The sequence below is a fragment of the Miscanthus floridulus genome, chromosome 12 (assembly GCF_019320115.1).
Source record: "Miscanthus floridulus cultivar M001 chromosome 12, ASM1932011v1, whole genome shotgun sequence".
NCBI classification, from domain to species: Eukaryota; Viridiplantae; Streptophyta; class Magnoliopsida; order Poales; family Poaceae; genus Miscanthus; species Miscanthus floridulus.
Window position 1 is genome coordinate 65,490,614 of NC_089591.1, and position 59,762 is coordinate 65,550,375.

The 59,762-nt window shown below is 45.1% G+C and overlaps 1 protein-coding gene, 1 long non-coding RNA gene and 2 pseudogenes across 2 annotated transcripts; 2 read left to right on the plus strand and 2 right to left on the minus strand.

Annotated features, from left to right (window-relative positions):
* Window positions 1-437: 437 nt before the first annotated feature.
* Window positions 438-32,427, minus strand: LOC136496014 (germin-like protein 4-1; annotated as a pseudogene).
* Window positions 6,963-9,127, plus strand: LOC136498255 (uncharacterized; annotated as a pseudogene).
* A 20,890-nt stretch (window positions 32,428-53,317) lies between the features above and the next one.
* Window positions 53,318-54,100, minus strand: LOC136496015 (serine/threonine-protein phosphatase 7 long form homolog). The gene is made up of 3 exons (XM_066491768.1): window positions 53,841-54,100; window positions 53,666-53,752; window positions 53,318-53,477 (listed from the first exon to the last, which is right to left on the minus strand). Exons 1-3 carry the CDS (start codon window positions 54,098-54,100, stop codon window positions 53,318-53,320), a joined length of 507 nt encoding a protein of 168 aa, XP_066347865.1.
* Window positions 54,101-55,698: 1,598 nt separating this feature from the next.
* Window positions 55,699-56,734, plus strand: LOC136498336 (uncharacterized). The gene is made up of 3 exons (XR_010769568.1): window positions 55,699-55,921; window positions 56,010-56,112; window positions 56,316-56,734. It is a non-coding gene; the product is annotated as an uncharacterized lncRNA (long non-coding RNA).
* The last annotated feature ends 3,028 nt before the right edge of the window (window positions 56,735-59,762 follow it).

Sequence of the window (59,762 nt, forward strand, 5' to 3'; positions counted from 1 at the left end):
TAGAACTACTACCTGTAGCTGGCTACAAAATAACTTATTCTGTAGCCACTTTGAGTTACGATAATTACTATGTTAATTTACGAGATTATAGTAACTCCTTGCTAAGTGGTTTACTATAACGTTATGGTAAATATCCCCACGTGTTATAGTAACTCAACTATTGTAAATATGTATTGACATTATCGTAAATGGAGATGGCTACAGAATAACTTATTTTGTAGCTGACTATTGAATATATTCTCCATATATATATATATATATATATATATATATATATATATATATATATATATATATATATATATATATATATATATAGCTAGTACACCAGGTACTGTGTTGGTGTGTGGTACAAATTATTCATATCTATATTTGTATGGCGGCCTGACCCATGCATGCTAGGTGCTGCCGCCGTTGAGCCACCACCAGCGTACCGATCAGTTACGGCCGGGGTACCCCGGATAGCCACCACCGCCGGCCACCGGTGCCCCGCCGCCAAATGCCCGCTGGAGCCGGTCCACGGTGGCCCTGTCGAGCATGAACGCCTTGGCGAGGATCACTATGCCAGAAATGCTAATTAGTGACGCGTCCAGAGGGCCATTAGTGATGCAGAAAAAACATGTCACTTACATCGCGTCTGTGATGTGAAGATATTAGTGACACGTAAAAAGACGTCACTGATGTGAAGATAGCAGCGACACATATTCATAAAAAGCATCACTGATGTGAGATAGAAGCGACACGTATTCAGAAAACGTGTCACTAATGTGAGATAGAAGCGACACGTACCGAGAAGACGCGTCACTGATGTGAAGATAGCAGCTACATGCATTGAGAAAACAGGTCACAGATGACCCTTTCATTAGTGACGCGTATAGCCAAAACGCATCTCTGATAGCAGTTTACATTAAAAAAAATTTATATCCACGGTGTACATTTCCGCTATGTTTCACAATATGGTACATTTCACACCAATACAAAGATAGTTCACACTTCACAGTACACAGTAAGTTCTCATGATCACAATACATAACAGTTTAGTTCACACTTCATAGTACACAGTAAGTTCTCATGATCACAATACATACTATTGTTAAACTGTAAGTGATTACATAGAGTATCCACCAGAACTATGAAAATGTGTTGTTTGCTTTATAGAATAAATGGCAATACATATACCTCCTAGCTACTTCCTTTCCTCCCAGCTCAATGTAGGCCAACTGCTCCCAGGCTACAACAAAACAACATATAGTTAATTAAAGACAAATGTAAGAAATGTCATTCTGAGTACCATAGCCATCTGTAAGTTTCAGGTAGGATTATCATCAATACTCTCTTGAATACCCATGAAAAAAACATGTTCCATTACATATTCAGAGCTATACTATGCCAAGAAATTGTGCTTAACATCAACAAGTACCACTTTGCTTCTGCCATTATTTTGTTCTCCCATATGGCATCTACAGACATCATGTGATCTGCAAAAGAAATATCATAATTAGTTAGATGCACTAGGGCAGAACACATGTGAAAGACCTATGATGCCTACACATAACACATACTGTTCAGGCTACAGGATACCTACATGATAATCAATTTGTCATGTACAATTGAAAAGAAGTTGTTCTAATGTATATCCACAAGTACAGTATGCTTGGAGCAATTCAGCTAGTAGTAGCTGCAAATAAATTCAACTTACCATTAAACAAATGCTGGAATAGATGTGCTAGAGGGCAACTAGTATTTGGACGTTGTCGGTGCAGAAAGTGACCAACACGTAAATATTTATAGTTTTACCGTACATTGTGCTCAGATGTGGCCTAGCACTCGATGACACAGGGTTTATACTGGTTCAGGCAACATGCCCTACGTTTAGTTTGAGTCGGTCGGTGACTTTATTCCTAAGCCCAGGTGCTCGAAGTTTGCTGTGGGGTTACAAACGAGAGGGAGTAAGACGGGGGGTGCAAGAGGTCCAGTCGGACTCTGGACCGAAGGGACGAGAGAGACAGGAGCTCCTACATGTGCTAAGTGTTCGAATGTCTGTTGTTCGTTGGAATCGTTGGGTGGTCGTTCGACTCGTTCGTGAATCGATTGAATCGTAGGTTGCTCAAGTCGTTCATAAATCGACCTGAACTGATCCATCCTCATTGGGAGAGAGCGCATCCTCTTTTATAGATGAATGAGACGGCCTTACAAGTGAGAGAGGGAGAGTATACGTATGCTACTAAGTCTTGTTGCCCACGTTGTCGGGTATAAGATGATTGTAGGCGCCCACAACACTGTTTATGTCAGACACATGTGGGGGTTTTACCGTATTCATCATGTATGGCAAATGACGGCGCTCACAACACTGTTGATGCCCAGAGGCATGTGGAAGGTTTTACCGTGTTCACCTAGTATGGGAATTGATGGCACCCACAACACTGTAGGGCAAACGTCGGTGCCTAGAACACTGCTTGGGTTCTGACATGCTTGGAAGGTTGCAGGGCACTCTTCTGACATGCCCTATCGGTACTGTCCTACAGGTGTATAGGGGTATGGTCATTGATATTGCGGTTGACTTGAGCGCCCTGCCTTACTTGCTCTGCCCATTTCCTGGGTCCTCACTAAGTGGGCGTCCCCGATCGGTTGGTCCCAGTCGGCTCCGACTGCGTCAGTCGGAGAAGAGCTATAAGCAGAGGTCCGGCGCATCCCCGGTCAGAGACACGGGTCAAAGTCGGAAGCGAGCGTCGTTCCTCCTCGGCCAGGCCTTCCAGTCGGTGAGGCGGGTTGGAGTCGAAAGCGAGGCCTTCTGGTCGGAGAGGCGGGCCAGATCGGAAGAGAGACCTTCCGGTTGGAGAGGCGGGCCAAAGTCGGAAGCGAGGCCTTCTGGTCGGAGAGGCAGGGCTGAAGTCAGAAGCGAGGCCTTCCAGTTGGAGAGGTAGGCCGAAGTCAGGAGGCGAGCGCTGTTCCTCTCTGGCCAGGCCTTCCGGTCAGAGAGGCAGGTCGGAGTTGGAGATTGGATCGCCTTTGTGGCCTATCGTTTAGGTTTTTTGGTCGGCCCAGGAGTTGCGCATCATTCGTAATGTCGTCTGTCGGGCCGAGCTTTTGTTGGGAAGCATGTCCATGAGGGACCCTGGATTTATGAACTTGACAGGAGCCCCTGAGCCCCTAGGCGATTCGAGTAGAATCGTCTGAGGGATTTTTGTCTTGATAGCGAGTGTGCATGAGCGCATCCACGGGTGTTGCCCTCGAGCCCTCAGGAGATTCAAGTATAATCATCTGGGTTTTTTTTCGTTTTGTCAGCGGGGTTTTTTTTGTTTCGACAGCGGGTGCGCGCGAGCGCACCTATGGGTGTAGCCCCCAAGCCCCCAGGCGATTTGGGCAGAATCGCCTAGGGGGTTTTGTCAGCGGGCGTGTGTTGTGTGCACCTTGGTGGGCGTAGCCTCCTCTTTCTAGTTTATGACCCATCATTTCTAGGAGCACGGTCCTAGGCGTTTGGTCGTGGCCGAGGGACTGGGCGAGACAAAGTCGTCAACTAGGGCGTCAGGCGCGCCGAGGGATTGTACGAGATGGACTCGTAGATCTAGGCGTTGGGCGCAACCAAGGGACAACCAAAGGATCAGGCGAGATGGACTCATGGACCACTGAGGGATTGGGCGAGTCAAAGTCATGGATCCAGGCATCGGGCGCGTTGAGGGATCGGGCGAGTTAGAGTCACGGATCTAGGCGTCGGGCACACTATGGGATTGGGCAAGTCAGAGTCATGGATCTAGGTGCTGGGCACAGCCGAGGTCGTGCTGAGGTGTTGAGCATCCTAAGCCCCATTAGGCTCGGTAGGGGTCGGTTGAGTTTTGTGCATTACCCTGTCTGTGGTTTCCATAACTAGAGGGGCTGAGCTAACGTCGCTTGCCTCGGTGGCTCAAGTAACATGCTCGATGAGCTCGCTAACGGGTACGTTTGAGTGGAATCCGGGTTCGTCATTCATGACAGGGTGGGCATAGCCCTCATGTGGCATTCCACTACTCCTTAACCCGTGTTTTGGTAGATGCCTGGGTCATTCCAGAGACCGACCTAGGTGGCCCACTAGCCTCCCCTTGATGGAGATTCTATGGGCATGGCTCGAGGTTAGGATCGAATGAGAAGTTTGAGATGACCCTATCTTCTTTAGAGCAGACTAGGCGAGGGCCACTAGGGCTCATCTGCGTTTTCTCCCTTGGCTCTATTTGACGTGAGGCAGCCTCGAGCTCTTCATGGGCTGGCCTTCGAACCCCAGTCGATCGTTGTCATGTTGAATGAGGTAACTACCATTTCGTGACGCAACACGAAGGGTTGTGATGCATTAGCTGCATATGCAATGTTTTGGATGTGTGGGATGAATGAATGATTGCATGAATGAATGTGTGAATGCATGTATGAGAATGGATGAATGAATGACCATGCTTTAGAAAAAATAAAGTAAGAGGATTTGGTAGAGTTACCTTGACAACCCGAGTGACAGGCTTGAGGAGTTTTTATCAGAGATGTTTGAATGGGATCCACACTTGTCGTTTGTGATGGAGTCAGCATGGCCTGCATGGGGCGTCCCTCTGCTCCTTGCCTGTCTCTCAGTGTTTGCTTAAGCTATCCGATTGACTTAGGAAGCCTGTTGGTCTCTCCTGGTCAAAGATCCTATGGTTGGGCCCTTCCAAGTCTTACCCTGGGAAGGCAGAGGGCTGACTGCGCATAGTTGCACCTTATTTCCCACACTCGGCATGCGGTAGTGGTGGGCCATACCTAGGCCACGTCCCATCTAACCATGCACCATCTCATCGGGCAGGGTGCATCCCATCAGTCAGGACGCGTCCTGTCGTATCCCATCTGCATTGAATGGGGGAAGGGAGAGGGTTTCTCACCCTAATCCTTAGCCTTTCCTGAACTGCTGCACCTCCTTTTTAAATAGGTGTAGGGAGAGGGCTTTTGTCCCATTCCTTCACCTATTCCCCAACTGCCACCTTTCCCCCTTCTTCCTTCTTGCTAAGAGCGTTCATGTGCCGTGGTGGTTCCTAGGAAAAAAGGGGAGAGCGAGGGAGAGGAGAAACTCATAGATTCGTTTGCGAATCTAGAGTGCAATGTCAAGCTGGAGGTCATGTTGTGTGAGCGATTCGATGCTAGCCATCTTTGCTGAGAAGGGGGTGCTGCCACCGATGTAGGTGGTGCACTAGAGGGCTCTTGTGGGGGAGGATTTCCTGTGGCCTTGGGCTAGCAAGGTCATCTCCTTCCATGCCTTCCATGAGAGTGGGCTGGGGTACCCCGCGCACTGGTTCCTATGTGGGCTCCTTAATGAGTGGGGCATGGAGCTATAGCACCTCAACCCGACTGGGGTGCTGCACGTCGCTGGCTTCATCATCGTCTATGAGGTCTTCCTCGGGATGGAGCCACACATGGATTTCTTTAGGCGGATTTTCTCTGGGCGAGTGTTGTCGGAGGGGAAGCCGCTCAGGATCGTGCTGGTGGGGGGCTTCACGCTATAGAAGAAGCCGAGCGCGTCAGGCGCCTACCCCGTGTACACCCCCTGTGACTCCAATCGGGGGTGGCATGGGGAGTGGTTTTCCATCAGGAACCTGATGGAGGCACCAGTTCCTACCGTTCACTAAAGGAGGCCAAAGAGGTGGGATAGCTGGTCGTGGGGGCCCGCTAGTTGGCAAAACAAGTTGGAGGGCATCGGGGCGGAGCTCCAGAAGCTAGTGCGGTAGGGACTCGACGGGGTGTGGGTATTCCACACTTTCTTCCACCATTAGGTCACCTCGCTGGTGGAGAGGACGTGGCCGATGTGGATGTTGATGGAGATATGCCCTAGAGGCAATCATAGAAATGATGATATTCCATTGTATCCATGTTTCATATTGTGTTCCTTGAATATCCATTAAAGGCTACTTAAATTGATTTAGCAATTATGTGAATTGTATGTGAAACTCTTTACTTGTATGGTTATTCTAAAGTTGTCCCTAGTCGGAGTTCATGTGAGGACACACATGAATATTAGACTAGTACATGTATTAGCTGATGACTATGTTTCACAAGTCATGGATATGCAGATGTCAAACTAATAATGTAGGCATGTGTAGAGACATGTGCCAGGACCGACCCAACACGAGATATAGTTACATAGTTCTCTTTACACAACGTGTACGCTTTGTCCTTAGACCTAAGATTGTTGCATGCACTCAATATGTGAATCAACTTACTTAGGGGCTATCAAACTGCTACTCCGTAACTGGGTAGTTATAAAGGTAGCTTTCGGGTTTATCAGGAAGCATGCTGTGAGGTATGATTAGTCAAGATGGAATTTGTCCCTCTCTACTTGAGAGAGATATCTCTAGGCCCCTCGAGTGATCGAATCTAGAAATGCATGGCCATGCTACGTGAGATTAAGAGTTAACCTAGAAAGGGATTTTGAATCATAGGATCGAGAAAGAGAGGTTCGGCTTGGAGCTAGACCAAATATCATGAGGCAAAGGGAATAGCATGTACATGATGTTGTGATGGTTCGTCTGATATGATCTTCATGTGCATATAGGAGTTGCATGTCTTGCTAGAGGCCGCTACCAGCTATTGGCTGAGTAGAAGTACTCACGTCATGTCTATACGTATGTGAACCTATAGGGTCACACACTTAAGGGGCTAGAAGCCCAATGAGGATATGATCCAAATTAGACCAGATTTAGGAGTACTAATGGGCCTCAGACCTAGAGGCCTATCAGGGACCTCTATATATTGAGGGGTAGGGGCGGCTTAGGGTTTGGACCTTTTTGGCGTAGCTGCTGCTCCATCTCCCATGCCTAGTAGCTATCCATCTCCCACGCCCTCATCGAGTTGCACTCACGGATCTAGTAGTCCGGTTTGCGATGCTTCCTCCTCGCACGTGTGGATACCTTGGAGGTGTTGCATCTGCAACACTTGGATGAGCCGCTGCACGAGGAGGACGCCGCTGAATGTTTGACATGGAGGTGATCGACTACACTGCCCCGACGCGCTTCATCAACTTCCGCATCTACACGTCTAGTGGTAATCTTGTGATCTATAACAACAGTGTTCCTGTTTTGCGTGGTAGAATTTTTTTTGTGCTAGCGTAGCCTACCTCATATTGCTACAGTGGTATCAGAGCCGATGCTATTTAGTTATGGATTCAGGGATGTGTGCATATGGAGATATGCGGGTTTTCTGATTGATCTATGATCTGGTTTCATGATCTTGCTACAATGGTCATGTAACGACGTACTCCTACCGGTCGGAATTCTGCCATCAGAGTTAAGTGATACACGTAATGCCAGTTGCAGTGAGTGAAGATCAATGTGATTGGTCAAATTGAAACCTAGATTCATACGCCAGACGCATATGATGCACAATAGTCAATTGGATCTACTACTAGGATCAGATAATTTACCATGGTCTTGTGTTTCGATAAAATGGCCAGTCACTTTTCAGGTATGATCTCGGATCGAGGCGAATTTTATATGAAAATTGATCTACAGAAAAAATTACACATGAAATTCAACTGCCTTTGGCGTTTTTGGTGAAATTAGATTTCCCAAAATTGGCTTGGAAGATGGAATTTTCGGGCCTTTTAAGTTTGGACGTTAGAACGCCTAACTCTGTTTTGTAGGATTTTGTGATCAGTATGGCCCCTACATATGTATTGTCAAATTAATGTAATTGATGACCTGCGTGTCAATCTATGATGATCCAAGCAACTGTGTAACCTTCTTTACTAGCTGATTAGATATAATAGCTTGTATTAGTTCTTAAAGGACTCATCACTAGGAGGATGGCACACATAGATCATGGAGATGGAGATCATCATGGTGAACAGGTTCTATGGAGATGGAGATCACCACTAGAAATCGGGCCATACTAGTGTCACAACTATGTGAATGCTACTCTTTTGTTTTACTCTACATGATGTGATGTTAGAAGTAGAACGATCCCTCGCAAATTTTAAGTTATGTATGCCCTCCCAACTAAAACTTGCACCGTCCCATGTCTTGTACAATTGGTGGTGGGTCTATGAAATTAGAGTATCACTAGTTTTCCTTGACTAGACGGGTTTGTATCGGATACTTACATGCATAAGGGTTGGTTTGCTTCACAAGGTCATCTTAACGGTTAAGGACTTCGGGGCATGAAGGTTGGGCGCCGAGACATGGAGATGTCACCCAACAACAGGAGTCATATGTGATATGATTAGCAAAGAGTTGCTTACCGATCTACCTTGACTGCTAGCGGTGATGCTAAAGCTCACTAGTAGACTTGTTAGTTGTGGATCCTGAATCACTAAGTATCAATAGAGGGATATTGATTTTAGTGGGAGTAGAGTCTATTAAAAGTTTAATGTGATTTACTCTATCATGGATACTTTTGTCTTAGTATTTTGCATAATTATTTGTTGTAGATAAATGGCACCTAGCAACACCACATCGTTTGCTTTGCAGTTCAGTCCTTGAGAAGGACAAGCTGAATGGAACAAACTACACGGATTGGATCCGTAACCTGAGAATTGTTCTCAGGGCTGATAAAAAGGAAGATGTTCTGGACACTCCATTACTAGAAGAACCTACTGATGATGCACCTACTGCCATTAAGAATGCTTACAAGAAAGCATGTGATGCTAATCTCAAAGTAAGCTGCCTTATGCTTGCTTACATGGAACCCGAACTATAGATGCAGTTTGAAACAAATCATGAGGCGTATGATATGATCGTGGCGCTTAGAGACATGTTCTAGACACAGGCTAGGACTGAAAGGTTCAATGTGTCTAAGGCTTTTGTGGAAAGCAAGCTAGCAGAAGGCTGCAGCAGTAGGGCCACACGTAATCAAGATGGTTGGTTATGTTCAACGGTTGGAGAAGCTGGGCTTCCCACTAGGCCAAGAGTTGGCCACTGATTTCATTCTTTCGTCTCTTCTGCCTAGCTATGGGAACTTCATCTCGAACTACCATATGCATGGGGTGGAGAAGGGTCTGAATGAACTGTGTGGCATGCTTAAAACACCAGAGGGTGACATTAAGAAAAGCGCTGGCAGCAGCCATGTGATGGCAATACAGAACAAGCCTAGCTTTAAAAAGACGGGCAATTCTTGGAAGAAGAAGGGCAAGGCTTGTGAACTCTAAGCCAAACCCAGCGCCCAAGGTTAAAGCTGGACCTGCTCCTAGACAAAGAGTGCTTTTATTGTCACGAACTTGGTCACTGGAAGAGAAATTGCAAGCAGTATCTGGCTTCATTGAAGAATGGAGGAAGTAAGAGTACTTCCACCTTAGGTACGCTTGTTATTAATGTTATAGACAACATATTTCTCATTGATACAATTATTAATTCTTAGGTATTTGATACCGGATCGGTTGCTCATACTTGCAATTCGATGCTGGGACTAATAAAAAGTAGAAGCGTTGAAAGAGGAGAAGTTGATTTTCGCGTGGGCAATAATGCAAGGGTTGCTGCGTTGACCGTCGGGACGATGCAACTCCACCTCCCATCAGGATTTATCATGGAGTTGAATAATTGTTATTTTGTTCCTAGTTTAAGTCGAAACATTATGTCTCCTTCATGCTTGATGAAGGATGGTTATTCATTTACGAGTGAAAACAATGGTTGTGTGATCTCTAAGAACAATATGTTTATGGCTTTTGCACCCATTGTGAATGGATTGTTTGTTTTAAGTCTTGATGATTCACCTATCTATAATATAAGTGCTAAAAGGTCTTGGCCTAATGATTTGAGTCCTACCTACATGTGGCATTGTCGTTTGGGTCATATAAGTGAAAAGCGCATGAAGAAGCTCCATTCTAATGGACTTTTAACTTCGTTTGATTTTGAATCATATGAGACATGTGAGGCTTGCTTGCTAGGCAAGATGACCAAGGCACCTTTCATAGGTTTTCCTAAGAGAGCATTAGACTTGTTGGAACTCATACATACCGATGTATGCGGACCAATGAGCACGACAGCTAGAGGAGGGTTCCAATACTTCATAACTTTTACTGATGATTTTAATAGATATGGCTATGTCTACTTGATGAGGCACAAGTCTGAAACATTTGAAAAGTTTAAGGAATTTCAAAATGAAGTTGAAAATCAGCGTGGCAAGAAAATTAAGGCCTTATGATCTGACCGTGGAGGTGAGTATTTAAGCCATGAGTTTAGCAATCATCTGAAGAGCTGCGGAATTGTTCCATAGCTTACCCCACCTAGAACACCTCAGAGAAACGGTGTATCCAAGTAACGTAATCGAACCTTGTTCGACATGGTTCGATCAATGATGAGCCAGTCAGGACCTACCATTATCATTCTGGGGATACGCTCTAGAAACAACAACTTTCACACTTAATAGGGTACCGTCTAAATCCATAGTTAAGACACCATATGAGATGTGGACTGGAAAGACTCCTAGTTTGTCTTTTCTAAAGATTTGGGGATGTGAAGTATTTGTCAAACGACTTCAGTCGGACAAGATAACACCCAAGTCGGATAAATGCATTTTCATGGGATATCCAAAGGAAACTTTAGGATATTATTTCTATAACCGATTGGAGGGCAAAGTGTTTGTCGCTCGGAACGGTGTTTTCCTAGAGAGAGTTTCTCAAAGGGGAGAAGAATGGAAAGACAGAGCGTCTTGAAGAAGTTCAGGATGAGCCAATTAGGCAAGAATCAACGAGTGATGCTAGCGTAGCAGAACAAGTTGAGATATCCATGGCAAGAGAAGCACCACCACAACCACGAAGGTCGGCGAGGCTCCGTGAATTGCAGGAAATATTATTGTTGGACAATGATGAGCCTATGACATATGCAGAAGCAATGATGGACCCAGACTCTAAAAAATGGCAGAGTGCCATGCAATCTGAAATAGAGTCCATGGGAGACAATCAAGTTTGGAACTTGGTTGACCCGCCTGATGGTGTTAAAACCATAGAGTGCAAATGGATCTATAAGAAGAAGAAAGATATGGATGGAAATGTTCACATCTATAAAGCTCGACTTGTTGCAAAAGGTTTTTGACAAGTTCAAGGAGTTGACTACAACGAGACCTTCTCGCCCGTAGTGATGCTTAAATCTATTCGGATTATTCTAGCTATAGCTGCATATTTCGATTATGAGATATGGCAGATGGAATGTCAAGACAGCTTTCCTGAATGGAAATTTAACTAAGGACGTGTATATGATGTAGCCCGAGGGTTTTGTCGATCCGAAAAATGTTGGAAAGGTATGCAAACTTCAGAAATCCATTTATGGGTTGAAGCAAGCATCTAGGAGTTGGAACATTCGTTTAGATGAAGTGGTCAAAGGGTTTGGCTTCATTAAGAACAAAAGAAGAGGCTTGTGTTTACAAGAAGGTTAGTGGGAGCTCTGTAGTATTTCTAATCTTATATGTGGATGACATATTTCTGATTGGAAACAACATTCCTATGCTTGAAACCGTCAAGACCTCACTGAAAAATAGTTTTTTGATGAAGGACTTAGGGGAAGCAGCATATATTCTGGGCATCAAAATCTATAGAGATAGATCCAGAAGGCTTATAGGATTAAGCCAAGATACTTACATTGACAAAGTGTTGAAACAGGTTCAGCATGGAACAGGCAAAGAAAGGGTTCTTGCCTATGTCACATGGCATACACCTTAGAAAGACTCAGTGTCCTTCGACAACTGAGGAGCAGGGATCACATGAGTAGAGTGCCATATGCTTTGGCTATCGGATCTATCATGTATGCAATGATAAGTACTCACCTAGATGTTTCATATGCACTAAGTATGACAAGCAGACACCAGTCTGATCCGGGTGAGAGTCACTGGACAGTGGTGAAAAACATTCTTAAGTACTTCAGAAGGACTAAAGAAATGTTCCTCGTATATGGACGTAATGAGGAGCTCATTGTAACAGGTTACACCGATGCTAGTTTCCAATTAGACAAAGATAATTCAAAGTCACAATTAGGATTTGTGTTTATGATAAACGGTGGTGCTATTAGCTGGAAGAGTTCCAAGCAGGAGACTGGTGGCTGATTCTATGACAGAAGCCGAGTACATCACGGCTTCAGAAGCCACGAAGGAGGGTGTTTGGATAAGGAATTTCCTTATTGAGCTTGGTGTGTTCCTGAATGTGTCCAGCCCATTGAATCTCTACTGTGATAACAATGGAGCTATTGTGCAAGCAAAGGAGCCAAGGAATCACCAGAAGAACAAACACATAATGTGGCGATTTCATCTCATTCAAGACTTTGTTAACCGGGGTGAGATCAAGATATGCAAAATACATATAGAATTGAATATTTTTGATCCTTTGACAAAGCCTCTCCTGTAGTTTAAGCATGATGCACATGTAAGAGCTATGGGTATTAGATATCTTCTAGATTGACTCTAGTGCAAGTGGGAGACTATTGGAGATATGCCCTAGAGGCAATCATAGAGATGATGATATTCCATTGTATCCTTGTTTCATATTGTGTTCCTTGAATATCCATTAAAGGCTACTTGAATTGATTTGCAATTATGTGAATTGTATGTGAAACTCTTTACTTGTATGGTTATTCTAAAGTTGTCCCTAGTCGGAGTTCATGTGAGGACACACATAAATATTAGACTAGTACATGTATTAGCTGATGACTATGTTTCACAAGTCATGGACATGTACATGTCAAACTAATAATGTAGGCACGTGTAGAGACATGTGCTAGGACCGACCCAACACGAGATATAGTTACATAGTTCTCTTTACACAACGTGTGTATGCTTTGTCCTTAGACCTAAGATTGTTGCATGCACTCAATATGTGAATCGACTTACTTAGGGGCTGTCAAACGCTACTCCGTAACTGGGTAGTTATAAAGGTAGCTTTCGGGTTTGTTAGGAAGCATACTGTGAGGTATGATTAGTCAAGATGGAATTTGCCCCTCTCTACTTGAGAGAGATATCTCTGGGCCCCTCGAGTGATCGAATCTAGAAATGCATGGCCATGCTACGTGAGGTTAAGAGTTAACCTAGAAAGGGATTTTGAATCATAGGATCGAGAAAGAGAGGTTGGCTTGGAGCTAGACCAAATATCATGAGGCAAAGGGAATAGCATGTACATGATGTTGTGATGGTTTGTCTGATATGATCTTCGTGTGCGTATAGGAGTTGGCATGTCTTGCTAGAGGCTGCTACCAACTATTGGCCGAGTAGAAGTACTCACGTCATGTCTATACGTATGTGAACCTATAGAGTCGCACACTTAAGGGGCTGGAAGCCCAATGAGGATCTTATTCGAATTGGACCAGATTTAGGAGTACTAATGGGCCTTAGACCTAGAGGCCTGTCAGGGACCTCTATTATTGAGGGGTAGGGGTGGCTTAGGGTTTGGACCTTTTTGGTGTAGCTGCTGCTCCATCTCCCATGCCCAGCAGCTATCCATCTCCCATGCCCTCACCGAGTTGCACTCGCGAATCTAGCAATCCAGTTTGTGATGCTTCCTCCCCGCACGTGTGGATACCTTGGAGGTGTTGCATCTGCAACACTTGGACGAGCCACTACATGAGGAGGATGCCACTGAACATTTGACATGGAGGTGATCGACTACACTGCCCCGACGTGCTTCATCAACTTCCACATCTGTGCATCTAGTGGTAATCCCATGATCTATAACAGTAGTGTTCCTATTTTATGTGGTAGAACTTTTTTTGTGCTAGCATAGCCTACCTCGTATTGCTACAGATGTACACTGGCCCGACGGACCCTGACCATGTGTCGCCGGAGGAGTTGGCAACCCTCGAAGGAAAGCCTAGAGCTCTTCATGCCTTGAAGCTGTCCAACCTAGTACATTCTCCTCTCCTTACTTTGTGTCCCTTTCGATCCTACTCTCCTATAATCTTGACTTCAAGTCATCTATTTCGTAGGGACTCGAATGCTACAAGTCCTGGCCGCATCTTTCAAAGGGGCTAGAGGGCACGACTCAGCAGGTGGCCCTGAAGGAGGTGGTGGATGGCCGGAAGAAGAAGAGAGCTAAGAAGGCTTAGAGAAAACATGAAAAGGAGATGGAGATCGCCCGGTGAGTGTGGGCCAGCGAGAGTCGGAGCGATGTCAAGGTGGAGCTTGAGTCGGAGGACCCCACTAAGGTGGGGGATGACACGAGCTCTTTCGAGGATGGTGGAGGTTAGGATGCCATCGTGACCTCGGTGGAGCGTCATGAGCCTACGGTCGGGTCTACCAGCAGTGAGCGAGACATAGAGAGGCATGGCAATGTTCCTGTGCCAAGGAAGCGAGCGATGACTCAAGCTCTTCCAAGGATGGTGGAGGCCAGGATGCCGTCGGCAACCTTGGTGGAGCTGTCGTGAGCCTACAGGCCAGGTCTGCCAGCGGTGGGTGGGACACAGAGAGGCGTGGCGATGTTCCCATGCCAAGGAAGCTCGCTGCTAGCTCGAACACCAGTCGGCGAGCATGAGGTGCAAGCAGACGCGGTTGCTGTGCCCTTTAGAGGCATCGTAGGCCTTGTCCCCACCTGCTCTGAGCGTGGTGGGGCAAGCTAGGTGGTTCAAGGAGCAGGCTTGTACCCAGCGCATGACCCACAAGCGAGGGGATGCCATGCTAGCTGCTTCGGTCGGACATGCCTTGGGCTGGCGGTCATTAGTTATGCATAGGCCGATTAGGAGCCGGCCGAGATGACTCCTCTCTCGGTCGAGGTGAGGGGGCGTGGCTCGCAACCTACGAGTGGCCCTCATCTGGCTGTGCCCATCACCTAGCGGGTTGGGGCTTCAGAGCCCTACCGTTTGCGTCTCGGTATGCTTTCTCTATTTCTTTTTTGATCTCATAGTTGAGCTTTCGGAGTGCGACTGACCTTTACTATTCGACAGCAGCCAGATGCTGATGGGACTGAGCATCGCCCCAACTCCCATGCTGGTGGAGTGGACACCTAGCCTGCATCGAGCCACAGTGAGTGGCGGGGAGAGTAGACTGGTGGCGGCGTGTCCTTCCCCTCCAGGGGTGGTGCCTTCCCTACCAGTCGTAAGCACAACAGTGGTGGCTGAGGTGATGGTAGCGATCTCGGCGACGGCGGAGGCTAGGTCAAAGGTGACCCTCGCGATCCCTCCCACACCGGCTGCAGTGGAAGAGGGGAGAGAGACCGAGCTCCCTGCCTTGTCGGTCGAAGGACCGCATGGCTCGCCCTCTTGATCGGAGCTGGAGGTATCGAGGGGAGACGTAGCCAGGTCAGAGGTGGAATGTCCACTGGTGGGCCATGAAATCAAGGTAGTGGAGGTCCCCTCCGACAATGAAGCAGGTGATAGGGTGGAGCCACCGACACTATCATAGGAGCTGGCAGTGGTCTGGTCATCGGCTAGGCCTTCCAGCAGGCTAGGGGCAACCATCGACCTAGTGTGGCCCTACCCCGAGGACCTGAGAAAGGTTTGGTTCATCCTTTAGGATGAGCAGGAGGTGTAGGTCTGGGACATGCTTGGGGGGAGAGGACTCGCCATGGAGTCCGATCTCACCCAAACCAGGGTGAAGCTAGAGGAGGCCTTAGAGTGGGTCAAGGTTGTCTAGCAGGCAATCATGGTTGACCTGCCACAGGTCATAAAGGTGAGTTTTCTACATTTGTCCTTGACTCCTTGGTCTTTTGTCGGTTACATCAGCATGCTTGCTTCTCATTCTATAGGGTCTAGAGGAGATGTCGAGCCATAAGTCTCATTTCCTTTGGGAGGAGCACGCCCGGGAGGCCGTGATGTCATAGCGGGTCATTGAGCTCAAGCACCAGCTAGAGTCCACCTGCCGTGAGTCCCAAGACTGGGTGGCGAAGGTGACCAAGGCACGGGCGGTGGAACTACCCATGGTGGAGCGGGCGACAAAGGCGCAAGTGGCGGAACTGCTCGTGATGGAGTGGGCGACCGCCACTAAGTGGGGGCTTGACGTGGTGAAGGTTTGGCAGGCAGAGACCGAGGTGGCATTATAGAAGTCCCTAGCAAAGACCAAGGCGGCACTCCAAAGTTCCCTAGAGGCCCTAGAGTCTGAGCAGAAGGCCCGATCAAAGGTCAACCAGGAAGTGCTCATGCTCTGGGGCCAGATGCCTGGCACGGAGGAGTTGAACGCCCAGTTGCGTGAGCAGGTGACTCGGCAGGAGGAAGGACTCTCCATCCTTGAGAACACCCACCTTAGTATGTACCTATTTGGTTTTTAGTTGAAGTCTTGGTATCTTCCTTTAGCTTGCTTCTAAGGTTGTCATCCCTCTTCTAGAGCTGGGCGGAAAGGTCAGGTCACTGGAGCAGGACCTAGAGACAGCCAAGGCGACGATTGGCTAGAATGCGGAAGCGCTGGCCAAGTCCCTTGAAGAGCGACATGCTCTTGAGGGGGAACTTGACTAGATGTGCAATGTCACCTAGGTCATCATCTCAGAGGTCTTTGGGTCGGCGCCAAGTACTAGCATGCCCGCCATTCGGCTGGTGGGGGTTTCGGATGAGGTTCGAGCGCTCATCACCGATGAGATGTTCTACAGGATGTCGGGGGTGCTAACTTTGGTGGCAACACACCACCCGGATCTAGACTTCACTACCATCTGCAGCGGGTATGTCGATGCCTGGAGCCCGGAGGCCATCCATGCGCTCAGGGAAAGCTTGCTGCCACACGCATAGATGGTGGCTGAGCAAGTCTCCACGCTGTGGGTGATGGATGCTCGTCGTGTGAACATGGTCGACGACACGCACCAGGAGGATGTCGCCTAGCCTATGGATGGAGTGGAGCCCAGGATAGAAGCGAACGTCGCCCCACCTCTGATCGAGCCAAGTGTCCTCCAACCAGAGAGCGAGCAGCCCCTACCTTCATTGATTGCGCCGTCAGCCGATGCCACTAGGCAGCCACAGTAGGAATTAGAGTAAAAGTAGTTTAGCAAATGTAAAAGTTAAGTTCATGGGGGAGCCCCCAGTGTGAATAGTTCATATTCATGAATACATCCAGTTTTGTTTTGTGATGAAGCACTTTGTTCGGGGAAGCTTGTCCCATCCTGTTCCTTATTTTTACCCTAGCATAACTTTGTTTTTTTTCATTCTTTTTTGCACCTACCCATTCGTCCCGTAGGCTACAACCTTAAGAACCTAGGAATGGCCCGCGAGGCTCAGCTACTCGTAACCATAGGTAGTGGCGGAGATGCAGTCGGTCGGAATGTTAATGTTAAAAGCAAAGTTATGTAAGGTAATTAAAGGAATGGACTACCCTTTTGTTTGGGTAGAAAAGTATTTACCATAAGATAGTAAAAAAAGAGGTGGTATCACACCCCCGTACAGCCCCTGAGCGACCTAGGCCGAGAGTGTTTGGGCCAGGGCTGCTTGTAGGAGCAAACGTTAAGCGAAAGAAAGTGTTAAGACCGAATTTTTAGGGGAAGAAATGACATAACTGTTCGATGTTCCAAGTGTTGGTGAGAACATTGCCATTGTCATCCTTCAGTCGGTAGGCGCCTAGTCAGATCACTTCGGTCACCGTATAGGGTCATTCCCATGGTAGAGAGAGTTTGTGCTTCTCCTTGGTCGATTGGGTCCTTCAAAGCACAAGGTCTCTGACCTCGAGGATTCTCCCTCTGATTTTCCTCTCATGGTACCTACGGAGAGTCTACTGGTAGCGAGCAAAGTGGATGACGGTCGTCTCGTAGGCCTCTTTGAGTAGGTCAACCACATCTTGTTGAGCCTCCATGGCTCGGTCATGGTCGAAGGCCTTCACTCTTGGGGCGCCGTGGTCAAGGTCAAAGGGTAGCACTGCTTTAGCCTTGTAGGCTAGGAAGAAGGGTGTGAACCCTATGGATTGGTTCAGGGCCATTCTTAGGCTCTAGAGGATCACTGGGACCTCTACAACCCATCGCCCAACGCACTTGTTGAGTTGGTCAAAGATGCATGGCCTAAGTCCTTAGAGGACCATGCCATTGGCCCGCTCGACCTGACCGTTAGTACGCGGATGTTCTACCGAGGCCTAGTTGATCCTGATGCCGTATCCATCATTGAAGTCTAGGAACTTCTTCTTGATGAAGTTAGTTCTGTGGTCAGTGATGATACAATTAGGAATGCTAAACCGGTAGATGATGTCGAGGAAGAACTTGACTGCCTCCTCCAAGCGGATGTTGGTGATGGGCTTTGCCTCTATCCACTTGGTGAATTTATCGACTGCTACGAGTAGGTGAGTGAAGCAACCTAGGCCCTTTTGAGGGGTCCTACCATGTCGAGGCCCCAGACCATGAATGACTAGGTGATGGGGATGGGTTGGAGCTCTTATACTGGCAAATGAGTTTGCCGAGCGTAGAACTGGCATCCTTCGCACCTACGGATGACCTCCTCTGCATCTCATAGTCTGGTGGGCTAGTAAAAACCTTGGCAAAAGACTTTTCCAACCAGCAACCTTGGGCCATGTGATGTCCACAGATTTTGGCATAGACCTCGAGGAGGAGTTGCTTGCCTTGGTCGGTAGGGACGCACTACATGAGTACTCCCAACGAACTCCGTTTATAGAGTTCATTTTCAATTATGATGAATGTCTTGGTGCATTGAGCGATCCATTGTGCTTTAGTCCTTTTGGGTGGGAGAACCTCCTCGAGGAGGTAGGCGAGTAGCGACGCTCGCTAGTCGGCTTGATTGAGTGCCAACATGACGATGTTGGCGGGTGACGTCATCACGGAGGCACTGGGGTTGGAACCCCCAAGCACCAGGTCAACATTGGGGTGTGTCTGGATTGGTCCTTCTAGGATGCGGGCAGATGATTCATGAAGGTCTTTGATGAAGACCCCATCCGGAGATGGAACCCGCCTGGTAGCCAATTTTGCGAGAAAATCGGTGGCATCATTGTCCTTTCAGGGGGACGTGGTGTAGCTTGATCCCCTAGAATTTGTCCTCGAGCTTGCGCACCTCCTGGCAGTATGCTACCATGAGGGGGCTTTTGTAGGAAGATTCCTTCATGACCTGGTCGGACGACCAACTCTGAGTCGCCACGAACGTAGAGTCGCGTAGCGCCTGAGCTCTATGGCGATGCATAGTCCATTGATGAGGGCCTTGTATTCCGCAGCATTGTTTGAGGCCAAAAAGTGGAGGTAGATTACATAATGAAGCCTATGCCTGTCCTGGGGAGATTAGAACCACTCTAGCCCTTGAGCTAGACTGCCATTATGGACCCGTTCGAAGTACATTGTCTAGTACTCATGGGTGACAGTCCGAAGTTGGTAGCTAGGACCTCCTGTCCATTCGGTGATAAAGTCCACGAGAGCCTGAGACTTAATAGCGGTACAGGGGAACATACCTGATGTCAGTGGCTCATGAGTTCAAGTGCCCACTTGGAGATCTATCCCGTGGCATCAGTGGTTGCGAATGATGTCTCCTGAGTGGGTATGAAATGATGACTGAGACTTTGTGGTCGGTGAAGTAGTGCAGGAGCTTCTGGGTCACCATCAGCACAACGTATAGAAGTTTCTGCACCTAGAGGTACCGGACCTTGGGGTCGGTGAGTACTTCCCCAATGAAGTATATGGGTCGCTGGACCTTAAGGTGGTGTCCCGACTCCTCCATTTCGATGACTAGGGTGGCGCTCACCACGTGGTTGCTTGCCATGACTTAGAGGAGGAGAGGTTCTCCCCATTCGGGAACGACGAGGATAGGGGCCGACGTCAGCGACGTTTTTAGGCTCTCCAAAGCCTGTTGCGCTTCCTCAGTCTAGACAAATGTATCTATTGATAAGGACATGAACTCCATGCATATGACCATGCTTGGAGATAGAGGACAAGGAGATCAGTGAGGGTGTCCTAACCGAGAAGGAGGCCCAAAGCTCATCCGGTTCGAGTCACCAAGGTGGAGGCCCAAATCAAGTTCGAGCTCATCTTGGGTTCCAGGACTAGTCTGTCATAAAAATGGTCACACGGGCGCATCTAGGCTCCGTTTTCGATGATCCACATATGGATGGAAAGCTAATTAGATAAGGAATGCCCATGATGCTAAACTCATGAAAGGTGAGAGTTCTCTTGATGTGCTGATTTTTTCCACCAATCATGCAATGATAGAACAAATTTTAGTGGAGCCTTCGCTTGATTTACCTTTGTCACAAGATGATTTGTTTGATGTTCCTTGTGATAAAGATGACTTGCATGATGATATTTATGTTATACCCATGCAATCATTGAAGAATGATCATGCTATATGTGTGCTGAAATCGAACACTTGTGCTAAAATAGACTAGTTATTCAAAATGCTAGTGAAGTTGATGAGCTGAAATTGTTGTCTTCTTTAAATACTTTGGGTTATATTGAATTTGATGTTCCATGTAATCTTAGTTCTTTAGAGGAGAAACTTTATGCATATGCTGATTTGCCATGGTTCTCTAGACATACATATCATGTTTTGGCAAATATAACAACCCAGGACAATATTTGATACAAGGAGTTTACATTTGTACAAATCCGAATTCTCCTTTTGTTGTGCAAAGTAATGATCAACTAGAGGACAGTAAATTCAACACTGTTGTTATGCCATATTCCTCTAGTTTTGCTTTTCAAACACAAGTGGAATCTAAAGAAATGGAGCATATGTTTCTTGTTAGTACTAATCTTTTGTAGGATAGTATTGACAAATATCGTGTGTATTTCAATCGAGCGGACTACATGTCTATAGGACAAGACATGCTACAAACCTAGATATATGGTCATATTCTTTCTCACAATATTGTCCATTCCCATTATTTTGGAAACCCCGTTTGTCCTCATGTTCTGCAGGATCAACTTCAAGCAAAATCAACGCCGAGGACGACTTTTCATCAAGAAAGGGAGGATGATAAGGACATGAGCTCCATGCATATGACCATGCTTGGATATAGAGGACGAGGAGATCAGCGAGGGTGTCCTAACCAAGGAGGCCCAAAGCTCATCCGGTTCGAGTCACCAAGGTGGAGGCCTAAATCAAGTTCGAGCCCATCTCGGGTTCTAGGACCAGTCTATCATAAAACTGGTCACACGGGCGCGTTCGGGCTCTATTTTCGATAATCCACATATGGATGGAAAGCTAATTAGATAAGGAAGCCAATGCAAGAGGTATCATTTCAAAAGACCTTTGGAATCAACAGAAATTGTCAAAACAAGTCAGTGTCTAGAATCTATCAGGGTGCTGCGACACCGTCTTTTGGTCCATTAGGCCATGTATCGTCTTAGAGCCCATTAGGGGCGCGTCTAGGGGGTGATGTTCGGGGCTCTATAATTAGCAGCCGTTGCTCTCCTTAGGGTTTGGGTTTAGTTTAGTTCTTGATTTCCTCATGAAACATACATCATTTTGCTACAACTGTGCCGCCAAGGCCGCTTGCTGTGAACTAGGGCCCCGGTTCTTGATCTTATTCACCTGTGGCGATTAGTCCTTTAGAATAAAGACCTAAACTCCTTCTCATTTTCATAAGCCTCATATTTATTTGCAATTTCAGATTGTGTTCATCCCGTTCTTGCTTGTGTTCTCGATTCACTTGTAGGAAAGCCTTCTCGGCGAGGTCAATCGCGTTCACGTGGTTGATAACCAATGGAGCAGTGGTGTAACAGTTGTGAGGGTCCAAATTAGTCTTGGTCCGAAGCCTAGATCGTGAACGATGAGTCTCCACCAATTGACGCTATCATACCTATCAAAAGATCAGGCCTTGTCTACATCATCTGTCTTCTTGAGTAGCTTGTAGAGAGACATCCCTCGCTCGCCGAGCTGGGAGATGAACTGGCTCAGGGTGGCCAAACAGCCAGTGAGCCTTTGTACACCCTTGATGTTGTGTATAGGGCCCATGTTGGAGATGGCCGTGACTTTTTCGAGGTTGGACTTGATGCCGCGTTCGAGCACGATGTATCTAAGCAGCTTCCCCTTCAGAACCCTAAAAACATATTTTTTGGGATTCAATTTGATGTTGAACCTTCGGAGGTTCATGAATGTTATGGCCAAGTTCATGATCAGGTCACAAGCTTGAGCCATTTTGACCACTATGTCATCAACATAGATGACGATTATTGGTTTTGGCCACTCAGCTTGATTAGGTTGATCGAGTGGGTCGATTTGATTGGCGAAGCATTGCTGCATGCACCTTTGGTAGGTGGCGCTAGTGTTCTTCAGACCAAAAGGCATGGTTACATAATAGTCTGAACCATATAGGGTGATGAACGAGGTTGCGAGCTGATTAGACTCTTTCATCATGATCTGGTGATAGCCTGAGTAGGCATCTAGAAAGGAGAGGACCTCACATCTCGAGGTGGAGTCGACTATCTGGTCTATGCATGGAAAAGGAAAGTGATCCGTTGGACACACTTTATTGAGGCCAGTATAATCAATGCACATTCTCCATTTCTCGGTCTTCTTTTTGACAACAATAGGATTAGCAAGCCAGTCGGAGTGGAATACCTCTCTGATGAATTTGGCTGCCAGGAGTTTGGCGACCTCCTCACCTATGGCCCTACGTCTCTTGTCGTCAAAGCGATGCAGGCATTGCTTGGCGAGCTTTGAGCCCAGGATGAGGCATAGTGTGTACTTGGTGACCTCCCATGGTATGCCTGGCATGTTAGAAGGTTTCCATGCAAAGACGTCATGGTTGGAGCATAGAAAGTCAGTGAGCTCGCATTCCTATTTGGCTAGGAGCTAGGTCCCGATCCGCACCATCTTGTTGGGTCAGTGGGGTCGATTCCCATTGCCTTAGTTTCCTCAAGTGGGTGGAAGGCAATCGAGGAGGTTGGCTTGTTATAGTCCGGTATTATAGGGGTCGACAACTCCCCGAGCCACGGGAGCTCGGACGAGTTGATGATGGCAGTGGCGAGCTCAAAATGCTCGTGGTCACATGTGAAGACATGGGAGAAGGTGCTACCCACAGTGATGACACCGTTTGATCTTGACATCTTCAACTTTAGGTAGGTGTAGTTGGGGACCTGTCCATGAACTTGGCTGTAGCATGGCCGCCCCAAGATGGCAGTGGTAAGACCCCGGGAAGTCCTCCACCTCAAAGGTTAGGACGTCCGAGTGGAAGTTGGCTTGGTCACCAAACATGATGGGCTAGGTCGATCTACCATAGCGGGTATGTCTGCACTCCTGGGATCATGCCATGTAGAAGGGAGAGCTCACTGGGTGGAGCTCCGACCGAGGGATGCACATGGCATCGAGGGTGTCGACGTAGAGGATGTTGAGGCCGCTGCCTCCGTCCATTAGCACCTTAGGTGAGGTGCTTCTTGCAGACAATGGGGTCGATGATGAGCAGGTAGCGCCCTAGTCTAGCGATGTGGGAGGTATGGTCCCTCAGGTCAAAGGTGATCAGAGATTCTAACCAACGAAGGAAGGAGGGGACGGTCATCTCAGGCGATGCACGCCTCTCAGTAGCGCACTTTATGCTGGCGCTTTGAGTATATAGCATCAGGATCCCCCAAAGATCATGATGCATTCCTTGGGGTCAAGAAAGCTATCTCCATCCTTGCCTGTTGTGCCTCCTTTCTTGGTGGGCCTCCTTGCCCTTTCCTTCTTTTGGCCCACTAGCCTATCATAGGAAGCGCTTGAGGAGCTCGCAGTTCTTGTAGAGATACTTGATGGGGTAAGCATGGTTGGTGCATGGACTATTCATGAGCTTGTCAAAGTGGTTAGGCTAGGCCCTGCTGGGGCTGCTTGCCCACGTGATCAGCCACGATGACCAATGCAGAGTTGGTCGATCAGCGCCAATCCTTCTTGTTCTTTTTGCCCCTTTGTGTGGAGGGGCCCTTGCCTTGATCCTTGCGCTTGGCCTTGCCCTTGTCCTGGCCTCTATTGAAGTCCTGCTCCGACTGCCTCCTCACCAGAGGCATGGTTCATGGCGACGTCGAGCAGATCACTGGGTGGTTTAGGGCTTCAGGCAGGCCAAGCTTGTGAATCAAAGACTCACAGGTTATTCAAGAGAGGAAACACGCTGCTGATGTCTACGTCGACGACATCCTAGTAGGGAGTTGCACCACTTCGAGAACCTACAGGATATAGTCCCATAGGGACCACTGAGACTTGTTGGGCTCCTGCTGACAACTCGTGAGGTTCTAGGAGTTATTAGGGTAGACATACAGTCCCCTAGAAGTCCTCGACTGAAGACCCTCTTGAGGTCTACCTAGTCGCGGATGCTATCATGTGGGAGGAATTCGAGCCACGCTCGAACATGTTCCCCCACGTAGATGGGGAGGTACTAGATAATGAAGTGGTCATCATCCACTCCTCCTGTTCGGCAGGCGAGTCAGAAGTCTTCGAGCCATATACCAGGATTCGTCTCCCCGGTATACTTGGTGATGTTGGTAGACGGCCAGAAGCAGCTGTGGAAATGGTGCTCTCTAGATGCGCCGGCCAGAGGCTCGTGGTCCTAGGCCATCCGGGCTAGGACTCCGGTCGTTGGGTAGGTGACCGCGCCTAGGTTGTGTCTCACCGGTCCCCTCAATGGTCTAGCCGGAGCCCGTGCTGCCTGCTCTCACCACCGCCTGATGGATGTCATCATCATATTGGGCCTGGCGCCAGGTTGTTGATGATGCTGTGAGTGTCTTGGTTTGGCCCAAGGCATTCACGCATAGGCGGCCAATGTGGAGCAGGTGCTGGGTCAGGTCATGGCACAACTGTGGCCTCCTGTTCCATGCCCGGTGGTTATGGCGGTGAGCAGATGGAGCGATGTGTCTGGTCTATCCCCACCCCCTAGGTGGGGAGAGAGGCCGCGAATCAGTGTCACGATGTGGAGCTCTCTGCCTATTGAACGACAACGGTCTCCACCAGCGCCCGGAGGTTCCGATGGACCGCCTGCTCCTATGGGTCGATAGGCTCAGGAAGGCTACGTAGAAGCATCGCCACCGCGGCGATGTTCTGACCAGGCCGAGCGAACTATGGGGATCATTCCCCCCATCGATGATGTTGCACTGAACCTGGCGGGAGTGACCCTAGGCACCGCTCGCCGGGTTATGCACATGGGGCGCATCGTGGTGTGCCGAGCGTGCCGACATAGGTGGTGGCTGGTTCTACTGCCTTTGTCGTAGCTCCTTGCCGTGCTCCTAGGCACATGTGAGGGCATCCAAGCAAGGGTCTGGAGGGGTGTGATTCTAAAGAGACTCCACCACCATCGGTGGCTATCCCAAAGCATCCGCCATAGCGCACTCAGTGGGACAGAGGGTGGTCAGGTGCCACTGATGTTGTCGATGCTGGAGCTGTCGCTCTCAACATCATCATCCATGAGGTTGTAAAAAGAGGCAGGAGCATAGTCCACCATCCCCACTGAATTCATATGTGAGATGGGGCAGCGCTAGCATCTTTTGGAGTCCCCATGCGTGCGCAGTCCACGGGGGACACGAGGCCATAGGGGAATCGGTCACACGACGGTCACTGATAGGGACAATAGGGTCCCTCAGGAGAATCGGCGGAAAATAGTAAATAGCAAGTAAACAACAGTATGTACATCACTCATAGTGGGGTTTGAGCCTAGCATAGGCTCAGAGCGAAGCACAGGCTGTCTCGTCATTGAGGTTGCCGGGAGGTTCAAAACCATCGGAGGGCACTCCTCCTCCGATGGGCGCTGGGGCAAGTGCCTCCCCATGGAGGTGAAGCACGCCTAAACCGATCGGTGATGAAGTCTAGGCTTCCGAAGAGGAAGGCCTATGATGGCTAAAAGACATGCAGACCCCACATCCCAATAGGTGGGAGTGTGAGAAACTCCAACGAGCCAAAGCAAGTCGTATCGCTTGAGCCCGCCATGGCAAAGGTGGCAGAAAGGTGGGCCATTCGATGACCAAAAGCGTGAACGTACAACGTCTTCACCATGGACTGGCGCCAACTATCGGTGCAGAAAGTGACCAACACATAAATATTTGTAGTTTTGTTGTACGTTGTGATCGGATATGGCCTAGCACTTAATGACACAAGGGGTTATTCTGGTTCAGGCAACGTGCCCTATGTCCAGTTTGACTTGGTCGATGATTTTATTCCTGAGCCTAGGTGCTCGAAGTTTGTTGTGGGGTTACAAACGAGAGGGAGTAAGATAGAGGGGTGCAAGAGGTCCGATCGGTCTCTGGACCAAAGGGCCGAGAGAGACAGGAGCTCCTACGTGCGCTAAGTGTTTGAACATCTGTTGTTCATTAAAATCATTAGGTGGTCGTTCGACTCGTTCGTGAATCGATTGAATCATAGGTTGCTCAAGTCATTCGTGAATCGACCTGAACTGAATATGTCCTCATTGGGAGAGAGCACATCCTCTTTTATAGATGAAGGGGACAACCTTATAACTGAGAGAGGGAGAGTGTACATATGCTACTAAGTCTTGTTGCCCACGCCGTCAGGTATAGGATGATTGTAGGCACCCACAACATTGTTTATGTCAGACGCATATGGGGGTCTTATCGTATTCACCATGTATGGCAAATGACGGCACCCACAACACTATTGATGCCCAGAGGCATGTGGGGGGTTTTACCGTGTTCGCCTGGTATGGGAATTGATGGTGCCACAACACTGTAGGGCAAACGTCGGCGCCCACAACTACTGCTTGGGTTCTGACGTGCCTGGAAGGTTGCAGGGCACCCTTCTGACATTCCCTATCGGTACTGTCCTACAGGTGTACAGGGTATGATCCTTGGTATTACGGTTGACTTGAGCGCCCTGCCTTACTTGCTCTGCCCAGTTTCCTGGGTCCTCACCGAGCGGGCATCCCCGGTCGGTTGGTCCCAGTTGGCTTCGACTACGCTAGTCGGAGAAGAGCTATAAGCAGAGATCCGGCGCATCCCCGGTCGGAGACGCAGGTCAGAGTCAGAAGTGAGCTGTCGTTCCTCCTCGGCCAAGCTTTCCGGATCAGTGAGGGGGGCCTAGAGTCGGAAGCGAGGCCTTCCAGTCAGAGAGGTGGGCCAAAGTCAGAAGCGAGGCCTTCTGGTCAGAGAGGCGGGCCTGAGTCGGAAGCGAGGCCTTCTAGTTAGAGAGGCGGGCCATGAGTCGGAGGCGAGCACTATTCCTCTCTGAGCAAGCCTTCTGGTCAGAGAGGCGGGCTGGAGTCTGAGATTGGATCGCCTTTGTGGCTTGTCGTTTGGTTTTTGGGACGGCCTAGGAGTTACGTGTCGTTCGCAATGTCGTCTGTCGGGCTGAGCTTTTGCTAGGAAGCATGTCCATGAGGGACCCTGAGTTTATGAACCCGACAGATCTTCTTTCTTGTATGATCAGGATAAGAATTTCAACGTCACTACTACGTCCGATGTCATCTAGACAAAAAAAAAACCAGCAAAACATTAACTAGAAAGAAATTAGCAGAAAAAGTAAATTATACATTTGTAATACATTGAGTAAATTTAAAATAAATGGTCACCAATTACTTGAATGGGCAAGAGTTTACTCACAGAAAACCTAGAGAAGCAAGGTTATTGCTTTACTGCCACTGAAAAAGAACTACTCTATGAGTTTGTGGTTTAGTAATAATTGATCCAAGGATCACAGCTTCTCTATTTAAGTTTGATTCCGTGGGACTACCAAACTATAAGCTTCTATACTGATAATCACACATCTGGCCTTTTTCATTGTAAATTTTATTGAAAAACCAAGTCAAACGAGTAAAAACTAGATGGCATGTATTCATTACATCATACTAAAACTAGAGACATAAGAGCCCTGCTAGTTTAATTTAGAAAGACTACTGCAGCGGCATCTTATAATTCCAATTGCCATTATTTTACTTAGAAATTAGTCATGAATTCGATGTCAATTCCAATGGCAAATAGGTAGGATTCCTCCAGGCAAAACTGTTAATGCAGATTGATGAGGAGAGAGTAATACATACCACTTCCGCTAGGTCTCTATTCATAGCCTCATCTAGAATTATGCCACCACCAACCTTGCCGTTAGTACCTCTAGGGTTGCCAGCATGGCGTCACATCCCCAGCTAGGGTCCTACACTGACACAGCGGCTACGCCAAGCAGAAGCTCTAGTTATCTGACGTGAGCGTGAGGAGGGACGAGCTAGCACAGATGCGTGTACCTCTGGGTATAGTGGTGCTACACGCATGGTCGATCTGGGGCGGCAGCGACCACTGGGCATGAGGCGCTATTATCAGTGAAACTAAAATCTGTAAGTACCAAATAAAACTAAAATCTGTTCTCTAAAGTAACAAACTCTCAGAAGCAATCAAATCTCTGACTTAACTAGAGTACAATACCAAATAAAAAGAGATGCTCACACAATTATGTAGGTCCAGTGCAAATCTGCATGGTCCGATGTGCATATCTATAATAAAATAAAGTTCACCAAGAATTAGCTCATACTACTTATATACTCACAGACTACGCACTGATTCATATCCTCACTGCACATGAAGCACCACTTATATACTCACAGACTAGTAGTAAGGATCCATATGGTCTGTAGACAAATGTGACCGTATCTAGAAAGTTATGTCTCACGCAGTTACGCACAGACTAGTAGTAAGGAACTATCATAGATTAGTAGGAAATTATGTCTACACCTATCTCATACAGTTCTGAATGCTTAACTTCATCAGACCATTTAATTTATAAGAAAATGTATCTTAGTCCTGTCCTGTTGTGACGTGCTACAACAATAGCCATCTTTAAGTACCAAATAAAACTAAAATTTACTCTCTAAATTTTATGCTTAGCTACTGTCGCTGCTCACCTGAGATAAGAGCCAAGCTGCTTATGTGCTGCTGTCCACCTGCTTTTGCACAAGAAATGAAGCTGAAACTGCTGCTGGAATTCGATAAACAAAGGACCTCGCATGCTCTGAACTGTAGATAGATCATACTTTTAGACAACTATATTATATTTTGTTTTGGTGTGCCGTTACCTAAAAAGTAAAATGCTTAATTGTAGACCAAAACTGAACCATTTATGAAATGCATTTTATAACTAATCCAATTGCATATACACCTTGTGCCTGAGATATAATCTCTGAACAACCACTGTACACCTCTCATTTGCAAGAGGTAGACTAAATAATAAACAACGTTAAGAAATCAGTAGAAACATAAAGGATCCATCCACTTAATCGTAAACTCTCTGATCTGCACACACGGGGAATATGTAGGAGAAATGAGCTTATGGCTCCCAAAATAAAAGACGAAAATGAAAATCAGAACTAGAAGCCCAATTAATCACCATGGTTCGATGGGATCCTATTAGCATGTAGCAGCACAAATACTGTAACAATGGCATGCACAGAAGGATAAAAATGAAGCACAGATACGGATCACATACCTACCAATTGCAACAACCCATGGTGTATTTAAATCCTGATTGAAGCAATCATAACATTTGTAGAGACCAACATTCTAAAAAGGGGCAATGTTGCATTGAGATAGATTCAGGTCAGAAGAATAAAAATTTCAGCTAATCTCAGAACAAGAATTCATGAGTAATCACAAAAGGCACTTGTATAACTTGATGATTTGAATATTTAACACATCCATAAGAGCACTTGTAGGAAAATTGAAGAATTTCAGAAAAGTTTTCTATTGTACAAGTTCAAATGTTATTAAGTGTTTATACAGACATGGAAAAAATTAATGAGAAGTATGTCCTGTCTGTTGAGATGAACTAAGGGAAGTGAGAATGGACTAATTGAGGCAGTAACTAGTAACTACATATCAAATCCTACAACACACCAGCTGGTGACAGCATCTTACTCTTACACAAGGGAAAGCATCAATTTACAAAAGGTACACAACAATAATTAGATTTTGCGAGATCAGATAGGCCAAGGAATTAAAAACGCATCATTAAGGTAAACCAATAGGCCTTTATCTCATGATTTATTGATGTATGTACATATTATGATGAGCAGGGACATACCGATCTCAGAGCACTAGTCCAGAAGCCTAGAGATGAGGAAGTTAGAGTGGAAGAGGCGCCTCATGGTCTCGCGCCCATAGATGGTAATCTGGCGGCTGTAGAGTTCCTCATCGATCTTGGGCGCCCTGCCGGCCATCTCCACAACCTCCTCCTTGTCCTTGTCCTAGGCTAGGGTGGCGGCATGGTGCTAGTTGTAGACGTCGCCGGCGTCGACCCCCCACTTCCGGGTAAGCATGTGGAGCGGGAGGTCGGCGAGGAGCCCGAGCCCAGTGGTTGCCACAAGGAGGTACGAGGCAGAGGGCGGGAGCAGGGGGAGGCGCGCTAGATCTAGGTCATGTGGAAGCGGGTGGGAGCAGAAGACCCTGCGCAGATCATGCCAAGGTGAGGCGGGGAGCGCGAGGGAGGTAGTAGGGCGGATATCGGGGGGAAGAGATCTCACCTTGGAGTCTGCCCCCTAGCCTCGCCGTCCGCCATGCCAACCCAGCGCTGCATCATCGTCCGTACGTGGAGCCATCGTGGTTGGGGGAGGGGAAGGGATGATGGAGGCGGAGGGGAAAAGGGGGAGATGGCAACAACAGAGAAGGGGCGGTGACCGCAGAGGAGGATTGAGGATGAGGGGTGGTGACGGCGGAGCAGGGGCGGTGGAGGGGAAGACGGGAAGAGACGAGTGGGGGGCGATAGGTTCTAGACTTCAGTTTTTCCTTAACCAATCTTCATTTTTTTTCGGGTCCAGGTCCTATAGGAGTGACGTGTTTTGTCCATATGAGTCACAGATAGAACATCTGGTTAGCAGTGACGCTTCTAGTTAAGACAAGTCTCTGATAACTGTAATTAGTGACGTGTTTTGTTCTTTGTGCCTTGGGCGAGAAATACACAGCGACGCGTACAGTTTACCCGCGTCACTGATATTAAATTAGTGACGCGTTTTGATTCTGTGTCACTGATTAAGGTATCTCCTTTGTGCTATTTTGGCATAGTGGATGACGTCTAGGATGGGCGGCTTGGCCCCGAACACGGCGTTGGCGATGGTGATGGTGGTGGGGTTCTGGCTGCTGAGCGCGGCAATGGCCACGGCTGGGGTCCTGCCAACGTTGAGCTGGAAGTGGATGAGCCCCTGCGGGAACACGAACACGTCGCCCACGCGCAGCTGCTTGGTGAAGAGCGTGTTGTTGACCAGCTGGTTGGAGGTGACGAAGCCCACCAGGAGCATGCCCTGGATCACCGTCAGGAACTCCGACCCGCGAGGGTGCGCATGTGCGGCGGGTTCTACCCGCCGGGGACGAAGTCGATGCGCGCCAGCGAGATGCCCAGCGTGTTCAGCCCCAGGATCTAGGCCACCGCCACCGGCGTCATGGCAGAGCCCTGCGCGTTTGGTGCCACCGGCACTATGTGGAAGAAGAAGTCGTTTGCGTTCACCACGTTCGGGTTCTTGCACACCACCCCGTTCACCAGCACTGCATGCATGAATTAAAAATTGTCATCATCGCAAATCATCATACACATTATTTACCTTTGCGTATAGTATATATGCATGCCTTCAATATATGCATAAATATAGATAATGGAGCTCTTCCAAAAATGGAGTCTACATAACTCTCTCTGTATATGTGCTGCCATATATATATATATATATATATATATATATATATATATATATATATATATATAGGGAGAGGTTATTCAGCAGCCGGCTACAAAATAAGTTATTCTGTAGCCACCTCTATTTACCATAATTTTATATACTAATTTACCATAATGTCAATACATATTTACGATAGTTGGGTTACTATAACACATGGGAATATTTACCATAACGTTATAGTAAACCACTTAGTAAGGAGTTACTGTAAATCTCGTAAATTAACATAGTAATTATCGTAACTCAAAGTGGCTACAGAATAAGTTATTCTGCAGCCAGCTATAGGATAGTAGTTTTATATATATATATATATATATATATATATATATATATATATATATATATATATATATATATATATATATATATATTAACTTATTCGGTAGCCACTTTGAGTTACGATAATTACTATGTTAATTTACGAAATTAAAGTAATTCATTACTAAGCGGTTTACTATAACGTTATAGTAAATATCCTTATGTGTTATAGTAACCTAACTATCGTAAATATGTATTGATATTATCGTAAATTAGTATATAAAATTATCATAAATGGATGTGGCTACAGAGTAACTTATTTTGTAGCTGGCTACACAGTACTGTTCTGTAGCTGGCCGCAGAATAAGTTATTCTGTGGCCACTTTGAGTTACGATAATTACTATACTAATTTACGAGATTATGGTAACTCTCTCATATGTGATTTACTATAACATTATGGTGAATATTATCTTGAATTATAGTAACCCATGTATCGTAAATGTGTATTGTCATTATCGTAAATTGGTACAAACATTATCATAAAATAAGGTGGCTATAGAATAAGTTATTCTGTGGCCAGCTGCAGAATAGCCTTACCGTGTAAGTACATGTCTATAAATATACTGTATTTATTTACCAGGGCTGTTGTTATCAGCAACGCAGAAGTCCTGGAGCTTGGTCGGATCAGTTGCCAGACCACGGGAAACTGAGGTAAAACCCACAACCGCTAGCACTGCAAGCAGTGTAGCAAAGGCACGCGAAGCCATGGCTCTGTTTCTTTGCTAGTGATGAAGTGCGCTCGATCGGGCTGCTTGCTTAGCTTGTGCTCTGCAACACTTGCCAGGGCACCAATTTATAGGTAGTGTTCATCCACCAGTCCGAGATTCTCGACACACAGCGTCACAGCATCACTTTCTTAACAAACTGTCAAACCAAACCGGCATGCAGCCACTAGTCAGATACTCAGATCATGCAGCCTGTTCGCTTGCTCGTAAACGATCGTAAATTTCTAGCCGGGAACAGTGTTTTTCTCTCACACCAAACCAGCCAGCAGTAAATAATCCACGATACGATACGGCCTCCCGAACAGGCTGCATATGTTCCCACACGATGTATATATATTTTATACAAGTTTGAATATATCTAGAGATGCAAAATTCATATTTATTTTTTAGACAAAGAAAATTGCATATTTATTAAGTAAGTTGTTGTAGAAATTAGTAAACGAAGATGTGCGTTGAAAGACTACTCATGAAGCATATTGTAGCTGTCATCTAGCCATACCTTATATATAAAGGTCAAAGATTGTTTAATCTATTGTATATATCTAGCCATCTGAGCAGTACTTGATCTTCATAGTCGTTCATAAATTTGTTTTTGGGAGGGGTAACTTTGCCCTAGTAGAACACTATCTATCTTTGCACAGAATTAGTAGAGAGAAACCTGGTAGTACTACACTTATGTTGCAAGCCACCTACCCAATTCTAAAAACTATGATCTTTAGTATATCACAACAAGGCTAAGTCACTAATTTACACCTAGGTGAGCAAGCTAGCAAGAGAACTATAACTAAGAGCTACACTAACTAGTTTTAATTACCACAAGCTCTACACAAGTAAAGGCACAATATAATACAAGAGAGAGGTAGCGAGGTATATCACCGTGGCAAGAGATCAATCAATACCAATGAATACCAATGAGACAATCAAGACACAATGATTTTTCCTCCGAGATTCACTTGCTTGCCGCCAAGCTAGTCCCCGTTGTGGCGATTCACTTACTTAGAGGTTCACGCGCTAATTGACATCACACGTCAAACCCGCAATCGGGTGCCTGTACAACCTAACACAAGATAAGGATCATATAAGCCACGAGAAATCCAATAGAGTACATTTTGGCTTCTCCGCCGGGGAAAGATCAAGAACTCCTCACAATCACCACGATCGGAGCCAGAGACAAACACCTTCCTCTGCTCGACGATCCTCGCTGCACCAAGCCATCTAGATGGCGGCAACTACCAAGAGTAACAAGCGAATCCCGCAGCGAAACACTGAACACCAAGTTCCTCTAGATGCAATCACTCAAGCAATGCACTTGGATTCACTCCCAATCTCACAAAGATGATGAATCAATGATGCAGATGAGTGGAAGGACTTTGGCTAAGCTCACAAGGTTGCTATGTCAATGCAAATGGCCAAGAGACTGAGCTTGAGCCCACCACTGGGGCTTAAATAGAGAGCCCTCTAGGAATAGAGTCCATTGGGCTCCTCACTACAGCTTCCTCGGGATGACCGGACGCACCGGTCAAGCTGACCGGACGCAGACCCCCAGCATCCGGTCACTAGATGTGCTCCATGCGTCCCCCGCTTTAAACCTCTGTCGACCCATCCTAATGGTCCGAGTTTCAATGTCAGCGCGGTTAAAGTGAGACCAGACGCACTACGAAGATGACCGGACACACTGAAAGTGCATTTGCCCCCTATGTGGGTTTTGGTGTATTGATGACATCCAAATTAGGTACTAATGTGATCTTAATGAGATATATTGCAGCTTTAGTCCCTTGAAGGTTTCAAAGAGTTTATTTAAGATGAAATTGTTTCCCTCAATTCTTCAAGTGCAAAAGCGAATGAACCCAAAGCGTGTTTGAAGCCTTCTTAATTTTGTTTTGGGTTTAGGTATGCCGTACTATAAAGAGGGATGCAAGTTTAGATGGTCTAAGGAAGATAGAGTGCTCAAGCATAAAAATAAAATCAAAAGAGAGACACAAAATCACCACGAACACTTAGATATTGTTCTTGAACTTTTGGTAGTCGGAAGTCCCGGCTGTGAGCCGGGAGTTTCGGCCGTCGGAAATTCTAGCATTTGGTGTCGAAAGTTCCAGCACTTGAGGACTTAGCCATCAGCCCACCTGTGCTCGCTCGCCTGTCGGAAGTCCCGACTAGAGTGCAGGAGTTCCGGCTGCCGGAAGTTCCTGACGCCCACCGGTAGTCTCGGGGCTTTGGGACTTAGCCCCCTGGCTTGGCTCTAGGTCAGGGAGTTCCGATGTGAGTCGAAAGTCCCAACTGCCAGAAGTTCTGATGTTCCGCCGGAAGTTCCAGCTCCAGCTTTGTTAACCACCTTTGACTGTGCCTTGAACAGTGTTTTACGAAGGGCTAGAAGTTTCCGACGATCTGTATCAGAACTTCCAACCCAGATCTAAACGGTTGGATTTCACTATGAGTATAAATAGCTCTCTCCTCTCTTCTAACCATGAACCATTTATTCATTGCTCACAAACCTTCATCTAAAATAGCTCCTAAGCATTCAAGGCACCCCTCTCCTCTCCCCTTTGTTCTAATATTTGATTCTCCTAGGGTTTTGAGTAAAAGGAGAGTGGACTGATTGAGAGAATCACTTTGGCAAGCTTGAGCACTTGATTTTTTCATCAAGCCGGTTGGATTTGTGTGTATTACTCTTGGGTTCTTGGAACCCTAGCTGGCTAGACATTGCCCAAGAGCTTTCATCTTGTGGAAGAGCCTTGGGAAGTTTGTATTACCCTTGAATTCTTAGTGAAAAGCTCAAGTAACCTTTGTGGTTGCTTTGAGAGAGGTAAGGAGGTGGAAGAGACTCCAACCTTGGTGGTCACCTCAACAACGAGGACGTAGGAGCTCCTTTGTGGGGTTGTCGAACCTCGGGATAAATCCTTGTGTCTCACGTGCTTATTGTTGTTGTGATTTGTTCTATCATATTTGTTCTTGTTTGTTTGTCTTCCTCTCCAACTCTTCTCTTAGGTTTGGACTCGATCTACGGAGTGGTGAGCTTCCGGCAGTCAAAGGAGCAACCCCAACACTTCACCTTACCACTAGGGAGTGGGTTGTAAGATATCTTTCACTCAAAGTTTATTTTAGCAATTTTAGTGAATTTCACATAGGTGTCGAAACTCCCGGTTGCTTTGTGTTGGAACTTTTGGTTGCTAGAAGTTCTGGCCCAAACAGTCAGAACTTCTGACTGTCACTGATATTGGACTTTGAGTTTACGCAAAAATTTTTAGATATGCCTATTCACCCCCTCTAGACATTGTTTAGATCCTTTCAATTGGTATCAGAGCAATGTCTTCTTTTAGCGCTTCACCGCGTGAGAAGAAACAATGTCGGAGACCGACAGATGCAAGCCGATGCCATCGAGATGGCCAAGAAGATAGCTGAAGAATTGATTGCTGCTCAAGTCAAGTTCTTTCAAGATGAAATGAAAAAGATGCAAGATGAGATGAGCAAGATGAAGGAAGAATTGAGCAAAAAGGTTGATGATGCAATGAGTGGCAAGAATGATACAAACAAAGATGCCGCTAGTGATATTGGAGCCGGTGAGCATGCTCATGGAAAATGAATATATTCAAACATGAACTTCAACTATGGACAACTCATCAAAGGTTCACCTCTACATACCCCTTCAGTCAACATTGGCAAGCCACCTCACTTTGATGGAACGAGATACACCGATTGGTCCTACAAGATGAAGATGCATCTCATTGCCATAAGACTTTGGGAAGTTGTGGATGTTGGTGTGATGATTTCTACCAATGAAGATAGAGAGATAACTCCAGAAGAAGTGCACAATCTCCATCAAAATGCACAAACCATAGCTTTGCTTGTGTCAAGCTTAAGTCCAAATGAGTTTAGAAAGATAAATGGAATGGAAAGTTCAAAGCAAATTTGGGATACTTTGAAAGTGTCATTTGAAGGAGATAAGAGTGTGAGAAAAGGCAACATTAAGTTGCTTCATGATGAATTAGAAAGATTTGTGTTCTTGCAAAATAAAACTACACAATCCATGTTTGATAGGCTTATGGTATTGGTCAACCGCATAAGAGCTCTTGGTAGCACCGAATGGGATGACAACAAGGTTGCTAAAAAGTTATTGAGAACCTATAGAGCCAAGAACAATATGCTAGCGTCCATGATCATGGAAAGGCCCTAGTTATGATGAGATGACACCTCAAGAAGTTCTTTCAAGCTCAAGCATCATGAGTGTCTAGATGAAGCTGCAATCAATGCTCACAATCAAAATCCTAATGCAATGGGATACACCAAGAATGCAGCCCTAAAGGCAACTCAAGCTCATGAAGGCAAACCCTCTAGTCAAGAGAAAAAGAAGAAAGTGAAGGATGATTCCTCAAGTGAAGAAGAAGAGTCCGATGAAGAAGTTGCACTCATCATTAGAAACTTTAGAAAGTTTATAAAGAAGAAGTGCAACCAGAAGACTTACGGTGATGGGAAGAGAAGGAAAAAAGAAGAGGTTTTGCTATGGTTGTGGCCAAACCGGACACTTCATAGCCAATTGTCCTAATGAGAAGAAGAAGCACAAGCATGACAAGGATGAAGACAAGAAGAACAAAGGCAAGAAGAGAGGTGAATCTCATCTTGATGAAGAGTGGGAGTCAAATGATAGTGACTCATGTGATGATGATGAGAAGAAGAAGGGAGCTGCAAACAACTGCCATCCACAACTCTTCGTCACCGACCATGATCTTCCCCGAATCGACCTCACCACCAAAACTCTTCCCCAACTTATCTTCATCACCAAGGCTCTTTTCCAACCTCATCGACTAATGACTACTACACTCCAACTTGCCTCATGGCTAAGAGGAGAAGGTACATGTGGGGGCATAACCCCTGGATACCCACAACAAACTACATGGGCTACGCTGCCAGGGGTGGTCTAGCCCACAAGACGAAGACTTATGGTGCATAGTACTGCTTGGCTTGTACCACAAGACATCAAGGGCGATATCCTGAAGATGCTATAAGACCTGTTAGGATATGCTCGATCCCGTGATTCCTGTAATCTATTATTACTTACCGGTTATCTCCTAGATCTAACCGACTTGTAACCCTACCCCCTGGCTATATAAGGTGGGTAGGGGACCCCCTCAAAACACATGCAATATCATACGATAGCCAATATAAACCAACAGACCATAGGAGTAGGGTATTACGTCATGTAGATGGCCTGAACCTGTCTAACTCTTGTGTTTCTGTTGCCTTCTTGTTCTTAATTACGCGCACCTCTACCAATCAATCTACCTTCATGGGATACCCTTCGGAGGACTGCTAATGATATTCTATCGACAGTTGGCATGTCAGGTAGGGGTGTGCGTGCTGATCCCTAGCGATCAAGATGGGATTTTTGTGATCAAGAAGTGGTACCGACCTCAAGACCTACGACATTGGCGGCGACCAGGCGTCTCTCGACATTATGCATCATGATCTACTTCCGTTGCTGGCGATCTTAGACTCAGTGTCCAGAAGCGACTCATGGCTACACATAATAGAACTCAGAGTCCTGCATCAACACGTCTTCCGCAACAATTAGATGGATCAAGTTCTGCTATGAAATTTGACTTCCATGAAAACGAACGCGTCTACACATCGAGATCCATCATGGTGTTGCATGACTCAAATAGGCATGAAGATTATTATCAAGGCTAGCCACCATGCTGCACATGTCATCGCTTAGTTGAAAAGATCCGATTGGGAGCCTCGACCCATTGAAGATCAAGATGCATCCCTCATAAAGATTCACCTATCAGCAACTACGATGAAGACTTAAAAGCAGCGTTATGCCATCATGTGATGATCTAATGCACCATGCAATACTTACGAAGAAGGATAAATTTTAATGGGGTGTGTATGAATCTACACAAGCATACACGTAGCCATAAGCAGAAAAGACACGATCGTGAGATAAACATGTGAAGACATGCAAGCTAATTGCAGATAATCCAACTTCGGCTTGCAACATGACTCCGTGCACTCATCCAACTACGACTTCATGCACCCATCCTACTACAGCGAGCCGCTAAGCGAACTGCCCAAGCCACCAAGTGAGCTCTACCACATCGCAATAATGATCACCGCAAAGAACAACCCTATGACGACTGCGACCAACGCTAGGATGACAGGCCAGAAAGCTCGAGGGCTAGGCAATTTCATCAACGCTAACCTAGATAATGCCATATACCATGGACCAGGCATTCTATCTAAAGCTAAGTCACACTTTATTATTTTTCTAAATATCTCATATATCTCCCAATGTTTCTCCGAGCTGTTTTGTCCATGGTTGTTCTCCAAACGATTTTCTTTCATGTATACCATCTTAAAGTGACATATAACTAATCCTAAGGCAAATCCCCAAACAACCATGTTGATGCTCGGATGTTCCTAGAGATGGCCCTATCACTGGCTTCTCCCTACATGTGCATGAGCGTCTGCCCTCTGTATTAGGGGTGGTCGGCAGCGGTTCCTTAGCGACGCCCTACTCTTCCTACATGCACACGGGCTCCGCACTCCACGTTATGGTTAACAGGCTAGCTAGGGATGGAGACTCAGCTATACACTAACTGGTCGAGCGGTTTATATTAAATGTAAACACATTTTCAGAATAACACTAAGTGTTCACACCAACTAATCTCTGAGCTACATACGCTATTTCATCACCATTGCTGATTCTTCTCTAGAGTTCATATATTTTATTTTTGCATCATATACTACCTATTATACACATTTGTTTCAAAGGGGCATGACTCAGTCAACGAGCTTACGCTCAGGGACTGGACAAGATGATCATCGTCTGGGTGGTTGGACCACCTACAGACGGACTTCACCACCAACCAACTGGTCGAACTGCTCGGCACTCACTCCTGCTCGGCATTCACTTCGCCGCTAACCAATTGGGTGGACTACTCATCGCATGGGCTTCATCGTCAGCTACGCTGGGGGCTCACCAGCTATGCTAGGGACTCCTTGGTGTTTGGATTCTTCGTGCAAGCATCACCAGCTAAGCTGGGGACTCCCTAGGTGGTCGAATCTTGCTATGTCTCATCGGTGTGCTATCAAGTTGCTCCATGCGGTTTGGATCAGGGTGCTGATCTTGGGCAGCACGTCTAGGGTCTTGATACATGCATGTTAGATAACGTCGGCAAGCTTTCAGACTTCTTTTCTTTGACCCTGCTACAAGATATCTTCAAAATCTTCCAGCAAGCTCAGGGACTAAGTGGGCACACTTCACCTTGCAGTGAATGTGCGCTTTTCATTTCAGGGCTCAGCCTGTGGACTGGTTCCTTTTTGGCTAGTCTTCTGTCTTTCTTCTACTTTTTGGACCCTGGCACCATGTGACCACGTCACCTACTGTTAGGCTTAGGGACTAAGTGGACACACTTCACCTTGCGGTGAGTGTATTTTCTTTAATCTATTCATTGGAAGACTCTGTGCCTCCCAAAGTTGAAGAAGATTATCTCCCTTTCTCATGGTCGGGCTCTAAGTGGGCACACATGGTTCACAGCAAGGAAATTTTTTATTTTGAACTTGAGCTCCTTACATCCTTCTGGCAAGCCTTACTTGGGTAAGCCCATGCTCGACCGAATAGTTAAGCTGGTTGGTTACGGTCCACAATTGCTTGGTGACTCATTAGGGTGGTTGGACTATGAGTCTGACTGCTTCGCTTTGTTTACACCTACTTGGATAAGCTCAAGACGGCGTTGCATAGTGGATACAAGGCGCTCAGAGGCAAGCTGTCGGGGGTATGACTCTGGATACCCATGGTAGACTACATGGGCTGTGCCACCAGGAGTGGTCCAGCCCACAAGACGAAGACTTATGGTGCACGGTACTGCTCGGTGTGTACCACAAGACATCAAGGGTGATATCCTAAAGATGCTATGAGTCTGTTAGGATATGCTCGATCCCATGATTCTTGTAATTTGTTATTACTTACCGGTTATCTCCTAGATCTAACTGACTTGTAACCCTACCCCCTGGCTATATAAGGTGGGTAGGGGACCCTCTCAAAACACATGCAATATCATATGATAGCCAATACAAATCAATAGATCACAGGAGTAGGGTATTACATCATGCAGACGGCCCAAACTTGTCTAACTCTTGTGTCTCTGCTTCCTTCTTGTTCTTGATTATGTGCACCTCTACCGATCAATCTACTTTCATAGGATACCCCTCAGAGGACTGTCGATGATATTCTGTCGATAGTACATGTCTCATCTGATCCCTCTAGTGATGAGTATGATAGTTGTGATGAGAACATAGAAGAACTTGAAGCAATCATGATAAAGAAATTTGGTAAAAAGGCCTACACCAAAATAAAAATGCTAATGAAGAAATTAGAGAAGAGGGATAGATGCTTGGAGATGCAAGGAGACATAATCACTCAACAAAGAGACAAGAACCTTGCACTTGAAGCATCTATCGCCGAGGAAAAGATGAAGGTTGAAAAGTTAACTGTTGAATTGTCTTTAGCCAATGATTCAATTGGAAAACTGACTAAGGAACATTCCTCAGTTAATGATCTAGTGGCTAGCCTTAAGAGTGAGAAGAGTATAGCTCAAGAAAGCCTCACAAGCTTGGAAGAAAAATACTGAAATCTTGAGCTAAACTAGTACTCTTTGGGCTAGCACTTCAACTTCTCCTAAGGCAACCGAAGACTCTAATGTCTCCACTAGTAATGGTTGTAAAAGATGCTATAAAGTTCATGTAAATGCATATGCATCTAACCTTGTTGAGCTAGAGAAGAAAGACAAGGAGATTCATAGGATGAAGATGATCTTAAAGAATGGGTGTAAGTGTCAGGAGCAATCCAACAAGACTATATAAAAGTTATCAAGGCACCCATCAATTAAGGAAGGCATTGGCTACAATAGGTATGATGGAAAGGCTAATGGAAGGAACATGATCAATGGTGTGTCTTGTGTGAAGTTCAACAAGGGCGTTGCTCTTGATGAGCTTATATGTAAGGCCAACAACAAGGTCTACATTCCCAAGATCCAACCTACAAGTGACAAGACAATCAAGACAAAGCAATCCGAGGCCTCCAAGCCACAAGCACCACTTCCACGGTGCTATGCTAGTGACTATGTGTTGTTGGGGCAAGGATGGCAAGATTGTAGTCAAGTATGTTGGTGCCCAAAAGAGGAAGGAGATTATGAGGAGTGTTTGGGTGCCCACGTTTTATGTGACTAACCCCCTAGGACCCAAATCCGTTTGGGTACCTAAAATAAAAGCTTGATTTGTCTTTGTAGGAATATTCCTCTGGTGGAACAAATTGGGTGGTGGATAGTGGTTGCACCAATCATATGACCAGAAACAAAGACATGTTCACATCATTTCAACCTAGTAATGACCAAAATGGGAACATTGTGTTTGGTGACAATGGAAAAGGAGAAGTTCTCAGTTTGGGTAAAATTGCTATCTCAAATGATAATTCCATTTCCAATGTTTTACTTGTGAATTCATTGAGATACAATTTATTGTCCGTTTCACAACTTTGTGAGATGGGCTACAATTGTCTCTTTACGGATAAGGGTGTAGAAGTCTATAGAAGGGAGGATTCCTCTATTGCATTTACGGGTCATTTAAAAAGGAAACTCTATCTAGTTGATTTCACATCAAATAGAGTAAATCCCAAGACTTGTTTAATAGCAAAATCTAGCATGGGTTGGTTATGGCATCGCTGACTTGCCCATGTTGGGATGAGGAACATGACCAAACTTCAAAAAGGCAAACACATCCTTGGACTAACAAATGTTTCTTTTGAGAAATATAGAATTTGTAATGCATGCCAAGCGGGAAGCAAGTTGGAGCTAAACACCCCGTCAAGAATGTTGTGACAACCAAAAGGCCATTGTAATTGTGTCACATGGATATATTTGGACCCATCGCTTATATAAGCCTTGGTGGTAACAAATATGGTTTTATAATTGTTGATGATTATTCTTGTTTCACTTGGGTATTCTTTTTGCATGACAAGAGTGAAGTACATGGCATCTTCAAGAGGTTTGCAAAAAGAGCCCAAAATGAGTTTGATGTCAAGATCAAGAGAGTTAGAAGTGACAATAGGATGGAGTTCAAGAACACCAACATTGAGGAGTTCCTTGATGAAGAAGGAATCAAGCATGAGTTTTTAGTTCCATACACTCCACAACAAAATGGTGTTATGGAGCGAAAGAACTGAACGCTCATTGAAGCTGCAAGAGCAATGTTGGACGAATACAAGACTCCAACCAACTATTGGGCGGAAGCGGTTAGCACGACATGTCATGCTATCAACCACTTATATCTTCACAAAAAAGGGACAAGACCACCTACGAACTTCTAACCGATAAAAAGCCTAAGGTGCACTACTTTAGAGTTTTTGGATCCAAGTGTTTCATACTTAACAAGAAAACCAAAAGCTCAAAGTTTGCACCAAAGGTTGATGAAGGTTTCATGCTTGTTATGGTACTAATGAACATGGATATCGTGTTTTTAATAAAACTACCAGTTTGATTGAAATCACGGTAGACATTACTTTCGATGAAACCGATGGTTCTCAAAAGGAGGAAGTCAATGTTGAGATTGTAGGTAATGAAGAAGCTCCACATAAGGCCATCAAGAAGCTTGCAATTGGTGAAGTAAAGCCCATCAAAGATAAAGATGATGACAATATTGTGCATGTTGATCTTGATCTAGCCACTCATCATGTTTCATCCAATGAACATGGTGAAGCTTCCGCAACAAGAAATGATCAAGATAGGAGATCAAATGAAACACAAGGTCATCCTCATGAAGATGGTGTCAATAATAAGCAGGCTTAACCTCAACTAAACAATGAAGAAAGAAGTGAAGACAACCCTCCAATCGATCATTTCCATGATGATCAAGATGATGGCCCCATTCAAAGATCAACTCAAGTGCCACATCCTAGAGTGCATCAATCAATTCAATAGGATCATCCTGTTAATAACATATTGGGGAGCATCCAACGAGGGGTAACGACACGTTCTTGTTTAGCAAGTTTTTATGAACATTACCCATTTGTTTCTCCTTTGGAACCTCATAGTGTGGAAGAGGCACATGATGATCCAGATTGGATGATAGCCATACAAGAGGAGTTGAACAACTTCACTCGGAATGAAGTTTGGTCCTTAGTTGAAAGGCCAAAGCAAAATGTGATTGGGACCAAGTGGGTCTTCCGCAATAAGCAAGATGAGCATGGCGTGGTGACAAGAAACAAGGCAAGATTGGTGGCTCCAGGATTCTCTCAAATTGAAGGCTTGGATTTTGGGGAGACCTTTGCATCGGGGGCTAGGCTAGAATCGATTCGTATTCTACTTGCCTATGCCGCTCATCATGATTTCAAGCTATATCAAATGGACATGAAGAGTGCATTTTTCAATGGCCCCCTATCCAAGTTGGTGTATGTAGAGCAACCACCAGGCTTTGAAGACCCTAAGTATCCAAACCACATCTACAAGCTCGATAAGGCGCTCTATGGGCTTAAACAAGCCCCTAGAGCTTGGTATGAATGTTTGAAGGATTTTCTACTCAAACAAGGGTTTGAGATAGGAAAGGCCGATGCTACTTTATTTACTCACAAAGTCAATAATGATATAGCACTAATGTGACTTTTTGTGAGAAATTTAGTAGGATTATTATGAATAGGTTCGAGATGTCCATGATGGGATAGTTGAAGTTCTTTCTTAGATTTCAAATCAAGCAACTCAAGGATGGCACATTCATAAGTCAAACCAAGTACACCAACGACATGTTGAAGAAGTTTGACATGGACAAGGCCAAGCCCATCAAGACACCTATGCCAACCAATGGACATCTTGACCTTGATCAAAGAGGAAAGGGTGTCGATCAAAAGGTATATCGCTCCATGATTGGATCCCTCCTTTACCTTTGTACATCTAGGCCTGATATCATGCTTAGCGTGTGCATGTGTGCAAGATTTCAAGCTAATCCAAAAGAATGTCATTTGATGGCCGTTAAGAGATTTTTTTTATATTTAGTACACACTCCTAATCTTGGCTTGTGGTATCCTAAAGGTTACACCTTCGAGTTACTTGGCAATTCTGATTGGGATTATGCTAGTTGCAAAGTAACCCAAAAAAGTACCACCGGGACTTGTCAATTCATTGATAGGTCCTTGGTTTCTTAGAGCTCTAAGAAGCAAAATTTCATTGCTTTGTCCACCGCCGAAGCTGAGTATGTGGTGGCCGGTGCATGCTGTGCCCAACTACTTTGGATGAAGCAAACCCTCAAAGACTTTGATTGTGAGCTAACCAAGATTTCCCTTTTGTGTGACAACGAGAGTGCCATTAAGTTGGCGAACAACCCCATAAACCACTCTCAAATAAAGCACATAGACATCCAACATCACTTTTTGAGAGACCATGAAGTCAAAGGAGATATCACAATTCATCATGTGAGCACCTGAAATGGAACTAGCCGATATCTTCACAAAGCCCCTAAATGAGTCAAGATTTTGTGCTTTGAGGACTGAGCAGAATATCATTGATTCTCATAATGTGGCTTGATGTCTTGCACATGCTTTGTTTGAACTAGCTAGGAGAAAAGAATTGTGAAAATATTGTGTGACATTTTCAAAATCTAATTTATAGTTTTCATATGTGACTATTGCTTTGTGCAATGTTTGAAACCTAGTCACATGTGAAAATGATGTGTCCATCATATTTTTGCCCCATATGACATGGTGAGCTCATGGTAGGACATTTCTAAAATTTCCTGTGTTGGAAGTCCTGGCTCAAGTCAGAAGTTCCGACAGCCGAAAGTCCTAGCTCCAGGGCCAGAACTTCTGACTATTCGAAAGTTCTGGCTCATGTCGGAACTTTCGACTGTAGATCTACGTAGACGATTTCTTTTTAACCGCACCCATTGACCTAGGGTTCATTTTTTACCCCCACTCTGCCCTCGCTGTTGTCACCCCACGCCTCGCCCCTATGCCACTGCCACCGCTCCCCCACGTCGCCTGCCACCATCGTCATGCACATGCCTCGGGAGCTCTGGCTCCGCTCGGGACTCCCAGCGCCACTGCCTCCCCTCGACACCACCTGTATTCTTTGCTTGCCTATGCTAGTCATCACCCCTAGTGGTGGAGAGGCTATCCACTCATCGTAAGTGGTGCTTCCTGTCGTGGATTTCCTCGTTGGTGCTGCGGATTTAGGTGTTTCTCCTATTCTTCCTCTCCTTTCCAAGGTACAACCTCCATGGCTAACCCTAACCTCCAATGTACCTTGTGACTTGCTTCTTCTCTTCTTTTCTCTCTCCTCCTCTACCTTTGTTGTGTGAATGTTTGTGTGGATTTGGAGCCACATGTATGGATTGGCTACCAAAGTATGCTGAAAGTTTTGGCTATAGTCGGAACTCTTGGCCATCGGAAGTTCTGACTCCTAGGTTGGAACTTCTGACCCCTAGAACTCCTAGTGCTAGCTAGAACTTCTGACCTTTTGGTCACTACTCCATCCATGTTTCTCCATCTCTAGGTTCTCATTCGCCATTCTTTTACCTTATTTCTTAGTCTTCTTTACTTTTCTCTGCAATGATGGCCTCCTGTGGTGATGCCTCTTCTCCCCATCATAGCGAGAAGCATTCCAAGTGGACCCAAGATCCCACAACATCCTCTTAGCTGACTAGATGCACTAAGGCATCACTCTCTTGTGATGCTAGTGGTGGTCGTGGGGCTCGTGCTCGTGCTGCTCGTGCTCAAGCCTAAGCTCTACCCATTGGTGCCATTGCATGGGAGTTTGTTCCCAGTCTTGGTGATGTTCCTATAGTCAATCCTGCTAAAGAAGCCCTTGATCAAGAAGGCCAGACTATTGCTGATGATGTGTGCACCATGACACCTTCAACTCCAGGTTACTTTGGGATCAGTCTCTTGATTCAGTTCGATGGTCCCACTCCTACTATCTAGGAGCCACAGTGCACTCCCAATCCGGCTGGAGGTTATACCCCTCATCTGTAGGTTTATTATCATTGACATGTGTCCAAGATTCATCGCCATCGTGCATAACACCTATATGATGAGCCTAAGGATCTAAGGATCGGGTACCGGTTCTGGGAGCCACTTCAATTTGATTTCTATCATCACTTCATGTTTCTTCGCTTCATCAACAAGCAAGAGGGTCCGGTGATTCAGATGAAGGCTATTGACACCTTTGAGCTTAGCAAGCTACCTGGACTGGATATGCAATAGCTGCTCTGTGACTTGAGGAGGACAGGGTTGCAGCCATTGATGGAGTTCCACAAGCCGTGGAACAATGAGATTATCTATCAGTTCTGCGCCTCCTATCACTTGGTCACCTAGGCGGAGACTCATTTCATTCATTGGACCACTGAAGGCAAGCACTACAAGGTTGATTTCATCACCTTCTTTCACCTTCTTGGCTTGGACCGTAGGGATCGCACCTCCACCATCATTACTAACATTTCTGCTCTTGCCTTGGATGAGTATCAGTATATGTATTTGGATGGTCATCGTGCTAATGGGAATACTATTTGGTTGAAGCTCTACTACTTTGTGCTAAACAATATCCTCTATCAGATCTTGTACCCCAAGATAGGTGACTCTACCAATCTCCGTGAGGATTCATAGGTTGTCCTTGATTGCTTTAGAGATGAGTTCACCAAGTTCTCCATTAGTCATTATATTTGGGATAAGATCTTCGTCACTAGTGAGGATGTGGTGAAGCACTACCCCTATGCTCCATTCATCATGCATATCATTGAGCATGTGTCCCGTATTCACTTCCCTTCCGATGTCCCTCATAAAGTCCTCAAGCTATCCAACAAGACGTCACTTTAGGCAAAGCGAGAATTAGCAGACCTCGCTAAGGGCAAAGGCAAAGGTGTCTCGGGCTCCTCCTCACGAGCTTCTCCACCATGTTCTTTGTGCTCTCGCCGTGCTCATAGTGAGGAGCCTTAGTCCTCCTCATCCTCCAGTGGTAAACCCCCTAGCAAGTTCTAGTTCGTCATGAAGTATATGTTTGGAGCTTGTTGTGCTAGTGCTGAGCGTGAGCAAGAGATGCTAGTGAGGATGCATCGTATTGAGCAAAAGCTTGACATTCCCTATGCTCTGCCTCAGGCCTTGGAGCCACTTTGTGATCCTTTCAAGCTATATGATGAGGCTTGCAAGGAATTCTATGGAGAGTCGTCTGATCAGCCCCATCCCCATGGCAAGTCGCAAATGGATGTCGATGAAGAGGAGTACCGAGAGGAAGATGATGATGATGACAATGACGATGATGATGATGGTGGTGGTGGTGGTCACCAAGACGATGATAATGACTATGATAAGGAGTAGTCGTTTCTTTCACACGGCCTACCCCTTTTGGCACTTGTTGACAAAGGGGGAGTGTTAGGCTTTGGTCTTATTGTAATAAGTTAGTTGGTCACTTAGAGTTGGTCTCTTAGAGCTTGTGAGACTTTAAAACTTTTAGCTTGTATGAACTATGTCGTGTGGTGGCACTATGTGATGGACAACTATATTTGTGTGATAGATGATTATAGGACAAGCAATGTTTATCTACATATCTATTTGTCTCTACATGTGAATGGTGGATGTTATTTTGGATGGCCATGTGTTGTTTCAAGTTGTTACTTTGAGATCTTGGCCATCATATTTTCTTTTACTTGTTGTATAACATGTCATATTGCATCTCCCTTTTTCACAGATATTCACTTGTTCACATACACTTGTTGCACCCTACAGATTACAAAATTTAGGGGGAGTTTCTATCTTAATAAATGCAAGTGATGTGTTGATGATCATAATTGAAATTCAAATTCAATGCATATATTAAGGGGGAGCTCTCTATAAATTTTGGGGTTCAAAAGCTTTAAATTCTTACATTTTTATAAAAACCTAAGTTGGTTGTCATCAATTACCGAAAAGGGGGAGATTGAAAGTGCATTTGTCCCCTATGTGGGTTTTGGTGTATTGATGATATCTAAATTAGGGACTAATGAGATCTTAATGAGATATATTACAGCTTTAGTCCCTCGAAAGTTTCAAAGAGTTGATTTAAGATGAAATAGTATCCCTCAATTCTTCAAGTGCAAAAGGCGAATGAACCCAAAGCGCGCTTCAAGCATTTTTAATTTTGTTTTGGGTTTAGGTATGTCGTACTATAAAGAGGGATGCAAGTTTAGGTGGTTGAAGGAAGATAGAGTGCTCAAGCATAAAAATAAAATCAAAAGAGAGACACAAAATCACCTCACAAACACTTAGATATTGTTCTTGGCCTTTTGGTAGATGGAAGTCCTAGCGTGAGCCGGGAGTTCCGACTGTCAAAAATTCCATCATTTGGTGCTGAAAGTTCTAGCACTTGAGGACTCAGCCATCAGCCCGCCTACGCTCGCTTGCTCATTGGAAGTATCAATGGGAGTTGGGAGTTCCGGGTGCTGAAAGTTCCGACTCCCGCCGAAAGTCCCGGCGCTTTGGGACTTAGCCCCTGGCTTGGCTCTGGGTCAAGAGTTCTGACGTGAGTCAGAAGTCTCGACTACTGAAAGTTCTGGCATTCCACCAAAAGTTTCGGCTCTAGCTGTGTTGACCACCTTTGACTACGCCTTGAACAGTGTTTTGCGAAGGGCCAGAAGTTCCGACGATCTGTGTCGAAACTTCCGACCCAGATCTAAATGGTTGGATTTCACTATGAGTATAAATAGCTCTCTCCTCTCTTCTAACCATGAACCATTTATTCATTGCTCACAAACCTTCATCTAAAATAGCTCCTAAGCATTCAAGGCACCCCTCTCCGCTCCCCTTTGTTCCAATATTTGATTCTCCTAGGGTTTTGAGTAAAAGGAGAGTGGACTAATTGAGAGAATCACTTTGGCAAGCTTGAGCACTTGATTTTTTCATCAAGCCGGTTGGATTTGTGTGTATTACTCTTGGGTTCTTGGAACCCTAGCTAGCTAGACATTGCCCAAGAGCTTTCATCTTGTGGAAGAGCCTTAGGAAGTTTGTATTACCCTTGAATTCTTAGTGAAAAGCTCAAGTAACCTTTGTGGTTGCTTTGAGAGAGGTAAGGAGGTGGAAGAGACTCCGACCTTGGTGGTCACCTCAACAACGAGGACGTAGGAGCTCCTTTGTGGGGTTATCGAACCTCGGGATAAATCCTTGTGTCTCGCGTGCTTGTTGTTGTTGTGATTTGTTCTATCATATTTGTTCTTGTTTGTTTGTCTTCCTCTCCAACTCTTCTCTTAGGTTTGGACTCAATCTATGGAGTGGTGAGCTTCCAGCATCAAAGGAGCAACCCCAACACTTCACCTTACCACTAGGGAGTGGGTTGTAAGATATCTTTCACTCAAAGTCCCGACGCTTTGGGACTTAGCCCCTGGCTTGGCTCTGGGTCAGGAGTTCTGACGTGAGTCAGAAGTCTCGACTACCGAAAGTTCTGGCATTCTGCCGAAAGTTCTGGCTCTAGCTGTGTTGACCACCTTTGACTACACCTTGAACAGTGTTTTACAAAGGGCCAGAAGTTCCAACGATCTGTGTCGAAACTTCCGACCCAGATCTAAATGGTTGGATTTCACTATGAGTATAAATAGCTCTCTCCTCTCTTCTAACCGTGAACCAATTATTCATTGCTCACCAACCTTCATCCAAAACATCTCCTAAGCATTCAAGGCACCCCTCTCCTCTCCCCTTTGCTCCAATCTTTGATTCCCCTAGGGTTTTGAGTGAAAGGAGAGTGTATTGAGTGAGAGAATCACTTTGGCAAGCTTGAGCACTCAATTTTTTCATCAAGCCAGTTGGATTTGTGTGTATTACTCTTGGGTTCTTGGAACCCTAGCTGGCTAGACATCACCTAAGAGCTTCCATCTTGTGGAAGAACCTTGGGAAGTTTGCATTACCCTTGAATTCTTAGTGAAAAGCTCAAGTAACCTTTGTTGTTGCTTTGAGAGAAGCAAGGAGGTGGAAGAGACTCTGACCTTGGTGGTCACCTCAACAACGAGGACATAGGAGCTCCTTTGTGGGGTTGCCAAACCACGGGATAAATCCGTGTGTCCCACGTGCTTGTTGTTGTGATTTGTTCTATCATATTTGTTCTTGTTAGTTTGTCTTCCTCTCCAACTCTCCTCTTAGGGTTTAGACTCGATCTATGGAGTCGTGACCTTTCGATGTCAAAGGAGCAACCCCAACACTTCACCTTACCACTAGGGAGTGGGGTTGTAAGATATCTTTCACTGAAAGTTTATTTTAGTACTTGTAGTGAATTTCACGTAGGTGCCGGAACTCCCGGCTGTTTGCGTCGAAACTTCTGGCTGCCGAAAGTTCTGACCCAAATAGTCAAAAATTTCAATTGTTACTGATATTTAACTTTGAGTTTATGCAAAAAAAATTTAGATACGCCTATTCAACCCCCTCTAGGCATTGTTTATATCCTTTTACACACCCATGCCTGGAGTCCGATCACTTCCAGTAAGCATCCGGAGAGGCTAAATCATGACCGGACGCGTCAGGTCACACATGACCAGACGTGTCGGTGAGTCCGGTCACCACTGCCTTGCTCTGATGCTTGCGTCAACATACATCATAGCCTAACCAGATGCAGGCCCTGCGCGTCTGGTCACTTTCACTGTTTAGCATCTGGTCAAAGGACCGAGGGCGGCCTTCACTGCGCGCCACTGACTGGACATGGCTGCTAAGTCCGGTCATGGCTAGAATAGCGTCTGGTCACCTCGAGACAACCCCTTCTCAACTCCAACTTTGCCACCCTTGATCAAATGTGCCAACCACTAAGTGTATCACCTTGTGCATGTGTGTTAGCATATTTTCACAAACATTTTCAAGGGTGTTAGCACTCACTAGAATCCAAATGCATATGCAATGAGTTGGAGCATCTAGTGGCACTTTGACAACCGTATTTCGATATAAGTTTCACCCCTCTTAATAGTATGTCTATCGATCCTAAATGTGATCATACTCGCTAAGTGTCTCGATCACTAAACCAAAAAAGCTCCTATCAAGTTTCACCTTTGCCTTGAGCTTTTTGTTTTTCTCTTCCTTCTTTTCCAAGCCGAGCACTCGATCATCACAATCATCATGATCTTCACCACTTGCTTCATTACTTAGAATGGGCTACCTATCTCATGATCACTTTGATAAACTAGGTTAGAACTTAGGGTTTCATCAATTCACCAAAACCAAACTAGAGCTTTCAATCGCACACGGCGTGGCAAAATCGTGTCTAAGCGATGTGCCCCGACTCCCTCCATCCCTCTATCCATCACTGTGTAGAGGCTGGACACCCACGTCCCACGTTCGCACCATTCGCCAACGCCGTCCCTTGCTCCTAGGTGGCCTCCCGGAGGCCGCCACACTGTCGGCCGCCTCCCCCTGCCTTCCCTCCGTCCTAGTTGGCCTCCAAGAGGCCACGCCACCGCCACCCTCCCTCCTTGGCTGCTTACCTCCCTCCTTCCCCGAAGCTTCTCCTCAGCTTTCATCAAGGTATCCATGCTCTTATTTGTTGTTTGTACTATGGATTCAAAGATTACAATTGGTAGCTAAGGTTTAGATGAATAGTAGGATTGGTAGCTAGGGATTGGTAATGTAGGATTCCTATTTAGAGTTTGGAGGAAAAGATTAGTTAATTTTCTCTATGTGAAGGCTAATTAGTTAGTTAGAACTATCAGTGCGTAAGTGTAGGTTATGTTTTCTTTGTTTTAATGCAAATGATTCACCTTTACATTGCTTTAGTACTTTTTTGTTTTACAATAATTTGTGATGTTTTGATTGATGTTAAATTACAACCGTTTTATTAGATGGAAGACATGTATCGGGAGCAGTTGTGGCGAAAACAGGGTCGTCCTAGAGAATTATACTCCGACGCGTCTAGCAAAGATACCCCCATCCCTCCTGATCTCTCTGTCCCTAACTATGATTGTGGTCGTTCGGTCGACGTGTTTCAATTGAGACACAGTTGCGTGTTGCTTCTACACATGCAGTCGTTTTCATGTAAGTGGTTCTTTTTGTACCTTTTTTCTTTATTTGTGTTACTAGGTTACTAATATTTTGTTGGAATCTTGTTGTGTAGGCCCATGAGAGATGCTTTTTCTTTTAGTGGATCGATGGACCAAACAAGTTTGACCCAAGGTACCTTCTTTTTTATGATTGGTGGAGAGGGAGACATCCACGTGAGCAAGTGATGGATAGACTGTAATTCTTAAGAACTACCTACAAACCCTGATGGGCAAGTGAATCTCGACCACGTGGAAGAAAATAAGAGGGATGTTGCAGCGATACTCGTCGGACTCTTCCCTAGTGACAGGACTCGAGTATTCTTAGAGCTCTGGAGCATCCCAAGGACACCAAGTGACCTAAATATTTCATAATTGAGTTAGTTTGTGATATAGTGTACATCCAACAAGACACATGTATGACACGAAAGAGAGCATAACCTGGTGCTATGTAGGACATCGAGACAGTCTGTGTACTCTCTGTACTTGCGCCTCGTATTCCCTCTAACTAACTCTGCTTCCTTCTAGATATACATAGCAGTAGGCAGTGTATCCTGTCCGTTCCAATGCTACATTGAACACAACAATGAATTAGCCAATCATAATTTCATGATATGTAACAGCTTTGAAGTAACTAGTGAACCAAAGTACTTATAGGCAAACCATGAAGAAGGGGCCTCCCAACGGGCCATCTTTCCCAACACCAAACCTAGAGTAGGTAGGAGCAACCACCAAGGCTTGCAAACCCTGAGGTGCGATGGTAGGCAACGCATAGCTATCGATATGTCCATGTTAGGACCGCCCTACCCTAGCTGTATGTCTCTATGTTCTCCCATGGCTGACGTAGTATGTCAAGGAAAATCTAGCTGATGGTGGTGCCCAACGCGTTCGGGAATAGGAAAACACCAAGGAAGTGCCAGAGCCACACTCTAGCAAACTTGTCGATCTCAGCCTCATCAGCTTGTGGGTGCAAGTTATCGAAGAGCTCTGTGATCCACGACGATGAAACACCAGAAGTTTTCCTGAAATTCACCAAAGATAATGAGACGTGATTGATTTAGGAAAGCAATGCAAGTATTAAATAGGGTTCAATTGCTTACTTATTTTTTTTGCATCCTCGTCGTTCGATGGAAGAAAGCCATAGAACTAAGCCACCATCTCTCTCTAGTGATCGTTGTCAACTATACCTGTCACTAGAAGTCCCCCTAACCAAAGGCCAAAGATAGCCTTCACGTCCTGCATGGTCATGGTCATCTCGCCGCAAGGTAGGTGGAGCGTGTGGGTCTCAGGCCTCCACCTATGAGGTTGCGTTACGAAAATAGAACAATTATTAGTTACCTCAATTTTGTTATAAGAATGTTTATGGATAATGAAGGGACTCGCACCTATCTACAGCTACAGTGAGAAGTGCGGGGTCAAGGGCCGGAAGATCGTAGTTGACAATGCGGACAAGCTCGAGGAAGCCAGCATGACATATGTATGGCGTGTAACACTCATCCCACTCGTGCGCCCTGCTGTGCGTGTGTGGCCTCAAAGGAGGCAAGGCCACCTCTGCATCGGTGTCGGTCAACATGTGAGCTCGGTGCTCGTCGTCGTACTCCACCTCAAGAAGAGGGTACAACGGGTGCTGCGTGGGAGGGGCCATCCTGGTATAAATTGATAAACAAAGGGTTAGAACAAACATGATGAATAATACAATATTGAAATTAACATTAAGTAGTATTGCAAAAATTAAACTACATGTTATGCAATAGGAACACAATATGAAAGCACACGTACATATTGAAAGTAACATTAACAAGCACATTAAACAACTTCACTAGAAAAATGTTGACATTTCTTAGCGTCGCTACTAAGAGCAGAGTTTTAAATCTAGTCCCTAGCAACAGCGCCAGTAATGCTTGTTGGTATTTATTAACGTATCACTTATTTTTAAATAGCCACCTATTATAAACCTATATCTCCTAATTTTACTAGGTTGTCATCCCTAGTGATGATATCAGAGATACTTGTTGGTACTACATAGCATTACTACTAGAATAATACTAAGCAGATCTTTATTAATTATGTGACTAGGAAGAATAAATAAATGTATGAATGAAAAGGATCTGCAAGCGCACAGATAATATACCATTGTAGCATTTTACCCGAGAGTATTCTAGGTATCGTTATTTATATTTTTACCATAGGGAAGGTTTAGTATGAACATGTATTGATAACTTATACTATTGATGGAGAAATAAACCATAATCAATGTTCTACTCATAATAGGGGTAAGTCATAGGATAAGATATATATATACATATATATATATATGATAAGTATTGATCAATGATAATAACAAGCCACTCAGAGTACTCCTTTCTATGGTATTAGCATGGTCAGGTAGAATATTAGAGGAATAATTCCTAAGTTATTCTTAATTACAAGTCAAAGCATACATTGATTAGTGCAATTATACCTAATAATCATTGCTAAGATCATCGTCATATCTATACATAAGGGATATTATTAAGGAAGATTAAGAACAGAGCTTGCTCTTCCTTCATAACCAAACCCTATGTGCGCTTATATTCGGGGAGTGGACTACAAAGGACTCAATGGGAGTGTTACATCCGTGATCTACCACATGACCTAAAATATAGGGTGTATTCGTAGATAAACAACATATAAGCACCATGCTTACACAATGTTGATCACCCACCCATGGATCCTTAGAGTAAGCGCTATACGAACTTATGCATGAACATAATGATAATCCAACTATACTAAACATATAATCAAAGTAGACCATGAATATTATAACAAAGAACATGAATAAGATGAATACTGATGATGTCATAACAATTGTAACTAGCATATAAAAGTAATGGAGATGCAAAAGAAAGGAGGCTTTTATCTGTGTACCCTTAAAAAAGATGTCACACTCCTGCGTACCCCTCAAAAGTTGGTCGTCACATATATGCCCTCGCTCGAACTTTTCTTTTCCCTCACGCCATTCCATCGGCATTCTGTTAGGTTTTGGCCGTTTGACGGCTCTGACATGTGGGATCGGGCTTGAAAAATATCCTCCTTGCCCTCCTTCCCCTTTCCTCCCCATTCTCCCATTCCACAAGCAGCGGCAGCAGCGGGTGAGCCCGCGCGCACGCGCGTGTCGGGGAGAGCCAGCGTAGAGGCGATGGCAGCCGGGATGCCCTCGCATGCCTGCTCGCCGGCGAGAGGGAGTCTGCGGCGCCGCGGACGCCCGGTGGCAGCGGCCCATCCGACATCGTGCTGGGGGCGCATGATCAGGATCTGGACGAGGCCACGGCGGCGGTCGCCGTTCACGACGGCGAGCTTGCCATCCATGACAGTGAGCTCGCCGCGTCGCACAATCACAGCGAGGCCGCGGCAGCGCTGGTCCGGCTGGGAGGCGGCGGCGGATCAGGCCGGCGCTGGTGCAGACCCCTTTGGCGAAAATCACAAGGTACCTAATCATTTGTTTTCTTGCTTCAGCATCGTTTTCAGTTCTTGCAGATCCTTAATCCTGTATGATAACACATGTACGTGGGTAGGATGAGGGACGAACGCAAGCATTTGTACATGGTGGGTGTTGTTGTTTCTAGAAACCAGGAGGCGTCGGAACTGCAGTAGTGATCATGGATGGTCAAGGACAAGGTGCCGCAAAAAAATAGTTTTCTTGCTTTCGGTGCCTTGTTTTCAGAGATTAGGTTATGTAGAAACCAGAATCATTGCTTTGGTTTCAGTAGGCATCAACCAAATTCAGCTACTTGTTTCAGAGAATACTGATTAGGTTCTGTAGAAATTAGACTCCATTGTTGCTTTATCTCCAGAAATTGATGCATTCTTCTTTTTTTCAGGCTGAGCAGCTGCCAGCAAAACATCGTAGGAAACATTCGTGCAACACAGCAGGGCATTAGAGCACAACAGATTCCCTTCTATGAGGTGCAACCAGGCAGCAAAATTAGTAAGTTGAGAACACTGCGACAGGTAGTCTATAAAAGTAAGTATTAGGAACCCCCTGAAGCTTACATGCCTGCAATATGTGATAGCCCATGATCTATATGCTATTAGTATGCCTGCAATATGTAATAGCCCAGGTTTATGTCAAATGATCATTTTTTCTGCTCCAATGATGAGTGATTGTCTTGAATAGCTGTTTTCAGTAAACTTATTGTAAGAGTAGCTGCAGAAATGTTCTGACAATGTTTTCAGTAAACTTGTTGTAAGAGTAGCTGCAGAAATAAACTTACATCTAATTTATTTATTTTTTGTGGTTTGCACATTTAGTTTTCTCATGTTTTACACATTCAGTACCTAGCAAAAGTGTGACCGGCTTTGTGTATATACCAAGTTGCATTATTCAAGTATTTTACTGATAAACTGGATATGGCTTTGTGCAGCAAAGAAAATAAAAGAAAATGTGTATATACCCCGTTGCATTATTCAAGTACTTTACTGGAGTAATAAACTGGATACTGCTTTGTGCTGCTGCAAAGAAAATAAAAGAAATGACCTTTTCTTATTGCTGTATCATGTCCTATAATTAATACACTGTTAAGAGTGGACAATAAAAATAGAAAAGTATACCTGGTTATTTTCTCCATACCTGTTAATGACCTTTTAAGAGGTTTGTTTTAAACAAAAAGGACAGCCAAGGTTTTTTTTAGGTCTGTTTAGCATAGCTCCAACTTTAAGATCCTTATAGCATCTGAAGTTTTTTTTTTGGAAACGGGCATCTGAAGTTTGTAGGACTAAATACGCATAATCCTTCCATTCTGAATACATGGTACTGGCCTGGCAATGGCACAGGGGAAACGAAAAAGTTCAGACGCCCATACAAGCCCAAGGGCAACTGAGTCATTCTCCAGAGCCGTTACCCACCGTTAGGAGCAAATGCCGACGGAATGGCGTGAGGGAAAAGAAAAGTTCGAGCGAGGGCATGTAGATGACGACCAACTTTTGAGGGGTACGCAGGAGTGTGGCATCTTTTCTAAGGGTACACAGGTAAAAGCCTCAAAAGAAAGAGGGGTACAAAGATTATACCAAACCACGCTATTGACAAGATCGGGAATCCAAGCGAAGCCTGCTTGCCTCCCTCTAGACCTAACCTAACTAGCTATGCCCTAGAATATGGTGGAGCTCTGAGGATGATTAAGGTTTCTATCTTCTCAAATGACTTATGCCTTTTCTAGGGGGCAGGGGCTGATATATATAGGCCGGAGCGTCCAACGTAAGCCCTTGGATCAAACCAACTTAAAGGACGACGTAGATGCAACCTAGGAGGTGGTGGAGAACTGATATAATAATGAGGGGCTGACAGGTGGCCCTAGGGGCCGGGCGGCTTATAGGACCTGGCGACGTCTCGCCCTTCACTTCGGTGTGGAGTCCTTCCAAGTCTTCTAAAGTATTCTGGTGTCCATTTCGCTATGGATAAGCGCAATTAAATCTAACATGTAGGTCCACCCTGATAGTTTTCTGAATAAACCCTGTAGAAAATACAGATTCACCAAAACTCATGGAATTTGTTAGTTTAAACCCCTAAACCTTCATTAGTGATTATATTTATGTTCTTATATATATATTATATTAATGGTTTATAATGGTTGTTAACTATCGTCAACAAACTCACCCAAGCTTAATCTTTGCTAGTCTCTTAGCAAAGCTAAACTCAGTAAATGAATCAAGAGTTTAAGGATTTTTTAAAAAAAATATTGACACAACTCCTCAAAAGTACACAAACACATGCGTTCAAACAAGAATTCTCCTCTGTATTAGAATAAAACCGATCTGACTTTTAAACTTACCCATATTTCCTTCAACCATGGGGCTCCTCCGCCTTCACTTGAGTCTTGAGTAATTGAAAGACAGAACGGTCAAGTCAAGCACTACGTCTCAAGTTCTTTGCTCAACGTCTAGAGTTTTTATAAGTTTTTAAAATAAAACTCAGAGCTTTCATTGTACGACACTCTCAAGTCTCTCAACATATGTGGTATTTGTGGATCCTCACCAAGGCAATAGTGATGTTATGCCTTTCTCTCTTCCTACAACTAAAGCTTATGTGGAGCTCATAGGAGTGAAGAAAGCATAAAAGAGGATACTTGCAATACATATATTGTAAAGTCAAATCTCGGATTCAAAGATAGTTGAGTCATACAATCAAATCAAGATGTGTATGTGTATGGATATATAGTGTATATATTGGTGGCTAACCTATTTCTACTATGCTTCTTGAAAACATATTTCTCTCTTGAAACTTAGAAACAACTTTGCAAGAAAATATAGGCTATCTTATTCATCTCATTTCTTTTTTTCGGACGGACATATAAGTATTCATTGTTTTAAATATATCGGACACTTCTCCATTTCTTTTCTCATCTCTCTTCTCTTTTTTTTCTTTTTCTCCCCTTTTTTATGAATAACTTTTGCATAGCCACATGCTTCTTTTTCATAACAAAACTTTTGAGAGATAGCAACAAAAACTTAGAGTGTTTATTTGGTGGATATCCTATCAAGAATATTTTTTGTGTTTTCTCCCAGTGTAGGAGTAAAACATTTTTGGGTGGATCTAAATAGAATGGCATGTTTTTACGCCTACCCCCAGTGTAGGAGTAGTGCATATTTGGGTGGTGTGTATGTGATCTTGATTTTAAGAGCATGACAAACCTCTCATAAGGGTCAACAAAGCTTTACTAAACTCAATGCAAGGCAAGCAACATATAAGTGGACGTTTTCCAAATCTAAATATCATATATGGCTCTAGTAGGAATTCAAGCTATCATACAGGAACTCATCATGTAGGATTTTTATGTTTTTTAAAAGATAAATCTTTAAAACTTTAGTGTCACTTGGAACAAGATAAACAACAACTCAGACCTTCTCATATTATATCCGTCAATTACCTAGATTTAGATCAAGCATATGTTATCTACGAGTTTCAAGTTCAGTGTAAATTCTTATATCAAAACACTTGTATCCAAAACTCGGGAGAATTCAAGGCTGAAAACTAGGTACTTGAAAGAAATTACGACAGAGCAACTATTCATCGTTTCCATTGCAAGAGATTATCCCCAAAGTTCATTTATTTATTTAGCTCTTAAAAATCAAACTAGACACACACTTTTTATTTTGTTTTTATTTTTAAGATCACACCTTACTATTATATAGCTAAGATAAATTTTTTATTTTGTTTTTGTTTATTAGGCATCTTTTTATTTTAAATAACATGAAGCAAACTTAACAGTAAAACCAAAGGAAAAGAAATACTTATCTAGATACATGGGGATGCTCCTCCCCAAGCTAGATGT

Coding starts and splice junctions, on each gene's coding strand:
- LOC136496015 (XM_066491768.1), bottom strand. CDS start 54,100: ATGGCCCCTCCCACGCAGCACCCGTTGTACCCTCTTCTTGAGGTGGAG. Junction 53,753..53,840: donor CTCACTGTAGCTGTAGATAG/GTGCGAGTCCCT, acceptor GCAACCTCATAG/GTGGAGGCCTGAGACCCACA. Junction 53,478..53,665: donor AAGGCTATCTTTGGCCTTTG/GTTAGGGGGACT, acceptor GGTGAATTTCAG/GAAAACTTCTGGTGTTTCAT.